The sequence below is a fragment of the Mustela putorius genome, unplaced genomic scaffold (genome assembly GCF_011764305.1).
Source record: "Mustela putorius furo isolate JIRA1106 unplaced genomic scaffold, ASM1176430v1.1 tig00003853_pilon_pilon_pilon, whole genome shotgun sequence".
NCBI lineage: Eukaryota > Metazoa > Chordata > Mammalia > Carnivora > Mustelidae > Mustela > Mustela putorius.
The window spans coordinates 85451644-85523732 of record NW_025422005.1 but is presented as its reverse complement, the minus strand read 5'-3'; the positions used below and the strand labels follow the sequence as shown (position 1 = coordinate 85523732).

General features: G+C 38.9%; 1 protein-coding gene across 1 annotated transcript; it reads right to left on the bottom strand.

Annotated features, from left to right (window-relative positions):
- Positions 1–28032: 28032 nt before the first annotated feature.
- VCAM1 (vascular cell adhesion molecule 1) lies at positions 28033–46805 on the bottom strand. Its single transcript, XM_004775175.3, has 9 exons — positions 46573–46805; positions 45770–46045; positions 43329–43649; positions 41545–41811; positions 37918–38193; positions 35806–36126; positions 34631–34897; positions 32887–33153; positions 28033–28990 (listed from the first exon to the last, which is right to left on the bottom strand). The coding sequence occupies exons 1-9, from the start codon at positions 46634–46636 to the stop codon at positions 28830–28832; spliced, it is 2220 nt and encodes a 739-aa protein (XP_004775232.1). The 5' UTR covers positions 46637–46805; the 3' UTR covers positions 28033–28829.
- Between the last annotated feature and the right edge of the window lie 25284 nt (positions 46806–72089).

Below are 72089 nucleotides of genomic sequence, written 5' to 3'. Positions count from 1 at the left end.
AAAGATGAAAGATGTGGCTAGTGTCTTCCATAGTCTAATAAAAATTCATATGAGATCTTGCTATATTATTTGGATTATCAAAGCTGCATTGCTTAAACAACTTTAACAGTAAAAGTAAAACAGCAGCAAGCTGGGTGTAAGCTTGTCCATATTATGGGCCCCGGGAAATTCGAGTGTGAGAATTTGGAAACTTTACCTTTGTAAAATTCTGTCTTCATAGCTCTAAAATGAGAGGACTGAACTCAAAATGCTGCTTAATAATGTCTTTCTCCCCTCTCTTTATCCTTGTCTTCTCTTTCTTCATTTTGCCATTGAATTCTGTGAGAGCTAGTAAAACTGTATGCATCCACGTGGAACAGAGGAACAGAAATCCTCCCAGCTCGCTCCCAGGGCCATTGCATGTATATTCTTTCCCCTCAACTTGCCCAGTGTGAGTATGCCTAGAAATGTTATTTGGCCCAAGGTGGTAAAATCTGCTAACTGCACATTTCTGCCAGGCCCTTGATAAGTGGACGGATTTGAAACAGGAGCTCACTTCTTTTCTTTTCTTTTTTTTTTAAAATTTTATTTATTTGAGAGAGAGAGAGAAAGTGCACAAGTGAGGTGAGGGACAGAGAGAGAATCAGACTCCCTGCTGAGCAGGAAGTCCGACATGGGGTTCCAACCCAGGACCCTGAAATCATGACCTGGGCATAAGGCAGATGCTTAACTGACTGAGCCACCCAGGTACCCCAGGAGCTCACTTCTTTTTCTGATTTCTCTCTGGCCATAGCTTAGAAACCAGATGATGGCCAAACTGATGACCAAGTGAATGCAACTAACACCACCTTTGGTCATATTGTAAGGGGTGCAGGGATCTGCCTGGATTCTGTTGCATACAGGAGAGATGTTATTTTTTTAATACGTGGAACTAGGTTACCCTGTTTCCAAGACTAAATGTATGTTTTGGGGAGGTGTTTTTATCTGCATGTGTATTTGATTCATTGACCAGTATGGCTTGTTCTTTTCTGGATATCACACTGTGAGGAGATTTCAAAAGGGTTCACCGTCTTACAGTCAAAACCCCTCTGAACCATCTTGTGAAAGATCCAACAATGGGTAAATTACACTGAATAAATCAGTCTTCTGAAATTGCATTGTGAGGGATTTTATATCCCACAATTATCTCATGGGGAAAGGAGATGATGAGTTCTGGTACAACTTAATTTCTGTCTCTGAATCTCCATACAGTTCTAGTGGTGGACAACTTGACCTTAGTCATTTCTGTATGTCTTCCTTTCCAAATCCCAGAAATTCAGATTTGTGAGGTGCTATCATGCCCACGGAGTATGGGGGCGGGGGAAGAACCTACGTGGTGTCTGCTCTTTTGTCCTCTGAAGTGATGACTGAGAACCCACCATTCTTTACAGTGTGGTCCCTTCAGATCTCCCCTGATTCCGTCCGTGCCTTGGATCCAGGAAATAAATATTGATAAACTGCCATTGTTCCCATTTTCCTCAGAGGGCCTTGCCACCTTCTCAGCTGTGCTATGAGAAATCAGGCCTTAGTTCATCCTGCCCTAGAACACATAAATTCCCCTCACCTGGGCTCTCTCCTACTCCCTTTTCTCTCTTTCTTTTGCTTCCCTCTCCTTTTGCTTTTCCTTTATCTCCAAAAAAACGCTTTTTCTTTCTTTTCCTTTATCTCCTTTTTCTTCCTCTGCTCCCTAGTCCAGGGGAGTCTGCTGGATTTAACAGACTAGAACACAAGTATTTAGTTTCACACAAGTATTTAACAGACATCTCAAACTTCACACGTGCAAATCAAGGCTTCTGAGTTTTGTTCCTCAAACTGCTACTTCTTCAATGTTCCCTATCTGAGACAATGACACTTCCTCACATTCAGAATTCAAAAGCTTGGAATCATCTGTGATTCTTTGCTTACCCTCATTCTCCTTATGCCAGGTCTTTACCCTTTTCACTCTTAAATCCAATCTTTACCTTTCCCTGGGGTTATTTTATATCATGGCTAGATGGCCCTGGCTCTGGGCGATGATAACATGACTTCCTTACTTCATCCCTCCAGCAAAGAGACAATAGTGGCTTTCTGCTATACTAACCTCTGCAATGTCTTGTAACCCTATATTGGCTTCTTGGCTCTTCCATCACTTGCGTAAATAATTCCTCCTTTAATTTCCTTACTTGCATCTTATGGGCCACAGTTGATTCCCAATGCCCATGCTTAAGCATAGCAAGGGGAATGGAATGAAACAATTTGTTTACACTAGTCCACTTTCATCTTCTGGGACTGGGGAATGGCCATGAAACTCTTAGTCATTTTCCCATTTTACATATTTATCCCCAGCAGGTTTCTTTTTTACTATTCCTTAATCAAAAGAAGAAAAGATAAAGTTATCCAATTCTGTTTATTTCTCTACATATTTGGAGGTATTACTAAGTATTCTGAGAATTTTTTCTACTCACTCAAGGCTTCTGGGAATGGCAGTGAGATTAGAAACGGAGACTTGCTCTTCCTTTGTATTTGCTGAAGAATTTTATCTTCCCTTGGTTGCCATTTCCTGAAATATATTGCATTAGGTTATGTCCTTTTTTGTTGTGGGTGAGGAAAAAAAGCTATTTTTAAAAGTACTTTCCTCATTTTGGTTTTTTTTTTTTAAGATTTTATTTATTTATTTAGAGATAGATGATTAGGGGGAGGGGCAGAGGAGGAGGGAGAGAGAAAATCTCAAGCAGATTCCACACTGAGTGCACAGAGCCCTATGTGGGGTCGATCTCACCACCCAGAGATAATGACCTGAGCTGAGATCAAGAGTCGGGTGCTCAACTGATTAAGCCACCCTGGCACCCTTACTTTTCTCATTTTGTATTACTTTTTTTTTAAAAAAAGGTGTTTTTTTGTTGTTTTGTTTTGTTTTGTTTTTTAATAATCTCTACATCCAACATGGGACTTGAACTCATAACCTGGAGATCAAGTGTGGTACACTCTACCAACTGAGCCAACCAGACACCACTCTGTGAGGAAATTTTTATTGACTATCTTAATGCACAAATGAAGTTATTTGATATAAAATTTAATAACAGACAACATTAAACTACATCACCTAAGGTCATTTGCTAAGAGGTAAAACCATAAAGAAAATCAAGGAAGTGAATACATACTCTAAATGTCATGTGGTACTTACTCTTGAGGGAGAGAGTCATTGTGTTCTGGAAGGAACTCTAGGCATGTTTCTGGAAATTGGAAATATTCTATCTCCTGATTTGGTGGTGAATACATGATCTTTGCTTTATAATTATTTATTAAACTCTTTACATGTGTTTTGTGTATTTTTTCCTATATGTGTCTACTTGTCTATTGCCATCACCTACTAGCATATAAATTCCATAAAAGCAGGAAACATTTCTATCTTGCACCAAAAACTGACTGGCACATATGTGCTGACTTGTTGACTATTTGTTGAATACATGATGTTTCACCATAACCATCTCTGCCTATAAATACAAATGATCTTTTCTTAAGGTGTCTTTCTCCTAGTGTATCTCCTTAAAGGATTTAAACCAAGGGTCAAGCGAATGGGAATGGCAGTGAAGAAACGATGCTGATGGGCTGAAGAATTTTATCTTCCCTTGTTGCCATTTCCTGAACATATTGCATTAGATGTCCTTTTTTGTTGTGGGTGAGGAAAAAAAAGTGAGTGAAAAAAGTTTTCCAGGTTGATTTAGATTTAGGATAGTGGGGGGAGCTCTCAAGAAGATGGGGGCAAAACATGTGAGTGAAAAAAGTGAGTGAAATTTTCCAGGTTGAGAGAAGGATAGTGGGGGGAGCTCTGAAGAAATGGAAAGCATGGGACTATGTATGGCTGAAGCCTCTATAAGGTTCCAGGTGATGGTGGCATGAAAACAGCAGCCCAGTATGGCTAGATCTTCTAATTTTCCAGAGGAGTCAGAAATTCAGATTTTTTTTAGAAAAGATTTTAGTTATTCATTTGAGATAGAGAGAGGGAGAGAGCAGGAACAGGAAAGCAGTGGCAGAGGGAGAAGCAGACAGGGAGCCCAGACTTGGGGCTTGATCCCAGGACCCTGGGAAGGCAGATACTTAATCGACTGAGTCGACTAGGTGTCCCAGAAATTCAGGTGTCTATGTGAAATAGGTAGCGATTAAATGTTGCCCGAGGTTTTAAAAATTTCTGTATGAACCCAATAACATATATCTGTGGACCAAATTTAATTCTGGGGTTGCTGGTTTGAGATTTGGCGCAGGATGAAGGAAAGAAACTCCCTCTGGGACAAAGAAGAACGGAATCAGTTATAATTTTGAATAAAGGTAAGGAAAAGAGGAAAATAAAGGTTAAAAAAAAAAAAGAATGGTATCTCAATATTATTCTGTCACAGGGTTTCTCTGAGTGATAGTCTGTGTGATCTCATGGCTATATCAGGGTGCTAAGATCAGTTTTAAAAGGAGCTACAAAAGAGTAGTTTTATTTGGGCTTTCTGGATAAAATAAGAAAAAATGGTGCCTTGAAGAAGAGAGGGTAGATGGGAATAGAGGGTCTCCTTTCTTACAAAGCCTGTCATGCTATCTTTAAGGCAAAAGGAACACCATGAGAGGAGAAGCAAAAATCCACTAGAGACAAATTATCAAAGCTCTTAAAGCAGAGAATACAAAGAGGGTAGGAATTGGGTTGGCTTGGATGTGTGTTGCACACATAGACTTGAGTAGCTTATACAAGAAAACCAGTCAAATCCCCAAATCATTAAAGAACAACTTTACTGTTTGTTTGTTTGTTTGTTTTTTTAACTAGTTACTGTTTTGGTTGATTAGGGAAGTCTTGATCTGTATCTTTAGGTACAAACTATGTCTATTTGATAATTGCAAACACGATGCCACATTTGTGTGTTATCAAGCAGAACAAAACTAATCATCTGCTGGGGCTGTCAGTTCCCACGGGATGATCAGGCTTACTTCTCAAAACCAGAAATTTTCATACTTCTAAATTTTGAATTTGACCTTTCAGATGATAAATGGAAGAAATTCAGCTCTCCCTATGGGACTGGCTCCTGAAATTGTTTTCTAGTTAATAGATGTCTAGAAGTGCTTTCTTGTGATGGTGAAAAACGCTGCATAGCCAAACCTACAATCCAATCTTAACCAATGAGATATGGCTTAAATGATAGTTCAATAATATGAACACTGACAATAGAATTTGAATATTGGAGGAGGGAATTTATGAATATATATATTCATATATAAATATAAATAAATATTAATGAATATATGAAAAAGAATGAGGATGGTGGTCATGGGGACTTGGTGGGCAAGAACCAGAATAAAAACAAGGCATGGAGAGAAAATCGGAAAGAGAAGAATGACTTGGGGATAGAAGGTTAAAGGGAAGAAGAAAAAGAAAATTCCAAATTTTTAAAAACACAAAACAAAGAAAAGCAGAGAGGAAACTGTGAGAAAGGAAGATAAAAGGCAAGAGAAACAGGATAGGAAGGGTTATAACAGTAGCAGGAAAATGTTTGACCCCAGATCTGGGAAATCTCATAAATTTTGCAAGGAGACGTATAGTCGGAGATACTGGAGGTCACTTTGCAGAATGTATAGTTGGCACGGAGTTGTTTTGCTTATGTTGTAATGCTGACTTCTGAATTCTGTAGCCTCCTTTACTCTGATTTCTGCTCTAGATAGTAAACAGGTTGAGTTGGTGGGGAACTAAGACACAATCCCCAGTGGACTTGGGTGCTTCATTCTAATTCTCTAAGTGTAGCTTGGACAAAGGAGAGGACATTGCTGAGGAGGATCTCCATCTGTGTGGCAAATGCCTTTGAAATAATGCCTTTCATTGGGGAGCACGGATTCCTCACAGGACTCTGGGGCCCTAGGGTCACAGCAGCACAACCAAAACCTACTAATTACAATTGCAAACGCCCATTTCTTAAAATCTTTCTCATTTTATCCTGTTTTTGCTAGAGAATTTTGAATACATTGTTTGACAGACCCCAGATGGTATTTTGCTGCAATTTTTACCCTGCATCAGGGAGATAGTAGCTCACATAAATGTAAAGAACATTAATAATCTCACCAGTGGATAGGGAAAACTTAAATGCAAGGCACGAAATAGTAAAGAAAAATAAAAATACCACATAAAAACTTCTGTAAATATAAAACAAGTTTTAAAAGAAGACAACAAGCTGGGGGTGGGGGGGAATATATTATTAAATTTATTATATACTCCTCCATTGCCAAAGTACTAAATGCTTATGGTAAAAACGTACATATATACGTACACACACACAAGCAATATAGAGATATCTATGGAAAAGTGAGATTGACTTTGTCTCTGCCACCATGACCCACTTCTCACTCTGCTAGCAGTTTGTTAATGGTTCTGTGCACGTGTGAAGGCTTTCTCTATGTGCATATATGTCCCAAGGATCTCCACCCGCCCTGCACCACTCTCCCATCACTATAACGGTGACCTTTCACCCTTGTAGGGATAGGGGAGATATTCACTAATGACGGCTTTCCTAGAGAAGTATCTAGTCAGCAGAATATCTTAATGCCTGGGTTTCTCCTTGGGTCCCATTCATGTTGCTACAGATCACCCTCTGAAGCCCTTCGATAACATTGGCAGGATGCTATTTGTTCTTTTGCATTAGCCATGGAAGGACTGATGTGGAGTTGGCTGCTGCCCTGTCTCTTTGTCCTCCACAACACCCCTGGGTTGTGGGGTTGTGGGTGTAGATTTTATTCAAGTGGTGAAGCTAGAAGGGAAGTAGGATACCTTGTGCCAAAGATAACTCATCCCAGGTTCAGCGAAAAAAGAAACCAAGAGTTGAAACCTTCAAAGGGACTCAATCTATGGGCAAGACTCAGTCTCCCATAATTTCATATTTTAGATCTCTTGAAAAATGCCTTTTAACTTCCACCAGGGAATTTTTTTTTTTTAAGGAAAACACAAACTGTTATCATTATGATGGTCTTATAATTGAGTTATTTCCAGGAGGTCTTAGCAGGACAATCAGTGACAGCTGTTGACCCAAGAAGTCCTTCCTACACAACAAGCCAGGGGGATGAGAATAGGTGGGTGCTCTGGATTTAGCCCTGTTCAGAATATTCCTTACCAACATGACTCAGACACCTGTTTATTTTCATGAACTATGCTAAATATCTATTTGGGAGAAATAGAAATATAGTTTTAATTGCCTCACAGTTTGTGAGATGTGTAATTCTCTTTGGAGTTAGTGTTTCCCCTTATTTTGCAGAACAGAGTTAATTGCTTTTTTCCACTCTTAACACCCCCACCCCATACTCAAACTCTTGGGCTTCTTTGTATCTATGGGAAAGAAAGAATTTCCTGGAACAGCAATGTCCCTTTTAATGGCTATACCCTTAGTTAAGCAACTTAAAAATTAATTTGTCTTATAATAACTCAGTTAAATTATTCCTTCCTTCCTTCCTCTCTCTCTTTTATAGAAAGAGAGCAAGATGGGGCACCTGGGTGTCTCAGTGGGTTAAAGCCTCTGCCTTCGGCTCGAGTCATGATCTCAGGGTCCTGGGATCAAGCCCCGCATCAGGCTCTTTGTTCAACGGGGAGCCTGCTTCTCCCTCTCTCGCTGCCTGCCTCTGCCTGCTTGTGATCTCACTCCGTCAAATAAATAAAATCTTAAAAAGAAAGAAAAAAGAAAGAAAGAAAGAAAGAAAGAAAGAAAGAAAGAGCAAGGGTAGGTTCAGAGGGAGCAGGCTCCATGTCTGGCACCTAGCCTGATGCAGGGCTCGATCCCACAACCCTGAGATCATGACCTAAGCAGAAATCAAGAGTCAGACGCTTAACTGACTGAGCCAGCCAGGAGCCCCTTAGTTAAGTTCTTAATTAAGAATTTTGAATTTGAGAGGCACCTGCATTGCTCAGTCAATTAAGCATCTTCCCTCAGCTCAGTTCATGGTCTCGGGGTCCTGGGATTGAGCCCCACATCTGGCTCCCTGCTCAATGGAGATTCTGCTTCTCCCTCTCCCTTTACCCCTCCCCACTGCTTGTGTGTGTGCTCTCTCTCTCTTTCAAATAAATAAATAAAATCTTAAAAAAAAAGAATTTTGCTTTTGGGAGATATAAAGACTAACTTTATCTTTCCAGTAACAACAACATCCACTAATATATAGTGTTCTATTTTATTAAAGGTAGTAGTACTGTACAGAGTCTGAAATGTGTTGGGAAATATATTTGTAGAAAAAAAATAAAAGTGTTAATATCCTTAATAAAAAGAATTCTAATAAAATCCATAAGAAAAAAATTTGTAATAGCCAAATGGGCAAAAGACCAATACCATTTATAAAGATAAAAAAATCATAAAATATGAGTGTTTCTTTCTGTAAATATATGAACCAAAATACAGTAGCAATAAGGCATTATTGTTGTCCATAACATTTACAAAACCAGTATTTGAATGGTAATTCTGGTAAAAAAAAAAAAATTAGATGAGTCCACTCATCTAATTTTAGTAGAATTACAATTTAGTAGAGCTGATATGAAAAACAGTTTGTCAATATATATCAAAACAGTTTCTCCTGGTACTTCTAATTTATTAATTTTTTCTAAATAAATAGGAACATTTGATAAAAAGCTTTATGCATAAAATATTCCTTCTCATGTTAATTAAAATACCTATAATTAGGAAACAACCTAAGTGTTAAACATTAGGGGACAATACAAGTACATTAATGTATACACAAGCCACAGAATATTATGTAACCTTATACAAAATGAGTGAAGGGGAGAGGAAGATACAGACTTCCTGTATCTTCCTGTTATGGAATAGATAAGTCACAAGAATAAGATACAACAAAGGGAATAGGGTCAACAAGATTGTAATAGCATTGTATGGGGACATTTGGTAGCTACACTGTGGTGGGACATAGCCTCATGTGTAAACTTGTAAAATCACTAAGTCATACATCTGCAACCAATGTAACATTGTGTGTCAACTACACTCAAAAAAATTTTTTTAATATTTGTAGAACTTCTTTTTACTAACATAGGAAAAGATGTGACATAACGTTTAGTGAAAACTTGGGTTATAAAATTATCTTGACATCAGTATAATTCTATATGCATTAGTAATTGAATAAATAGTGGCTAATTCTAGTTATTTGGTGGTGGACAATTTAATACATTCTTCATCTTTGTTATTTTTTCCAAAATTTTCCATAATGACTCATCATTAGAAAAATAACCCTTTGTATTTAAAAATCACAAACAGAGTTAACATGGTAGCTATAGATAACGTATCAGTGATAGAAAAAAGTGGAAATAAGATCTTAACCAAAAGCTTTCTGACTCAAGCCAGAAAGTGTTTAAGACACAGTCATATAAATCTCAAATGCTGCTTATCCATTGAAATATACATCTATATTACTTTATAGTTCACTTAGAAAAGAATATCATTTCCCCAAAAGTTACAGTGGATTAGGCACCTATATTTAGAAAAATATCCCACTATTATCAAAGGAAAAAAAAACTCATGCTTATCTTTATAATATTAACACTGCTGTGTAGGTTAACAAGTGCATAGATGAAAAGTAATTCACACTCTCAGAAAGTGTTTAGATTAAATATAAAGCCACATAAATTAAGTAAAATATATTCTTTAAGAAGGGTCCATATAATTATTTAGATTTAGATAAAATGATTACAGATTCCTGTGGGAAGCTTTTACACTGGGTGGACTAGATAGTCTTATTTAATAAAATCTAGATGTCTTGTAATAAAACCACTGTTTAGGCAGTTAATCTAGTAATGCTCAGTGGGCAGACTTCAGGATGAATTCAGCATTTCTGAAAATAGGAAGTTCAATGTGAACTGAGGAAGCAAAAAAATCCCTATATCCTTCCATTTGTAGGGCAGAGAGCCAAATAAGAAGTTCATGGAAGTTCTACATGACATTAGCATTGTCTACAATAAACAAAAAGCTAATCATATAGTTAGTTATTCCTCGGGCTAAATGGGTTGGTTCTTTGAGATGTTTCCTTAATACCATTTAGTGGTGGAGAATCTAAAATGTGACAAAACCCTATTTGGCAAAAGTGAAGATAATTGAAAGCTCTTTTATATTCTGTTTTCTCATCTGAATTGGTTAGTAGATAATTAAACCAAAAACAGAAGAACTATAGTTAATATAGTCACTTAATCAACAAATCTTTATTGAGCACTTGTCTTAGGCACTAGAGTATAGCAGTAACACAAAACAATGCTCCTGTTCTTAAGGAGTGGCAATGCAGGGGCAGAGCACCTAAGTAAATAAATACATACCATGATTTCAGGGCTTACTAAGGTCTATGAAGAAAAGATAAAGCAGGATAAAAGGTTAGAGTCAGAGTACATGGTTTCATGAAGACCCCACTGTAGATAGAGAGCATTAGAAAGGCCTTTCTGAGGAGGTCCGATTTAAGTAGAGTTCAGAGGGAAGTGAGAAACCACACCATGACCCAAAGGAAGAGTGTTCCAGGTAGAGGGGAGAAGAAATACAAAGATCCAAGGTGGAGACAAGCTTGGCACACTTTAAGATGAGTAGAAAAAGTTCAAAGAGAGTGATCAGAGGAGGAAGAGATGAGTAAGCCCACATATTGCTATAACTTCAACTGCCATTTTGTGCTAATGACTTGCAGCTTGATGTCTTGAGCTCTGGTTTCTTTCCTAACTCTGCTCCATATATTCACTTAGGTACTGGATATCTTTATTTACATAATCCCTATAATGAAGGTCTGTGTAATTCCTATTTTAGTGACTTTTCCCAGCCTTTCCTTTGTCAAGCTCAAATCGGAGAACCTTGGAATTTTCCTTTATTTTAACTTTTCTCTCATTTTTCATATTCAATCTATCACTAACTTCTAGCAGACCTTCTTTTTAAAGTTTCTTATATCTATCCCTCTGGCCCTCTCTGATAGGATACTGAACCAACTTCTGAATTGTACACTGAAATGACTTCTTAACTGAAATAATCTGCTTTCAGTCTTTTCTAAGATTCAGTCTTACCGAATCACTTATAATACCCTGAATGTGCCATTGGAAAAGACATACATGGAGGGCCCTGCTCACAATTCCTTCAGAGACCAGATACATTTCTCATGGGAGTTGCATATTGGATGAGAAGACCTTGCCTCTCTGTTTTAGGGTTTTAGTAAGGGAAGGATGAATCTGGATTATTAGATTCCTTCCTAGGAATTTTCACACCACCAGTAAAGAGAGGAAGTATCTCTCCTCTGAGGTCAGAAGACAATAATCTCACGAGTCCAGAGTTTCTATCAATAGGGCTCATATCTTAATGGAGAACCTCATTTGAGAGCAGAAATTTGGCTGATAAAGAGAAGCAGAGGTGAAAGATGGGGAGAAGGGTCCTGAATTTGTGGTTCCAGTGATCTAGCCCTCATCTTCCCAAGGTTTAGTTAATGTAGGTTCAAATAATTCCTCTTTTATCAGGTTGAAATAGCTTTCTATTATCTGTAACCAGAGTCCTCACTACTATAGCCTTGCTTTTTACCCGTCAAATTTTTTAAAGATTATTTATTTATTTGACAGAGAGAGTCACACAGAGAGAGAGGGAACACGGCAGGAGGAGTGGGAGAGGGAGAAGCAGGCTTCCTGCTGAGCAGGGAGCCTGATGCGGCGCTCCATCCCAGGACCCTGGGATCATGACCTGAGCCAAAAGCAGATGCATAATGACTGAGCCACCCAGGTGCCCCCATCCATTTCTTTTAACTTGGCCTTCTGCTTGGAGAGTTCATCCTAGTCTCTTTCATTTTGTAACATTTGGCCATCTTTTAAGACCCAAACTATGTATCACCATCTCTGGGACACTTTCTTGGGAGTCTCTGATATGTTTTGAGTGACTTAATGAAAGAGACTCTTTTATTCCTTAACATCACACACAATTTATTGAATAAATACAAGAGGAAATGAATGAATGGGTCTCACACTGCTTGTTATTTTAAGAAAGTGTCAGCGGCCAATGTTGTATGCATTAAATCACTTATTATCCACTTTATACTCATCTAAATACTCTCCAAAATCCTTTTGCCTTTAAGTCCATGGGTATCTACTCAGACCTGTGTCTTCTTGACAAAGTTTTCTTCCCTATTAAGTTGCGTTTTACGCTTTAAAATATCCTTCCTTTGTTACGTTCTAATTTTAAGTTCCATCTATTTGAATCTCAGTAATGATTATAAGATTTTATTTACTACTGTGGGTTAAAATGTTCACATTATTTCTCATGATTTTGGCATTAACATATTAATCTGTGGGCCATATGCCTTGACTTTAAATCATTGGCCATTTTTTAGTCCTTTACATTACCATTCTATAGCATGTGAAACTGGATCATTCCATATTCTTGAAAAATCCCTCTTAGCTTCTGGGAGAACCTCTTTTTTCCTTTACCTCTATAGCGGATGGACCCTGATAGGCTCAGACTCAAGCAGACTTTAAATTTAACTTTCTCTTTGAATACATTTGAATGAAGAAAGAAGCCATGAAAAGAACAAAAACTTGTGTTTCAGGTGCTTGAAACTTCACAGTCATTAAAGAGTCTTCCTTGGCTTAAGATCAGCTGGAGTGAGTAGTGTTTAATGGGACTGAGTATTCCCAACCCGCTCTGTCCTATACTAGATAAGTGTAACTACATCATGGTGTATCTTTGTATTGGTCATGTTGACTCTATACAGAGCCAGCTCTGTGATTCAATTAGGCAATGTGCTCATAAATTCCAATCCTAGGCCCTTTCTTATATACCCCATTCCCAAACCACCACTTCCTAGTTAAGGCCATCATTAGTCCTTTTTTTGTGTGTGTGTGGGGGGGGAGTCTTAGCTAATGGCTCTGCCTCATTTATTATAATACCCTTCTATTCTTTGTAGTGCTGAGCAAGAAATATTCCCAAAGCACATCCCAGTTCAAATAACTTTGTGTTTCTTTATGCCTGTACGATAACATCCATGTTCCTTAGGGTGACATTCCTTGGTCAAGTCCTAATTTAGTTTGTCCCCATCACTTTGAATATTTGATTCCAACTCAGCTGATGAGGGCACAGTGTCGTACAATAACATCTCATGTTTATTGAGTGTTTACTCTGTGCCCAACACTAGTCATCCTTATCAGGGTGATCACAAGATCTGACCTGAAGTAATCCTGGTCCTGACCTGACTCTTGCTCTGTCCCTCTGTCATCCCACCCAACCACCAACCTCATTATTTTACTTCCCTTCTTCTTTAGTCCTTATGATTGTGGCATCCTGAATCTTCGGCTTCTTTGGTTGCCTCTTGCCACATTTTTTTTTTCTTTTTTTTTTTTTTTAGTTCTGTCTTCTCATCATCATGACATTTGCCCAGTCTTCCTGTTTGTTAACTAACCCTTTGGCTTGTCCTCTGGATGCCCTCGTTAGAATTACCACTCCAGGAAACCCTGCTGGCACTGACCCCAGCAGTTTGGGCTCTACTCTGTTCTTTGGCTTTGATACCAGAGGGGTGTGCCCAGCGTGTTCTGAACCTAGCCCTCCTAATTTACTATAAAATCTTATTATAGATTTCCTAGAATCTGAGGTTTCAGAGGAATTCTGAAGTCTCTAATAGTACAACCTCTATCTGAGTTAAAAAGCCCTATGTTCTTTCCATTATTTTGCTGTTCTTTATAATAGGATTTCAAATATTTGATGGAAGATTTAATGTCCCTGAGTCCTTCTAATCTAAACATCTCAGTTCCTTTAGTCACTGTCTCCAACCTGATTGATTTCCTTTTAATTAGCTGAATTTAATTACTGCCTTTAAAAATAAAGGATGGTGGACAAAATTTTAAAACAATGCCCCAATTATGTTCTGTCCAATTTGGACTAGAACCATGTTTCATATTATTTACTATCAACTTTTACCTAATCTTTCCCATGACGCAGATTGTGAATCAATGTATTAGCTACTTCCTGCTTCAGCCTCAGCCTCATCTCAGATCCAAATCAAAGTTGGGATCAGAGAGTACATGCCTCTTACCCCCAAGAGCTGCAGCTTCCATTACTCTCTGAGGCAGTGTATCTGTGCCATTGCTGGAGGTATGTCCAGATATGTTCTGAGGGTTGGAGGGTTTTAGGGTTATGCACGCTGCTCTCCAGCTCATTTTAACATCCACTTCTCTCCTGTTCACTTAGACCATCTCAATACCCGTAAACAAGATTATTCGAGGGGAAACCTTGAATCCATGTCAGTTTACTTTTCAGTATTAGTAGCAGATTCCTTTTCACACACACTGATTGAGACCCATCAGTGTGTCGGTCACAAAAGAGATTCTCCCACATTATGAAACTTCCTGTAGGTAACAGAGTCATTCACCCACGACATGTTTTCTAGAGTCATTCAGTCAGTTTAACTGTCCTACATCTGCCCCCAAAGATTAAAAAGAACTATCAAACCCTTGCCAAAACTCTGATTTCTTCATGTCTATTACATTCTTATTTAGAAGCTTCATGAAAAATGAAAACTAACTTAGTTTGGCATAACTTTATCTGCCCTTTCAAATCCTAGTTATTATTGCTCCATTTTTATTTTAAAAGCTTTAGAATCTTAACAAGGTCCATGTCAAGCTCCCTATTCAATGCTGTTTGGCAATCTGCCTCCATTCACTAGAATTCGTTAAGAATTCGTGGTAATTAGTGATTTCTTTCTACATATCTTTCTTTTATTAGTAAGTGGGATGTTATTCTTTTCTCCGATGAGATAACATTTCCTCATCTCCAGAATACATCCTGCTTTTTCTGCCTCCTGCTCTGACCTTTGCTTATAGGGTCCCCTGTCTAAAATATCCTGTTTGGTGCCTTTATGTAACTGTGTCTGTATGCTTCGGCTCCTCAGCTACAACCAGAGTTCTCCTGAAGGTGGGGGTCCTTTATTAAACTTCATGGTGTCTAGAGCAGAACAAAGCATGTAGCAGAAGTTTAATAAAGACACATTTTCTGAATGGATGAATGAGAATGCACACACACATATATTTTGCATATGTATATATATTGCTTTTTCCACCATGAATGCTGTTGCAACCAATATTCTAACATATATGTCCTCATGGACTGATGCTTTTTTTTTTTTTTAAATGGTAGAGAGTCCCAGAAGAAGTTATTTTGGAAACATATATGGCAAGCTTATAAGTACCCTACTAAATGTATCCTTTCTATTCTACTAAATGTATACTCTGTACTTATAAGTTTCTTTATTTGTACCTATCTCAACAAAATTATTCAATTCCTCTATGACTTTGCTAATCTTTTGTCTATTATAAATGACCAGTTCTGACAGTGGTATATTCATGTCTTCCACTGTAATTGTATTTTTATCATGTTCTTTTTGAATTTCTAATTTCTAATTTCTTCTTTTTAATGACTACAACATATTCCCTCAGGATGTTTTATTATTTTTCATCCCCTATTGATGGTCATTCAGTTTATTTTCAGTGTTCTGTTGTTATGAACATTGCTGCCATAAAGGATCATTAGTCACATGACTTTGTATCCAGAGACTTTTAATTCTATGAGATAGATTCCCAAGAATAGGATTGTTGGGTTGAAGAATACATATTTTTAAAATTTTAATAGATATATGTAGTTCACCATCTAAAGGGTTGTATTACATTTTGATCAGCAAAGGAAGAGTGTTCCTGTTGCTTCAACATCCTTTCCAACAAAACAGCTTTAGAGCTATTTTCAACTATTACCATCCAATAGGAATGTTGTGATATCTCAGTTATTTATTTAGTATTTCTCTGACTACAACAGTCTGAGCATCTTTTCATAAATGTTTGTCATTTCGCTCTTCTGTGAACTACCCATTCAGCTCTTTTTTTTTTCAACCTCTTTTCATTTCTGTTTTAAATTTGTTTTTTATAAACGGTATATTGCTACATATTGTTCATTTAGCTTAAGCAGTCTGGAACATTAGAGTAATGAAAGGCATAACTTAACTCTGACCTGTCCCTCTTATTTGTGGCTATTTAGTGTATAGAGTGATTTTTTTTCATTCCCTTTTCTGATTTCTTCCCTTTTAATTTGGAATTCTACTGCATTTTACCTTTCATTAATGGTTACATTTCTTTCCCTTATTCAAGGTATGAGGCATGTGTTAATTTACTATTTATATGAAAAAAAGATGTCGACTTTTTCCCCAAACAAGATCCTTCTACCAGAACACTATTCTCCATGTTCCCACACTTCCTCCTTCCCCAGTAGGATGTTGGGATGACAAAGAGGGAGGAAAGCATTCCAGGCAGAGTTCCAAGTCTGAGCATAGGCACAGAGGCTGCATGTGTGTGTCACAGTGGGAGAAGATAGAAAATATGGAGGGGTAGAAGGTCTGGGATGCCACTGTGAAGAGCCTGGGCCTTTTATCTATAGATCATGTGGATCCAACCAAGGTTGGGGCTGAGACCTTTATAAATGTGAGTCTGATGGTAGGTGTGGGGCACACTCCAATTACCCTGGAAGGAGTGGGGGCAAGAATCAAGAGACTGCTGTCTTCAGTCCTTTGAGAGGGAGGGACAGGGACCAATAGGGCTAGAATGGGAAAGAGAAATGCTCAGAAGGGGAGAAAGAGGGAGTGGACTTCAGTGGTGGACTAGATAGGAAGGGTGAGAGAGATGACTAAGGAGTTCTTGATCTTTTCCGCATTTCCCATTTGCCACTTCCTTAGAATTCTCTGAGTCATATATAACCATTTTCTATCGGTACTAGAGTGAACTATGATAGACTACATGGCTGAAAACAGCAGAAATTTATTATTTTGCAGATCTAGAGCTGAGAAATGCAAAATGGGTCCTACAGGTTTAAAATCAAGGTATCTGCTTGCATCCTGGAGCTCCAGGGGAGGAACCATGTTCTTATCTTTTACAGCTTCTACAGGCCACCTGTATTCCTTGCCTTGTGGCTCCTCCCTCCATGTTCCTTCTGTCTCCCCCTTGGAAGGATCCTTGTGATTATATTAGACCCACTTCAGTAATCCAGTATAACCTTCATATCTCAAGATCCTTAATTGTATCTGAATAATGCCTTTTACCATGTAAGGTAACGTATTCACCCGTTCCAGGAATTAGGACATGGACATTTTGGAGGAGCGGGGGTTGTCATTTTCAGCCTACCACACAGAAATTTGGACCAAGAGTCTTTTCCAAAATGATCAGTTCAGCTCAGCACATGTTAACTAGATACTGTTACTAACTGCACCTTATAGCCTTTTCTATTTGATGCAATACCACCAATTTGGTATCAGGCTGTGTCTATTTGGGCAGTTTTAATTCTTTCTCTCTTACTGGTATAGAACACCACAGAGCACTCATTTTGCTTTTTAAAATAATTTTTTTTTTGCTTTTTCATTTTCTTTCCTGCTACCTTTGTACCTCCTTATCTAAAAGTTTCCAAATTCAAAAGTACAAATAGACATAAAGATCAAACATGTCCTGTACTTTAGGTCCAAAACAATTTCCTCAAGAATTTGCTTATGATGGCAGATGGCCGTTTAAACATAGTAACCCATATGTTTCTTTTAAATTCAACAGAAAGAAGTAAGTGTCCAGTGAACAAAGCTGGATATTTAACATAAGTAATCTGGGATTCTTATGCTCTTCAGACAAACATGAGGTAAAAATTTATCTGGGCAATATTATCAGCCCTTCTTCCTTCGCATAACAAACCAAGGACCTAAGATAAATTTCCCCTTTTTAGATTACTTGCCGTCTGTCCTTCAAAGATGTCTAAGCCTGTGGAAGACTATTTTATGTCCACCAATGAGAGGTAGCACCACACAGAATAATAGAACAGGTTCTGGAATCAAACTGTGGTCACCATAGCTTCATTTAATACTGACCTTGGGACAAATTATTCAAGTATTCTAGTTTAGTTTATCTGTTGTCCAAATAGCAGTACTTAGTTGGATGGTGGTGAGTGAGTATTAAATAAAATAATTCATACAAAGTACTTAATCCAGAACATGCATGTAGTAAATTCCCAATAAATACTAGCCATCAGTTCTTTTTATCAGTTCCCATTAAAAATGTGCCAGACACATCAACCAGGTTTGTTCTCTAGCTTTGTTCAGCCTGAAAAACAGATATACCCTGGAACGATGTAGTGCGACCACTGGCCAGGGCCCAGACTCCCTGATGCATTTCATTAATATTGGCTCTTTTATTGATTAAGAAGAAACAAGATGGTTTATGTTATCATTATCCTAAGATCCTGAGAATATATTTCTTCAAAAGGAAACAGTAGGGAAAAAAAAAAAAAGACTTATTCCTTTAGATTTTCTCTGTTACTATTATCCATGCTTCTCCTTTCTCTTCCTGGTAAAACTATAAGAATTTTGTTGAGGGCACCTGGATGGATTAGTCAGTTAAGTGTCTGCCTTCAGCTCAGGTCATAATCCCAGTGTCCTGGGATCAAGTCCCACATTGGGCTCCCTGTTCAGCAGGAGGCAGCTTCTCCCTCTCCCTCTGCCTCCCCTACTCCTGCTTGCTCTCTCTCTCTTTCAAATAAATAAATAAATAAATACATTAATAAATAAATCTTGAAAATAATAAATAAATAAATCTTGAAAATTTGTTGTTGTTGTTGCTGTTGAAAGACAGCTAAAGTTTCTCTGCCTTGTTTGGAGAGCCTGAAAATTAGGACTAGCTATTCAGCTAGATCCTGGAGGATGTGCCTGGCAGAAAGAAGGGTCAAAAGCCAGACTTTGATAGTAAGGGTAAACCCAAAAGAGACACAGGGTAATTTTCTTATATCAGATACATAAACAAAATTCCATAGCTATTTGGCTGGACATTTCTGAGCAAATCAAATGAATGAATAAATCTATTTGCTCAAACAGTAACTTAAAGTAATGACGTGACAGTTTTCCTCTTTTCTCAGGATTTCCTAAAGTCCTTCTTTATCTGTTTAAGTGAGTTATTAGATGTCCACAGTAGTAAACTGTGCAAGACCGGAAAAGAGTGAACAACTGATTCTTGGGACAGAAAGTCAACATTTGCAGGAGGCACTGGTACTGGGCTGCATAACTAGTGAAATCGTCCCTGTACCTGGAGGTTTAAACCTCAATGTCTCACTTCACTGTGGCATTTTTACCCACAGCGACGGCTGGGTTCTTCCTGATTCCAAGCCCCATGACAGCAGAGTGATGGTGTGCAGGCTCCTCATGTCATCCCCCCTCCCTCCAGGAGCTCGTGGCCTTATTTAGAAATTCCAGAGGTGGCTTCATAGCAAAGGGTTGGTCAAGCACTTTCCTCACCTTTTTATTCTCTTAGGAATGAACATTCACGTACTTAGAAGGCCAAAGCGGCTTCCTCACCCCATGTCTGGCTCTCAAAGTCCTGAATATTTATAGGTCTTTGATAATTCCAAGTCTCAAGTTCAGGTAGAAGGCTATTTTTACTTGGTTGCTGTTTGAAGATTTAATTGCTATGGGGGGGGGGCGCCTGGATGGCTCAGTGGGTTAATTGCTATGGTTAACACACTGGACAATAACTTTTCTGATACAAGCTGTAATACCTTCTAATTTGGAAAAGGGAGAATGGTGCAAATAAGAAAATAAGGACAGCTGTCATACCACTATCCAGGCCAACTTTGATTTTGTTTCCTCTCTGTATACGTACATGTATGTGCACACACAACGTTCAGATTTTTATGATGCTTCCAAATTTTATGTATCTTTTTTCTCATTTTTTAATATGTTCTTTATTATTTCATAATGGGGGATATGGGCATTTCCTCATGCCAATAAATATTTTTTGAATATGTTATTTTACTAGCTAAATAATATTTTTTGAAAATTTTATTTAAATAGCTAAATAATAGTGTGTTGTATCCATGCATAGCATAAGCGAAGGGGTCCTTCCATCTCTCGCTAATGTAGCGACCTTGGAACTAAGCATCAGAAAGGAAATTACCCCTACAGGCAGCAAGTTGGAAAGAGAGTCTCTGGGAATAATCAAGGGATAAAGGTAGAGAGAGAAAACACCAAACAAACATGAAGTGCCAACTTCCTGATCCTGTTAGTCCCTTTCAATGACTCCTACTCCTGAACAAAGCCCGAACTCCCAATTCTGACCTTCAAGGCCTTCCACAGTTACAACTCACTTCCCCAACCTTAGTTCTCAGCTTGCATTTACACTCCTCCATATTTCTGCCCAATGGACCAATATTCTCTTAGCTGCATGGAAGTCTCAGGCTTTTGCTCCCTCCCTCCCTATGCTCACTCTTTTCCCCTGAATGTCCACTCTTGTAGCCACTAGTCTACCTCTTATCCATTGATTCATGACACAGCTCAAATAGCACCATGGAGCTACACGTGCATCCTTCAGTTTCTCCTGGTCAGAACGAGTATTCTCTTCCTCTCAGTTCTCATCTCTACCTCGGCGACAAATTAATTTGAACTGTGACTGTGTGGATACACATCTTACCACCCTCTTAGCTTCTGGGTCAAGGCTTTTGGACATTTTTGTGTCACGGTATCCTTTTGAGCATTATAATTCCTGTCTGCACACACTAAGGAATAACAGCATCCAGTTATATTACTCACTTGTCACATCGTGCGTCCTTGTTTGAAAAAAAACTGCCCAGACACATCTCTCTCATTTTACTCAGAGAATTTTTTTTTTCTTTGTGGTAAATAGTCTCCAAAAGGATGCTCCTCAATATTTTCTCTTCACTCTATAGACACGTACTCCCACACGCCTCAAGAAACAGCGCTACCTCCCACTTCCAATCCTCAGTAACTGGGCTGGCTTTGTAAATTGGCTTTGACAAATCTAATGCAGTGGAAATAATAGTCTGGGGCTTCCAAGTCCAGGCTGTGCTGTGGGAAACCCACACTACACAGGGAAGAACCAGAGTTCTGTGTCTGACAGCTACAGCCGAGCTGGGAGCTGACAGCTATAGCCGAGCTGGGGGCTGACAGCTGACACTAACCACCACCCATGTGAATTAGCTTGAATATTCACATCCAGTGCAGCCCCTAGAAGACTGACCTGCCAACAGTGGTGTCTTGAGCAGAAGAATCCAAATCCATGAAGCTGACCCTAGGCAGCCCAAGAATCAGTAGACATAATCAAATGATTGTTGTTAAACCACAGAATTTGGGGGTGTATCACACTGCAGATAAATCCAGCAGCAACATACAAGTTAAACCATGCAGATTATTGATATTGGACAGTTTTTGAAGAGCAATTTCATGTCATTCAACTTAATACAAATAATGCTCCAGTATTACTCTGTCCATCTTAGCTCTTATTCTATGCCAGTTATAACTTTATTTTTTTTAAGATTTTATTTATTTGAGAGACAAAGAGTGAGTGAGAGAGAGAGAGAGAGCGCACAAGCATGAAAAAGGGGGGGATCAGAGGGAGAAGCAGACTCCTTGCTGAGCAGGGAACCCGATGTGGGACTTGATCCTGGGACTCCAGGATCATGACCTGAGCAGAAGACAGTTGCTCAATCAGTTGAGCCACCCAAGAGCCCCAGGTTATAACCTTCCTGTCTCAGAATCCACTTGGCAAAGAATGGTTGAAATGTATCACCATAATAGTAAGTAATAATAACAGTAAATAAAAATAAATATTATGTGTTGATCAAAATCTAGCGGTCCAACAGCAAAGCGTGCATTGCATATATTAGTGTTCCATATAAGTACTAGGGAGAATCACCCCCAAATTCAGCTTTTCCAAGTCCATTTTTACATACCATCTGCATGATTTGGGGCACACCTTCATACTCAATGTAAGATCATCTACATTGTTTTTACTCAAACACCCATTTTTTAAAAAAGATTTTATTTATTCATTTATTTGTCAGAGAGAGAGACAGAGTGAGTGCGAGCGCACAAGCAGGCAGAGTGGCAGGGAGAGGGGGAGAGAGAAGCAGGCTCCCCGCTGAGCAAGGAGCCTGATGTGGGACTCGATCCCAGGAATCTGGGATCATGACCTGAGCAGAAGGCAGCGGTTTAACCAACTGAGCCACCCAGGCGTCCCTCAAATAAACTCATGTTAATGGAACATGATATCCCTCTCAAAAGTAAAAAGTCACTATGACTCTCCAAAGTAGAAGGTGAAAATAAATCATGAACTATTGAAGTTTTTTAGAAATGTGTTTTCATGTACCACATCCTGACTACAGACTTCGGAGACCTTGACTGGAGTTTTTAATTTTCCGAGTCCAGATTGGTGTGTGATTCGTTTTAATTCCTTCATGGCACCTTAAATGTAGCAGGATTACATAATTATGGATTATTAGAACTGGAAGAAATGTTAGCTATTACCAGCAAGAACATATATTCATGATTCTGACTCAGCATGGCACACTTTTGTCCACTCTGTGCCTTGTCATCTGCTAGCTATGTGATCTTGGGGAAGTTACTTGACTTTTCTGTACTTTTTTTTTTTTTAAGATTTATTTATTTATTATAGAGAGAGAGAATGTGGAGGGGGTAGAGGGAGAGGGAGAGAGAATTTTTTTAAAGACTTTACAAAAAAAATTATTTGTCAGAGAGAGAACACAAGTAGGGGGAGCTTCAGGCAGAGGGAGAAGCAGGCTCTTTGCTGAGGAGCCTAATGTGGGACTCTATCCCAGCCCCTGGGATCATGACCTGAGCCAAAGGCAGATGCTTAAAGACTGAGCCACCCAGGTGCCCTGAGTTCTCTGTGCTTTAGCTCCTCATCTGTAAAATGAGAATAATAATAACACTTAAATAATAGCATTGTGCTAATTAAATGAGGGTGGAATGCTTCAAATAGTAAAATTTTAGAACATTGTAAGGAAGGTCTGAGGATTTTCCTTCTATTACAATGTTCTAAAATTTTACTATATGTATTTAGATTTGAGATTTTACATTTTTACCTTTACTGGCCTTCGTGTTTCCTTCAACCTTCTATAGCATAATTATAAGCAGCCCAAATTACATTTTTTTAAGTCTATTTGTTTTTTTGTCTTTCAGAGATCTCCCAGAATTTCCAATCTGTTAATCATTAAACTTCCTGTTTTTGATTGAGGCTATGCATGCATCTTCAAAACTATCTAGACGTATGGATATGGAAAATGCGGTTTATGCATGCACTGCAATATTATTCAATCTTAAAAATGAAGGAAATCCTGCAATAGGTGACAACATGAGTGAGCCTTGGCAATATTGTATGAAGTGAAATAAGCCAACCACAGAAAGACATTCTACATGACTCCACTTATATGAGGTATTTAAAATACCTGTACCAGAATGTTTAAAGCAGCAATGTCCACAGTAGCAAAACTATGGAAAGAACCTAGATGTCCATCAACAGATGAATGGATAAAGAAGAAATGGTATATATATACAATGGAATACTATGTAGCCATCAAAAAACCAAAATCTTGCCATTTACAATGATGTGGATGGAACTAGAAGGTATTATGCTAAGTGAAATAAGTCAATCAGATAATCAGATAATATTATCATATTATCTCTCTGATGTGAGGAATTTGAGAGGCAGGGCAATGATCATGGGGGGTAGGAAGGGAAAAAATGAAACAAGGTGGGATCGGGAGGGAGACAAACCATAAGAAACTCTTAATCTCACGAAACAAACTGAGGGTTGCTGGGGGGTGAGGGGGTAGTGATAGGGTGGCTGGGTGTTGGACATTGCAGAGGAAATGTGCTAGGGTGAGTGCTGTGAAATGTGTAAGCCTGATGATTCACAGATCTATACCCCTGGGACAAATAATACATTATATGTCAATAAATAAATAAATAAATAAATAAACATAAAAATTTTAAAAAGTAACTTTATTATCTAATACTGATTTACTCTTGCCCTTGAGTCACCATTTCTCCTGATATCAGAAAATAAAAAACTTGTTTAATAACTGAAACCATTTCCTTTTAATTTAAATTGTTTTATATTTACTCAGCCTTTCAGGCTGCCCTTTGTTCTCCTCTCAGATGTCATATGGGGGCAATAGGGAGTTTTGTGGTCCCCATGCCATTGGCTGGTTCTTTCTGGCCAGAGGTCTGCTGAATGTACTTTACCCTTCTCTGTGTAGCTGGTGTTGCTAGTTCTGCTTGTCATTTTTAGGCATTGTGTTATTAACTGCTGAGACCTGTAGACCCACTGTTGTGTCTGGCCCTAATGTCCCCACACATTGTGTCTCCTTAATTATGGTTCTAGGCCACTTCTGGTTCACTAATTTCCTCAGCCCTCTCTTCCAATGCTGCTCTTCTGCTACCACACCTTATGAAAGAATGCTGAACCCAGGTCTTCTCTGAGAAGCTTCAATCTCCAGGGAAGGGAGATCATAGTCCTATGCTTTCCTGGTTCCCCCACACCTATTTGAGTGATTCTGCAGCAGTGATCCTCCTGCATTTGATCTCACAGCAGAGAGTGGCAAGGACATTCATGTCTAAGATCTTGCTATTCCTTTGTCTTTCTTGGCTCCTTCTCTCAATCTAGGACAGCTTTCTCCCCAACTGTGTGTATGGGGCTTACCACACAACTTCTGACTTCTCCACACTGTGAGCTCTTGCTGTGTTGGGGGAATTTTTGGAATGCAGGAAAGCACTCTATTTTCTCTACATAGCCTGACTTCTAAAACCAGGGTCTTCCTATGGATTCAAATAAACCTGGCTTGAAATGTGAAACTGAGCCTTGATTCTTTTCTTTCTTTCTCACCTAGGTTCTCACTGCCTCCACAGATAATGAAAGGGTGAGTGAGGAAGCCTTGAAACAAGCAGGAGATAATTCCTTTTGATTAGAGAACATCAGAAATGGAAACATGCTGACTTCATATTTCAAAATTATCTCCATTATATCAGTTAAGGGATTAGTACTGACTTTAGTAGGGGCCGATTTAGAAGCTAGATAAGAGTTTGTCGCACAGTGATTGAGAAGCAGTACATTCAATGGTTATTCCTTCTAGAATCTTGCTGTGAAAAGAGAGGCGAAATAAGGCTGTATCTAGCAGGAAGTGCAGGCTTGAGAAAAGGTTTTTGTTAGGTTTTGTTTTGTTTTAAGGTGGAAGAGAGTAGAGAGTAAGAGCTCGTAGAGATAGGAGGCTGAAGACGGGAAAACGTGTTTGAATGATAGACCAATTTTCCAAAAAAGCTGAGAAGAGATGGTTGCAGACAGCAGAAAACCTTCCAAAATTCGAGGCTCAGTTAATGCTTTCTGGGGATGAAAACCTACTGAATAGCTAAATAGTTTTATTGGAAGACTATTTCCCAAATAAGAATCATCAGGGATATTCATTAAAAATTAGGATTTTTCAGGTCCTTGGAGATTCTGATTGCAGTCGGTCTGGGATAGAGTCCATGACTCTGTGTATTTTAAGAGTTCCTTATGGACTTCCCATGATGAAGAGAGTTTGGGAAATGCTGCCAGGACACTGACAGAGAATATGCAAGTGAGTAACACTAAGGGTTAACTCTATGATGATTTGACCGCTTCCATAAGAGGAACTCAAACCAATAAGGAGAAGCTGGCCCTTATGAGATTGTCACAAGGGAAAATGAACTTGTTAGTTCAGTTTTCTGCCTGGGAACATAAAATGATTTTCATGACAATATAGAAAATGTCTACAAACCTTGACAAAGCAGTGATAGAAACTCCCATAAAAAGCAACTCCTTGAGTCTGCTACTTTTTCAGTGGGTTTCATGTGACTATTCTTAAATTTCTAACTAGTAAATATGGCCTCCAGCAAGAGTGATAACGTTCATTTTTATCGTGCATTCAAAGTTCTGCATTTAATACCACTTCTTTTGGGTTTTCAGCCTGATAGTATTCAACGTCCTGGTAATTGAATAAATATTAATTGCACACATTTTTGGACTAAAGAGAGACAGCAATAACATTCTTAATTACAAACTGTGACTTTAAACATCTTTTTCACAGACCGAAACTTTCATTCGAGGAAGCTAGTTGAAATTCTTCACGACACAATTTATTATAGGAACGATTCATCCTCTACCCTTAGCCCCACAAAGTCAGTGCCATCTTCTTATTCATTTTCAGGACTGAACCCTTGCTTTTTCAGCCACTGAATCAACTTCTGCTCTCCTTCACAAAGCCCCCAAGAGTCCTAACTAGTGACAAAAGAACTAAAAACAATTAACATACTGTCTCCAGATAGCATTGTCCTTCACTCAAAAACCCAGACGTTTGATTCCATTCAATTCATCGCACTTTTCTCAAACAAGTCTTACAGATTAGTCTTTTGAGAGAAACCAGGTTCTTTAATAGCAACAAAGCTTGAAAAGCCACTGCATACATTTTTTTTTTCAGAAGTGAAATTTTCATTACCAGTATAGCTAAATAAAAGGTATTTCAAAAGACATTATAAATGTCCCTTTCCTCTTTGCAGGGAAGAGTGGCTATTATGAAATCTTTGCAGAAACTACTTCCTATTGTTGGGATTAATTTAAATGTTTGATTTTTTTGGTTTTCCAGTTCTGTTAAAGTTGAGTAAGTGAAAGATAGTGAGAAGATCCCTAGATCTGTGTTTGACTTAATGCGAAAGGATTCTCTAAAATAAGTGACAAAAAAATTACCTAAAGGACATGGGTAAATTTTCAAAGAACCATTGTGCTTGAGAGCTAGAAGGACCCTAAAATTTACTGGTAGAAAGTCTTCTTTTTATGTTTAAGGAAACTAAAGCTCCTTAGTGCATAAGGTAATTGACCCCAGCTGTTACCTTCCCCAGTCATTCTCATATTCATAATTTCCCCATACCCTTCACCCAGAGCAGGAAAGATGATAGTATGGTCAGAAGATGTGGACTGTTGTGATTTTTTTTTCAACCTGTTAATTAGTCTTGGCTTAATTATCACAGCGTATCACAGAGAGATGGCCAACTTGCCAGTCTCCGAAATTAAAAAAGTGTACACGTAGCTGAGAACCAATACTACCAAAGGTCAGTAGCAAGATTTGAACCTATTTCTGAAACAATCAGACTATGAAACATTATGAGGGAAATGAAAGTTTACTAAGATCCTGAAAGTGCTTAGGTACCTCTCCAAATCAGCTCTTTGCTTCTTTCCCCCTAGAATATTAGGCCAGTGAAAGAGTTGGTTTCACATTCAGATTTATAGACAATCTGAAGGATTTCTACTTGAGGCGGAAAGCTCTGGTAGGTGGCTTCTATGCTTTACTGTAACACTAGTCAATCAGAAAAAAATTTGGCAGTAGTGTCCAAGACAAATCATACCCACTTCAGAGACCAGGAACCAGGGCAGAAAATTCCCTTCTTCCCCAAGATCTGGCACCTACTCTTAGGTAGAAGATCTGTCTTCTTTACCTGTCTTCAATCTCATTTTGCTACTTCCCTTTAAACAAGATCAGGAAATGAGGTGGAAAACTTCCTGTCTCTAGGGGAGAAAGAATCACTCTTTTCCCCCACATCATTATTGAACTTCTGGAGTAGAGAATCCAGCTCTTCCTAAAGGGATTTTATCAGTGGCCTGGGCCACTTTGACAAAGGCTGGGGATCAGTGAGATTTTAGGTCATGAACAAGCAACATTCTGGAAAATGAAAAAGGTTTACAGATAGCTGTTTATTAATCAGAAGGCCCTGTCTTGGCAGTGATAAAGACTGACTTGACTTCTCTGCAAAGATGATAAGACGGGCTCTGATGGAAGCAAAAATGCTTTACCTTTCAATCTTAGTGGTATGTACACAGGTGTTGATTTGTAACCCTTTGATGTATACACACTCATCTGCCTTCACTCTTGTGTTTTCTATTTTTAAAATTTAATTGCAAATAAATTTAATTGCATAGGCCAAGGACACAAAAAAAGATATCTAAGTTCAATAGGTTAGTGTAGCCTTAAAAAATCTGAATTTTTATCAAGTTCTCCTAAGTCGATTCTGATCAAAGTACTCTGAGGTTCGCACTTCAAGTATCTGCTTATTATTTCTACGGGCCTGAATTCTTTACTTGTGGAACTTGGCATTTCAAACACCACAGTGAAAGGAGGCAGTTTATAATAAATAAACACACAATTCTTCCAATTCCAGGTATTATCAGTTTACTATACAAAAAACAAAACAAAACAAAAAACCGAAACCAAAACCTAAACATTTACAAAAGAAAATCAAAAGAAGTTGCATTTTTAGATCACATTGGAAAAGCTACAAAAATGTCTGATAAACAAAATCATAAAACATCTCCGTACCATGTTAGTACCATCCAGAGAATTCCAGTCAACCCTTATACCATAGGTTGAGGTGTGTAGTACCTGAATGTGAACCCAGTGCCTTCTTGGTTTATTACTTGCCTATAAAAAGATAAACTTTAGCATCTATATAAAACATGAAGTTATTGTCAATGAACTTTAGAGAAATAAAATTTTTGTTAAAGAAAATAAAATATTAAAAAGTTGACATAGGTTTAGCTGCCAGTCAATATTAAGATGATGATCTTTCTTAAGATGCATTCAGTTATATCAGCTGAGGCAACACTGTTGAATTATTTTGAAGATCTGACTACAGAACGCTGCTATTCCAAGTGATCTTGCAATGGCGTAATTTTATTTTACATATGTACAGATCATGTTATTGTATATACACATCAAGGAACTGCTCCAGTCAACACATCTCAATGGTAGTGCCTATTTTTCAGGCAGAAGGTGTTCCTTTGGCCTCTTGCTCCCAGCATGGGGCATAAGAAGCCATTTCTTTCCAAGCATTCACTACATTCAGGGAAGTCTGTACTCTTAGTTAGTTTTCCTCGTGGAATGATGAGCAGTATTAAGCATTTGGATGGATAAATAGTGTCTCTAGTTGAACGTTTCAAACATTAGCTACACTTTTGATTTCTGTGCCTCTACGAGACTATATGATCCCTTCATGTTGGCTCTTCTAGCAAAGTAGATGATCATTCCAATGGCCGGTATTATTAAGGAAGATGCACAATAGAGCACAAGAAGTTCAGGAGAAAAATAATCCTTGTTATTTTCTCTTCCTGGAAAACAACAAAATGGTTGTAATTAATGTCTAGTACAAAAAGTGTTTTGATAGTAATAGTTACATGTTTTAACAGTACAACTACTTCTCTAAATTGGAGTGAATCAAAGCAGTGATAAGGGCCAGCAAGAACCAAAATGCATATTTCTCTGAATTACCCAAATAATCAGTTGGCAGTTGCCATGGTCATGATGAGTCTAAAGATGACAACTGTTGACTTACATAAAGTTGGGTCCAAATAGAATCAGGTTCAATTGTTAAATGGAAGCAAGGACACAACTTTCTGGAGCTCATTTACAAAAGCAAGAATTGGGGAAGAGTATTTGCTCTGGAATATATAAAAATCCACTAAAGAGCTAGGGCTCTGCTGACCATGAACTGAAATGACTAATTAGTTCTCCAAGAAAATCCTGCAGTGTAACCATTATAGTCAAACACCATATAGGATAGTAAGAAAAAGAATTCTTGCTGACAGCTCTTTCAGAGATAAATACAAAATTTTACATTTTGTATCCCTGAAGTAGGGTGTCTCTTCAGCATTTATATCATCTCTTGATAAACTGAAGTTTTTTTGGATAGTACATTTTAGTTCAATTGTTGCTTACTCAGAGGCATTCTCTGACCCACATCTTTCCCAGCTTAAATTAGGAACCCTGATATACTTTCATAACTCACTACACTTTCTTCTCATAACTCTTATCACTGCTTGTAATTAAACATTTATTTGTATGGTTATCTATTAACTTTTCTTTCCTCTTCCAGACTACAAATTACATTAGATGATATATCAATTTTCTTTTTGGTCCACCACCGAATAGCTAGTACCTGACTCATTGCTTGGAGTAGTTGACCCCCAGTAAATATTTTTTGAAAAGTAATGCATTTGTTTTCTTTCTGCATCCTGTCACTTTGTCATTTAGCTGTAAATTGGGTACAGAAGGTAAAAGTTTACAGAACTAAAATTAGTATTTTTTCCAATCTACTAAAAATCATCTGACAGGTGCACTATTACTTAACATTTTAACCTTAGGGCACCTGGGTGGCTCAATGGGTTAAAGCCTCTGCCTTCGGCTCAGGTCATGATCCCAGGGTCCTGGGATTGAGCCCCACATCAGGCTCTCTGCTCTGCAGGGAGCCTGCTTCCTCCTCTCTCTCTGCCTGCCTCTCTGCCTACTTGTGATCTCTCTCTGTCAAATAAATAAATAAAATCTTAAAAAAAAATTTAAAAAAACAACAAAAAAACCCCATCTTAACCTTATAAGACGATCTGGGGAAGATAACATGGCTTTTACTGGAGGCTCATCTCTATTTATATTTGTGTTTGCCCAGCATCGTATGACCTGACAAGTATTAAATTTCTTAAAGTATCATGTATGTTTTCTGTCTTTGAAGAAATCGATTTTGGGAATGACTACATTCCATCTAGAAGTTTCTAATCACTGGAGATCAACCAAATAGAAAAGGATCATGATGGTCAGATGAGAGGAAGTCAATTTTTTCAAATTATTAAAATAAAAAAACACTTAACCCTAAACATAATGATAACTGCCTCATCTTTCTACTTTCTTCAGCAGAGTAGAACTAGTCAATGTATAAACATAATATTTTAATGGGTGTCCATTATCATAATTACAATTAGGCATCAATATTGACAACATGTTGGACAATGGTATTTCTACTCCTATTGTTTTCTTTTCAATTTAATAAATGTTATCTTTTGTCTTCAGTTTTTCCTTCAGGCATCTGCAGTCAAACACAAATTTGCTGCTGAGTCGGTTACCAGGGCAATCTTCAAACACTATTTTTTTATTAGCTGTATAAACACTGAAAATCCTAGACTCCTAGTCATTCCTATCATTGGAATACTTTCAAGCCAAAACAAAGAAAAATAAAAGTAATTTTGAAACTCAGCTAAATAAGGTTGCCTGGGTGGCTCAGTGGGTTAAACCTCTGCCTTTGGCGTAGGTCATGATCTCAGGGTCTTGGGATCGAGCCCCACATCAGGATCTCTGCTTAGCAGGGAACCTGCTTCCCTTCTCTCTCTGCCTGCCTCTCTGCCTACTTGTGATCTCTGTCTGTCAAATAAATTAAAAAATCTTAAAAAAAAAAAAAATCAGGGCGCCTGGGTGGCTCGGTGGGTTAAGCCGCTGCCTTTGGCTCAGGTCATGATCTCAGGGTCCTGGGATCGAGTCCCACATCAGGCTCTCTGCTCAGCAGGGAGCCTGCTTCCCTCTCTCTGGCTGCCTCTCCGTCTACTTGTGATTTCTCTCTGTCAAATTAATAAATAAAAATCTTTAAAAATAAATAATTAAAAAAAAATCACAGCTAAATAGCAAGGTAAGCTAGTTCAAAAAAGCAAGGAAAAATGGTAAATTTTTGTCTCCATTCATTTACTATTATTTTAAGCCATAGTTTGGGGGCCTGAATTTCTTAGTTGAGTGCCTAAAATGCTTTGAGAGTTCATGTAAGTAATGAATGAAAATGGCAAATATGTAAGTTATTCATTTAATAAAGTAACTAAAAAATAACAATGTGTGAGATAGAGTTTAAAAAGTAGAGAAGCTTTGATATATCTTTAAAAGAGAATCATTAACTACAAACAGAATTACAAAAATGTTAGATGTCCAATTTCCTCGGCCTAGACTTAATTAAAAGGGGACTAGAGGCATCAAAGATTGAAAGAACTAGGAATGAATGAATTTCAGCCTAGTCATAACTGAGATCTCAATCTCATCCCCAACCTCATTAGAAGCAGTGATTATAGACACCCCAGTATCATTTTGAGTGGCATGAAACAAGGTAAGTGTTCCATTCTTTGAACACAGTAATTTCATTGGCCAGATCAACTCTTCTCAGGATAATCACTACGGGTGGACGACTAAAAGTTTCACATATAATCATGATATTTCCCCCTTCTTAACATTTCTAGATGGGTGTATTAATATTGTCATGTTTTGAGGAGGTACTGTGAAGACAGAAAACATATGGTAAGGCTTGCAGTGTTGAGAAATTTGGCCAAATGAGTAAAATTACATGTTTTCTGAGTTCAGATTTTCTTTACACCGACACATGGTTGCAAACTCTGATAGCCAAGTTCATGGGCTCCAAGAGTTGCATTTGTTTGCATTCCAGGTGTAGTTCCCAACACACAGTGAGAACTCATCAGCACACAAGGTGTGGAGACTGATTAGTGAAGGCTAACATACTCTGCTTACACCAATAAGAGCAACAGATCCTACTGTGCATTCACAAAAGGAGTTAGGAAGATAAAGGGCCCCTAAAGTTTCTTTGCTGATGTCATTGCTCAACCCACCCCCTGCTCAGAATAGGGTAGGATGGACAAGGGGTCTGGAATTTTAAGAAGGCAATTTTGTAGTCTAAACATTCTTCAGTGTTGTTCAGCTTCAAGATTGCCTCTCCTAATTATCATCTTGAAAGGAGTCAATCCGGAAAATAGGCAATTACTCCATGTTCAGAGAATAGAATTCTCTTGTGGTAGGAGGGACAAGAGCCTGGGTAGAGCCTTTTTTCTTCTTTGGGTTAATCCTACTTCTTTAGTTTCCTTATAACCTCCAGAGAAAGGTCTTGAATGTATGTTTAAACGCTTAGGAAATGCAAGACTTCGGAGACCGATGATGAATTGTCAACTTTAAGAAAAGCAAATGGGAATCCTGTACTCACCAGTGATTAATGTCAACTTCCTGGCTAACCTCCATGGGATAGGGCAGCTGTGCATGATTATTTTAAGAAACACTGAGAAATAACCACAGTCAACATGGAATTCAACTCCATTTTGCCAACTCACTCACCTGATCCTAGAAAATCTTTACATTCCATCAAACCTCTGACTATTAGAAAAAAATAATCAAAAACAAAATAAAAAAACTAACTAACCTTTAACATCGAGGGTTAAGCTTCTTAATTGCAAGCCAACCTCATTTTTAGATTCACATTCGTACACTCCCGCATCCTCTAACTGGACCTTGTGGATGGTATATGCACCATCTCTCGACTTTAGCACTGTGTCTCCCGTCTCTGCTTTTTTCTTCAGGATTATCCAAGTTTTTGGAACATTTCCACATGTACAGGAGATAATGACAGTGTCTCCTTCCTTGACACTCTCAGAAGGAAAAGCTGTAAGTTGTATGTCTTTCGGAGCAACTGTAAAGAGAATTTAAAAGGCACCTCTGATTGGGTGAAATATAAACCACTTTCATATTAATTTAATGACAGCAACAATTAGCTGTCAGGAACCTATCTGTGCTTACTGTTTGCATTAAATGTTTACAGGAGCAAGTAAAGAAGTCAAGGATTGACTGGTTTGTTATAAATGATTGTGTTTTTAATAAGAGAAGATATGTCTATATTTCTCTCATGTCCCTAATCTAATTCTTTATCTAGACTCATCAAAAAATCGTGTTGATAAACAGTAATAGAATTCAAATATGGAAAAAGAAAACATTTCTTTCTGTCACAGTGTTGTGCAAAGTTTTTCTTTGAAGCATAAAGGTCTTTACAGGCTTCGGAGTTTTGAGTTGGATTTTCCTGGATCAAGTTATGCAGAGATGGCTTTCTTACTATTCTTTTCTTTTTTTCCCCTTCTTACTATTCTTAACAACCATAACTACCATTTGTTAAGCGGTGGGCCCTGGGCTAAGTATTTGATATGCAACATCTCTATTAATACACCGCCCATGGCAGAAGGTATCATATTGCCATTTTATAAGTGAGATTCCCATTAAGTTCATCTATTTTTGTGACTTGATTTGAGATTCTTCCCTCAAACACAGCTATAGAACCATGACATACATTTCTTTAAGGTTGTGCATTGCCCTTCCAAGGTTGTTTCCTGAAAATACGAATATCACTAAAATGAGGTAGCAAGAAAATCACTAATACCTTAGTGGAAATAATACCAGGGGGTAAGAGAGGATAGGACAGCTCTAGGGCCGGGGGAGGGGGGACTTTTTTTTAATCTCCAAAGGGCAAGGGTGGAGAAATCCAAATATATCACTTCATGCTTTTGCCCAAAACAGCCTATGGATTTAACTTGTCACCTAGAAATTGTTTTGTTTTCAGTCTTGGCTCTCCGTCCTGGGGAGAGGGGGTATGGATCTTACAACTGAAGCCATGCTAGTGGTTCGATGACATCAAGTTGATGAACCTGAGGCACAGACACTGCTACTTTTAACCTCAGAATTTACAAAAAGGTTTCCATGTCTTCTTAGGCTTCTAAGCAAATGCTAGCATGTAGCTTGTGAGAGTACCACTCAGAGTCCACTTGTGCCAGATATTGTGGCTTTAATCCTGACTAATTTCCATATACATATATTTCTCATCCTATCCCTATTTCAACACCATAATCACAAGTCTCATAAGTGTAACTCGAGCTCCTGGCACCGTTCCCACAGCTAGCATTCCACTGGAGGTTAAAGAATTTCAGGATAAGAGATGTGGAATGGTTTATGAAGAAGCACCATTCCAGGAACTTTCCAAGTGTAGGAAACATCAGGAGCTCTTCAAAACCCTCAATCTATGTTTTTAATAAAAATTTTAGTTCCACGGAGGACTTTGTTCAAACCCAGCAACAACTAAAATAATACTGGCAATAGTAACTCATTAATCACATTTTACTTACCTTGGATAATTAATTCGACTTCTTTTCTGCTTATGCCAGCCTGGTTAATCCCTTCACACACATAAATACCAGAATCGTCCATTTTGGTAGAAGTTAAGGTAAGAGTTGAATTCTCAGAAAGAGGCTGTAGATCCCCATTACTTAGCTGCCTGCTCCACAGGATTTTTGGAGCTGGGAGGCCATTGCTAGAGCACGTCATATTCACAGAACTACCTTCCTCCAGGATGGAGGAGGGGCTGACCAAGATGGTTGTATCCCTGGGTGCAACTGAAAAAGGAGGAACACTTGTTAAGTTTGACCCTTTATACCCTGAGTTCCAAAAGTCTTAATAATGTTGCAGAACTGAACTATGAAATCAATGGATTAGAACAGTTTATTAATGTTTATTAATAAACTTATTAACAGTATATTAACTTTACCAAAGGAAGGCTTCTGTCCCCATTTACTTAAGCAGACAGAATGATAGAGAGTAGAATGCGAACACATCATGGATGTTTTCTAATAGAAATAAGTTCTGTAGAGAGTCTTTTACTACCAAAGAATGGATGATCATTGATAGTATACATAGACATTTATGGTACATTAAACATGACCAAAAATTATTTGAACCCCCTGTGAGAAGGTGGAGTTTATTTTTCCAGCTCTCTAATCTTGGCTGGTCTGTTGACTCATTGTGACCAATATAATATGAAAGAAGTAACGCTGTAGGACTTCCAAGCTCGAGCCTGCTTTCATTGTCACCTCTCTGAAATGCTGCGCTCTGGTGACAAAACCTATTCCACCTTCCTTCAGGAGGAAACAACACATGGAGAAAGGGAGGCCCAGAAACCCCCAAGAATGTTCCAGATATAGGAATGAGTCCATCTGTGACAAGTCATCCCCCACTAACCTGCCAATTGACTGAAAATGAATGGGTGAGTTCATCTGATACCACAGTGAGGAGATGAACTGCCCATCTGACCCCTTCTAGAATTGCCAATTCATGGAATCATCAGCTAGTAGATGATTGTTGTTTTAAGTGTTAGGAGTGGTTTACTATAATAATTATTTTAAAATTTCCTCCCAAGTTACTTTTTTTTTCCACAGAAGTTTTAGCTCTTAACCTCATGTTAACTATAGCCTGACAAACCTAAGAAATCCATATTAAGTTGTGGCTACATCACTCATGTACTTACCGTTAACATGAAGCATCCGTGTACTCTGCCTTTGTTTGGGTTCAAATTCCATTTCACCAACGCGTAACTGAGCCAGACAAACAAGAACTTTTCCAGTATCTTCAGTGGTGGGGATGAAGGTCATATCCAAACTCTTAGTCTCCAGAGATTTCCTGTCCATGTCCTCCAGAAAGGTTTTACTCTCTATGACACTCTCCCCCTTAAATAATTCAATCTCCAGCCGGTCAGAAGGATACACATTAGGAACCTCACAGCTCACAGTGACTGGATTTCCACTCACTAGTAGACCACTCATCTCAATCTCTGGATCTCTAGGGAATGCTGCAAATATCATGATAAATGATGTTTATATGTAAACATTCAAAGGAAAAATGGAACTAATCTCTATTAAATGCAAAGGCCTCAAAATGATAGTTTTAACTCACTTGGGATAGAATGATCACCAATACATAAATAATGAAATTAAGCCTACATATTTATGATACTAAATATAAATGCTATCAACAAAAATACTTAATCATGAATCATTCAAGAAATAAGTATACTTCCTATTTTTCTCTTCTTAGTGATGCAGTCTGACACCCATGAACTGGTCTTATGGAAAGAACATGAGTTTCCACAATCTTATTTAGCAACTATATATTTCAAATGTTTTAAATATTTCCCATGATGTATTGCTCTTTTAATATGCATTATCTCAGTCTTCTAATCAGCCTGATAAGATGGGTTTCATTTAACTTACTTTGTAGGTAGAAAAACTTATAAACCTTATAGAAGCTCAGAGACCTCATTAGGTATTGTATCTATCAAGTGACTGATCAGTTGCGATCAGAACCCATATTTCTCTGAGCTCAGAACCCAGGCATGGTTTCAAATAAGAGCCATAGGGCAGTTCTCAATTTAGACATTTTAGTTTCCAATGGCCAGGCTTAGACAGAAAATCTTAAATATTTCTCAGACAATATTTGTAGTTAACAAAAAACTGTGAGATTTAGATTCTAAATAATTATAGTATGTCTTATGCAAACCAATAAAGATAAGACTAAAATGGTTATCAAGAATAAAAGCAATGCCAAAATTTTTTCTCCTTCAACAAAATGTTGTTAAATTTTCAAATATTTCCATATTGCAATAAGGCTATACCTCTGGTTCTCATTTCTGTTGGGAATGTGCCTACATCAGCAGATGCTGGATTCTGGGTAATATGTTAACACAATAAAATTTACCCTTACTTTGAGAGATTCAAATCCCTCCACAGACATACTCTAACTCATGCTGAACAAAATCCTGATGGGTAACACAAGTTTGGGCAGGTTTTCTGGTAGCAAATGTTCTATTTTCTCTTGAAATCTGCTGACTAAAACAAGGCAGAGTAGCCTTCTAAAGTAATCCATTTTCAGGTCACTTTGCATATTTTGTCATTCATTCATCACAGCAGAGGAATTCCAGCAATGTCAAATTCATATAGATTCGAGGTTGTAAATGATTTTTATTAAGGTGACAGGCACAGCAAGAAAAAGTACAGCAGGTGTATGCAGCGTCATCAAGGTGAAGGTCTAGTACTGATGTCTGGTTCTGCTTTCCACCTGAGCAGCTGTCACTGTCCATCCCCTGGGGCCAATATAACTACCTGTTTTCATTTTTGCCTCATTTTTCTCCCCCATCCTGCCAATCAGCTTCCCAAATGTACCTTCAAAACAGTAGCCTGGGGCCTCACCCTCTGTTCAAATAGCTGAGCGGTAGTAATCCCTCTCCAGTCATCGAACGGGCACTGACTCCCTTTCCTTGCTCACTACTACTTCTGAACAGCCCCTGTACACACAGAGGGATGGGAAGCAGTGAACGTGTAGTGTGTTCAAGTGCATGATGACAGAGCATGGACAAGATGCAAACTAAGGACTGTGGGTGCTGTGTACGTATGTAATATATACTTAAGATTTGGGTCCATTAATTTGTATCAGAAAATTCTGGTTCAAATATTCAGGAACAATTCCCAAGGCAAACTTCCCTTTCTAAACACATGGATATCACCGTGTATCACAGACTTGCATTCTGTTTCTTTCAATAAAACCGAGGGGATAAAAACAGCAAACAATTCTGGAAAGCACTTACAGTAGAGGTCCACACTAATTCTCTTTTCCAGTTTCTTCCGGCCACAGGTCACAGTGCACAGGTAAGAATGTTCATTCTCAAAACTCACAGGGCTCAGTGTCAGCGTGGACTTGCTCCCTTCAGTCTTCACCTGCCCACTCAGAGGGCTGTCTATCTGCGTTCTCCAAGAGAAAGATGGGGACTCGCAGCCTGTGACACCACATGTCAACACAACTGAGTCTCCAATCTGAGCGATAACTTGGGGTCCGGGGGAGATCTCAACAATGAATGGTTTCTCTGGAGGAAAGAGAACAAGACAAAGAGAAGAGGAGTTTTTTTTCTTCCTTCACCACATTGCAATATATGGTCTTCCTCCCCACCCCCATCTCTTTTCAAGCTAACATCTGTGCCAAGAAGAAATTACTCCTTTCCACCTTGGGACTGCCCAGAGAGATGTTTTTAAGGAACAAACCCACAAGAGTTCATTGACTCATTCATTTAACAGAATGAATGTGGATCAAAACCTGTCAGGACAGAAGCTGGCATCTTTTCATGACAATAATTCATCTCTGCTCAACGGTAGTTTATCAAATCCCTCTAAGAGTGGAAACAGCTCCAACAACTTAAGAGGTTCCAGTGTGTAAGCATTATGTAAACCAGTTTGCATGTATTAATTATCTCATCTAATCCTCATAACTGAATTCTTCTCTTTCACTTTCTCCTGCTTCTTCTTTTTGTTTTCCTCATCCTCTTCCTTCTTCTCCCATCACCCTCCTTGGCCTCTTTCTCCTTATGGAAATTTAGGCTCAGAAATGCTAATAATTTTATCTAGTTTGCAAGTGGCAATATTAGGACTTGAAGCCAGGTGGGTCTGATTTGTGATCCCAGCTTTTCATTTGCTTGAACAACTAAATCAAGTCATCCTCATGTGGAGATAAAGGAAGATCTAAGAGAGGTTGTGAAAAAAGTTACAGAAATATATCTTCCGATTAGATTCAATACCCATAATGGACCAGAGCTTAGAGTCTCTGGGCCAAAAATATAAAGTTATACCATTGAAAGCACACAGAATCACACTGAAAGTAAAGTCAAAATCTAAACATGAAAATGATACACAAGTCACCCCTGAAATTTGTCTGATGCAATACAAAAATACTTTCAATTAATTCAGGGGTTGAAAACTGAGATAGGAGAGCAAACTGCTAAGTCTCAAATTATCCAGAGGAGCTCTTTGGCTGCCAAGGCCGTCCTTGCTGGACCCACAGGCTGCTTCGGGATGCTTTCTGTCTGGGGAAAAAAGGGAATTTCAAATCTCCACTCCCTGTTCCCTGAAGAAACTGGGAATGATTGGGCAACCCTGAAAGGGACAGATGAGACGTCACAGAAAATCACTAAAATCGTTCCCCCAAATAGCAGACTTGAGGTGGAGGAAAGAAATCTCCACATATAAGAAATGCAAGTACATCACATTTTACAGGTTTCTCATCTGTGCCAGGAGAAGTTGTTTTTCTCTTTGGTTTGTCTCACTGTGACATTGTAGAATGTTCCAAAGAAGGCTTTCCTCAAATTATCTCAATGAACCGATATGCTCTTATTGAAAAAGAGAGATCATTTCCTATATGCTAGTGTGGGAATGGGGAACTTGAAAACAGACCCAATTCCTGCCTGTGAAGAGCCCTCAAATCATATTTTCCAATGGCTGCGTGTGTTACCAGGCAAACCCGAGGTCCCTGTAAAGTAATTCTTAAGTACCTGAAAGGTCCTTTCAAAGTTCAATTCTCTCTTCAGTACCTAAGGTTGTTAGTGTCCCATGATGCAAAATTCAAAACAGCCCTCTTGAATCCCAGAATGCATTTCCTTTCCACACTGAACTGGGATCTATTTTATTATGGGGTGAAGTTATCCAGGATGGGTGATTAGTCTCCCATGACTTTATTAGGTTAATACTTTCCTGGTCTCTTGAGAATGGTAAGCTAACACCCATCTGAGTTAATCTACTGATGGTGAGTCTCACTTTTATTGTTTTAACCATCTAAATTTAAGCCCTATGTTTTTGTATTCTAAAATTTTGTGTTGCTCATGTTTGCAATTTATGCAATCAGTATTTACTGGGCACCTATTTTTGTGGTAAACACCCAAATATTAAAGCACACATATGCACAGTTCTTGACTTTAAGGCACTTGTAAGTTAATGAAAAGACATATTTAAATAGATACATTATTTTGGTTCTTACTAAAGTATATTTAAATTATCTGCTTACACGTCTGTCCTTCCTCCCTATATTGTAAACTCTTAAAGGGTAGTCGCCATAACTTTTCATGTCTGCCTCCATAGTGCCAAACATAATTCTTGGATTCTTGGACAAGGGCTCTTGATTAATATGTGTTGAACTAAACAGAAGTACACAAACTTCGATAAGAAGGGTTGAGTGTAGACAAAGGGAGGAATGCCCAGCTTTGCTTAATACAATCTGGAATTGGAAGGCTAACATGAGCTTTGTCTTGAGGGATGGCTAAGGCTTTACCAGGTAAAGGAAGGGCACTCCAGGCAGAAGGAGCAACATGGACAGAGGTACAGGGACACCAACAAAGCTACAAAAGTAGTTTCTGACCAAATCATGAAGAGTTATTTTAAGAAATGCACATTTTAAATTACATGCAATTAGGGTTTGGTTGAAGTCATATATAATGAGCACTTTTTTGTTTAAGGTATATACTCTGATAGCATTGCATAAGATTGATTATCTTGCAGATAGAATGAGAGCAGGATGACCCTTTGAAGACAATTAGTTATTTAGTTGAAAAGTCATAGAGTTTTGATTAAAATGTGCCTGTTTTAAAATCATAGTAAATACCCCTAGTGAGCGACTTGACTCTAGGAAAAGTATGCAGGATGCTGAACTCGTGTTTTTATTTACCTCATAAGGTAGTGGTAAAGACTAACAAGACAACATATATAAAGTGGAAAGTAGAATTCCAAGCAAGTATGAGGTATAAGATCTGTAGGAGCCATTATTCATTTCCATGAGACAATACACTCTCATCTGTAAAATGAGTATAAAACACTTACTCTTTAGTTATTTCTTGAAGATTACAGCTAACATATATAAAGTGCCTGGCATATAGCTGGTGGTCAGTGAATGCTGTTATTTTAAAACATCTTACAAGAGTTTAAGTCAGAGATGATAAACTAAGGCAATGGCAAGGGGGTTGAAAAACTGAGGACAAATTCTAAGGATCTTTTTGAGGAAGAAATGACAGGTTTGGTGATATGGAAGGAGAACATGAATTTGGGGATAAGCAGCATATAGTAGCCCAAATACTGGGAGTCCAGAGTGGAGATGAGGACAGATGTGGTAACCTGAGAATACTAACATTCAGGGGGTAGAAGGAAAAGAGAAAGCCAGAGGATGAAGCAGGGAAGGAATGGTGAGAGATGGAAAAGAGAAATGCAGAGCCATTTATGCCCTGGGAGGAAAGACTTCTGAGAGGTCTGAGTAAGATGAATATACAATTGTGCTAAAGGAAATGACATCACATGGGTCATCAGTAAAACTTAAGGAAGTAATGTAGGCATTGAAGTTGTTTCCCTACTGCGCAAACCCCAGTTACAGCACCTTTATCATTCCTTTCTCACAGTCTACTTACCTTGAACAATTAATTCCACCTCTTTCCCATCTTTTCCGACCTGATTGACTCCTTCACACACATAAATTCCAGAATCTTCTATCCTCATGGCAATTAAAGTCAGAGTTGCATTCCCGGAAAGGAGCTGTACATTCCCATTATCTAATTTTTTGCTCCAGAAAATCTGTGGGGCTGGGAAACCCTCACTGGAACATGTCATTGTCACAGAACCACCTTCTTGCAGCTTCGTGGAGGGACTCACAGAGATAACTGTGTTCTTGGGTGAGACTGAAAAGGCAGGACCCAAGATTAGTAACTGCTAGACATCATCTTGATCCAACAAGGATAAGGTATTTCTCTAGCAGGCTGTATTCATATGCTTTCACAAAGTTGACAAACTTACTCTGTTAAATTAATATAAAATCAGTATTGTGGGGTCCTAAAAATCAGTTAATCCAATTTCTGACTAATCTAAGTGAGTTACTTTTTTTTTTTTTTTAAGATTTCAGTTATTTATTTGACAGACAGGGATCTCTAGTAGGCAGAGAGGCAGGCGGGGGGAGGTGGGGGGTGGAGTGGGGTGGGTTGGGGTAGGCTCCCTGCTGAGCAGAGATCCTGCTCAGGGATCTCTGGGGCTGGATCCCAGGACCCTGAGATCATGACCTGAGCCAAAGGCAGAGGCTTAACCCACTGAGCCACCCAGGTGCCCCAAGAGATACTTTTTTTGATGTTTGGTGTTTTCAGATGGCCATAGAAACTCAGAAATTAAGAAAATTGCTACATTACTTTAGAGTAATGTGGTTCAATCTCCCAGATAAGGTAGAAGTCGTCTTCTACCAAGAGAAGCACCCTTGCCAAGTGCTCATTTAAGTTGGCTTCAGCACTTTTGGTTGAGGGAATTGCTGCCTTACAAAATAGTCCATTTGATTTGGGGACAGCTCTAATCATTAGAACAATTGAACTGAAACCTTCCTCTTTGTAAACAAATTCCACACATTGGCCATAGTTCAGTCCTCTGCTGTTACAGAATAAATCAAATCCCTTCTCCACATGACTGTCTTTCAAATACTTAATGATAGTTCTCTTTTCCAAGTTTTGTATTCTCCAGGAAAAATACCCCTTATCTTGACTATGCTTTTCAAAATATTGATTAAAGGCTTTCCATCTCATTCCGTTTCAGCTAAACATGCTATATAGTTGGCAATACTCCTTTGAAATGTAGTGTCCAAAGCAGAACACAGTGTTTTGGTCTAGAATGGAGTAGAGTGTGTCCACTCCCACACAGTTCTGGGACTACAAGCCTGCGTCAAATCTCCCCGCAGTCTCAGGGAATGTGGAGGTAATCAAGCCTCATCCCTACTCTCCCTCCCAGTGCACATGGGTATGCGTGAGCACACGTACATGCAGATGAGCCCGTGAGCGTGTGCACACACAACACACGCACACAGAGAACAAGTGCTCGCCTTGTGAAATTTCTATAACTTAATATTTCACAGCATATTATAAGAGTTTGCAAAAATAAGAGGTGTTTAAAAACATCTCATTTGAGCCCACTTCCTGCTACCAAGTCAGCTGGTATTAGCATTCCCCTTTGATAGATTGGAAAATAAGGAAATTAAGTGACCCAAGTTCACATGGAGCCAGAAGTCTTCTCAACCCAAATGCTGTGCTCTTTTCATTGAATTATGCTGTTGACAAATACTATGTTCTCGATGAATAAAAATGGAGTAAAAACTATAAACAAATGCCTTCCTGGCTTTAGCTAAATTCCCACAGAGACTAGACTCTATCACACAAATACTTACTGTAGACTTGCAGTTTTTTTGTAGTCTCCCTTTCTTTGGGTTCAAAGTCAAATTCATCAATGTTTAATTTCGCTTGGCAAACAAGAGCTTTCCCAATATCCTCATTGGTAGGAATGAAGGTTACCACCAAACTCTTGGTCTCCAGGGACTTCCTTTCCATAGGCTCTAGGAATTCCTGATTCTTTAAGAGCTTATTGTCCTTCATCAAATTTACCTCCAGCCTGTCAAATGGGTAAACATCAGGGACCATACACGTGACTGTGACTGGCTTTCCAAGTTCTAGGGGGCCACTCAGATGGATCTCTGGGTCCTTAGGGAAAGCTGCAAAGGTCAAACAAATAAATACACATGAGAAGGCTTTCTGTTCATGTAACACAAGGTCTTTTACTGATTCAATGCAATGCAAGCCAAGTCTAATGTTTCTGTGGATACAGTCTTAATTCACTGTTCAAATAACCTTTAATAGTTTTGGGTGGGTTCACCAATCAGAGTCAATCACCTTTAAGGGAGTTCTTCAACACTGATCCTACATGTACTAAGGTTTGCATATTAAGAGTAAAAGAAGGGAGAAGAAATTAATGTTTATTAAATACATATATGTGCCTGTCACTGTGCTATTCCTTAAATATAAATAATTTTATTGTAACTCTAAGACATAGCACATTTCACAGATATGAAAACATAGAATTAGCACATTTGCATAACTCGCCAAAGTCACACAGCTAATAAATGGCAAGTCCGGGATTTCACTCAGGATTTCTATTATTTTGTACTGCCACTGAAGATTTACATTATATCACATTCTCTAATCTTAGGGCGAGATACATCCACTTTACAGATAAGGAAACTGAGGCTCAGAATATCATTGCATGGGTACACCTGCGCAATCTACAAATTCTGGAAAGGAGATTTGACTCCCGCAATGCCTGACTCAGCGTCTGAACTAGCACTCCACTTGAACCTTCCAGTGCCAAAGGAACAGGGAACGTTCGATCTAAGTCAGCCATTGCTTCCTTTGCAAGGGTTACCTTTTCACTACAAACTGTCAAGATGGTAACATATTGGCTGGACTCAGGACTCTGCACAATAAGAACACAAAGTCCCAGCTCTAAAGAATATTACAATCAAATGTGGAACAGAGACGGGCTCGTTAAACGTAACGAGAGACAGATATTCTTAAAGAAAAAACTCAGGAAAGATAATTAAAGCCAGAAGGGTCTTTATTTCTCTTTTTTTAAAGTCTTCAACTGTTTGATACATGAAAGCAAAGGCAAAGGAAATGGAAATGCTTTGCTACGTGAAACAAAAAACAAACAAACAATATTTTTAATTTTTCCACCAATAATTTCTACCTCTCATATTCTGTAAAAAATGTGCCCATAATCTGCGTAGTTTGCTGTCAGGTAATATGAGAACTTGCTACTTTTCCCTTTATTTACATAAGGGGACTTTCAAGGAGCTCAGGGGGCTGCACAGACGAACTATGCACATACAACCGGCATAATTGAAAGCAGCGGGCCAGGCACAGTTTCTCGGGACGCATTAACAGCACATGGGGCTTATTGGAGAATCAATTACGGATGCCGGGCAAAGCTGAGCTCCCCCATAGCAGATGGGAACCAAAATAATTATAAGATAATCAAATGGGGTCTTCATGAAGAGATGGTCATAAAGGATTTCAGGGTTTGTTTCATTTTGTTTTGTTTTTCTGAAAGAGTAGTCATCAGTAACCAAAGGCAAGATTTTTATTTCAGGTGGTTCTTTACTCCTCTTGCTAACTTTATATGCTGGGTCAAGAATGCATGCATTTTGGTAGAATGGCAAACTAGGGATGTTCATGAACATTCATGAGGAAGAGTGGTTGAGCATTAAGGCTTAATGGCACCAAAACCAAAAACAACCCTCCTAAATTTATCGGTACCAAAGTCAAATGAGTGGAATGTTTGTAGATACTTTCCTTCTGTCTAAGGGAAAACTCTTCAACAGAAGCCTATTACTCAATTATAGATCTCCTACTTAGGCTGTTTATATGAAATTGCATAAGAATAAGTAAGTGGAAAATCCCCAAAGAATGGAAGTCATAAAATATTTAGACATATGACAAAGTAAACATGTAAGGATATAATCAAATAGAAATTTTTGGAAAAGAAGATTAAGAAACTTCAGAGATCTTCATTTTATGGCCAAGAAAAGAAAAGCCTTGAGAGGTTGAGTCTTACCTATGGTCACTATGTTTGTGGCAGAGTTAGAAACAAAGGCAAAGTTTGTATTCCTTTTCTAATGCTAGTGGTCTTAACACTCCCGGAGCAGTATGTCCTCTAGTCAAGAAGCTGGACATGAATAGCCTTTAATTTTTTTTTCTTTTAAAAATATTCTTTCTAAAAAAACTTACTTTAAAAGCAAAATTAAGAGGAAAATCAAAGATCCCCCAAAGTACTCACAGTAGATCTCCACCTGAATCCCTTTTTCCAGTTTCTTAGATCCACAAGTTGCTGTGCACACGTAAGCATGTTCATTGTTGAAACTAACAGGATCCATGGTCAACGTGGAGTTGTTCCCCTCATTTCTCACCTTCCCATTCAGCGGACTGTCTATTTGGGTTCTCCAGGAGAAAGATGGGGGCTCACAGCCCGTTGTACGGCAAGTCAGTGAAATGACATCACCGATCTGAGCAATAACTCTGTGTTCAGGGAAGATTTCCATTTTAAAAGCTTGAGCTGTGAGGACAAAAAGAGAAAAGTGAACTTTGTTTAGTATTCCACTCCCTTTGCTCTGTTCTAGTATAATGTCCAGAATACAGTCTGGCTGATCTCTTTCCTAAATTTTGAACTAACTACAAGGCGGCCAAAAAACATAGGCGTCGCTGCCAAAGGTGTTGGAATCATGGAGAACTCTCAGTCCTGACCTTGATGCCCGTTTATGAAAGTTGTTTTGATATTTGCTAAGTTTAAGCTCATTATCAAGTACAGGAAACTGAAGTGATAGACCTAAGTAGAGATAGAATCCAATTATTTATTTGACACTGGAAAAGGGTATCCGAAAAACATTCTTTATAGCTCCAACTATGATAATACCATGGTACAGAGCCATGTTCCCTAGCATATTACATGTTACAGTAAATGGTTTTCCCACTTCTTAAAAATCCTAGTGCCTTTCTTCACTCCCATTGCACAACTGACTGAAGCCAAAATCAGAGCTGAAATGGAATGTGAGCATTTGGAACAGATCAAAGAAAAGAACTTACAAACAGTAAACACCATCCAAAGAACATTTGAGGCTCCAAAGATCACGACCATCTTCCCAGGCATTTTTCGTTTCTGCTGTGATGAGAACACAGGGGTCCCCAACCCCTTCTTTCTGTCCCACCTGAAAGTGTCCTGAAAGAGCTTTTAGCCCCTAAAGCCAGGGAGGCTCAGTGAGGAGTGAAATGGAAAGTCTGCTCTTTATAAAGGGTCTTGTTGCAGAGGCCTGGAGGCGGAGGGAAATCCCTTCAAGGGGAAACCCGGAGCAGAGCCAGAAAAAAAGTTTCACTGACACTCAGCCAAGCCCAGGATTAACCCCTTCATTTGCTCTCAGTTCAGAAACCACTCACTCTCTCTGCCCTGGAAACACGAAACGCTTCCAAGGTGATAAAATTAAAGGTTTTTTTTAAAGGGATACAAGGGAGCTCTCATTTCAGAATAATGCTCATTTCAGAATAAAAAGAGAGAGGAGGAGAGAGAGACAAAAAGGGAACAGAGAGAGAGAGAGATGGTGGGGTGGGGGAAGAGAGAGAGAGAAAGGGAGGGAGGAGAGAAAGAACAGTAAATTATACTCTGGATTTTGAAGCGGCTAAATAACCACTATGTCATACAAACTGATTATTCTCCATTAAGTCATATTTGCAAATTCTTAACTTGGGTCTAATTTTTCACTTACAAGAGTAAGGAAAAGGCCTTATCTTTTGATGAGTTATTTTTTAAAAGGGAGACCACATAACCTCTTAATTTTATTCTCTCTAGTCATACATTTTTTTTAAGATTTTATTTTTTTATTTGACAGACAGAGATCACAAGTTGGCAAGAGAGGCAGGCAGAGAGAGAGGGGGAAGCAGGCTCCCTGCTGAGCAGAGAGCCTGATGCAGGGCTCGATCCCAGGACCCTGGGACCATGACCTGAGATGAAGGCAGAGGCTTTAACCCACTGAGCCACCCAGGCGCCCCCTCTAGTCATAAAAATATTAATAAAATTAATTCCTTTGACAACAAACATCAACTTTCTGAAATGATTTCTGGAGTGGAAAATAAAGGAACAGTACTAAAACAAGAGAAAGAATTTTTCCCTTTTGTTTCAGAAAAGTTACCAATCCTTTGGTTCAGCTACGTGTTGAACTGAAAGTCTTTCACAGACTTAAATGTAAATGTATGGAATTCATCTGAAGTGGTGACTCTCTTGAACTGGACCACAGACATAGTCAAAACATGAAAAATAATTCGGCTTTGTTATATGGGATAATTTGATTTTGTTATATATATTGGTTATAATATTAATATATAATATTGATAAATAATTTGGTTTTGTTATATATATATATTGGTTATCTTCACCAATCTGCTCTTCTGACCCCACCCCACCCCATCCCTGCCCAGTGAAATTATTTTTTTAAAGCTGTTTTAAAAATGATTGTTTGAGTCTTGCACACACATAGCTCAAGTCTTCGCAAAATGCTTGCTAATCAAAAAGAAACCGGAATGGAAGAGCCACTTCCTTGTATTACACACGTGCTGGTTTACCTCCTCCTTTGGATCATCATCAGTTCCCTAAATGACTGGGACAATAGTTCTCATACATCCTTGTATCTATCTCTGCCTTTCTGGTGTCTAATCCATGCTTTTACACTTAGTAGATACAACAAAAGTAAAGTAATAAATACTGTAAATTAAAATTTGGGAAGGAGAATTTCAAGATGCTAGCAATCATATGTAAATACTGCATGAGAAAAAATTGAATTCTACCAGAAAATACCCGAGCTCATTGACTCATGATGGGGGTGGTAACAAGCTATGTAACGAAGGCCACAACTAAGGTTTGGAAACTGCACCTGTCCCTGCATGGCTGGAGAGGCTTCCGGACATCCTTCTGGATACGGATGAGGATGGACTCACTAATGGACAAGGAAAGAAAAAGAAGTGAGAGAAGCGATTCCGAGTGGCTGCAGGCAAAAGTGGCTGGTAAACTAGTAACCTAGTGGTCCTTCACAAAGCAGTCATCATGGAAGGTGATCCAAACCATTTATGTTGACTGCTTAACTTTAGAAGAAATCTTGCAAGGATTAGGATTTTTAATGCATTTCTCTGAGGTACAAAAACAAGAGACTGATAGGATCTAATGGGATCCCAAAGACCAAGTTATGGCAAATAACTTCAGTTCTGAGTTTGGATATGATTGCAAGTTTTGAATATTGAAGAAATATCTGATCTATTAAATTGGTTCATAGTGCTTTCAGCAAGATATTTGAAGTCCCTCATTATATCTTTGAGTTGCACACCAGCTGAGGTCCCATCTGCTTCTTCCAGATTGAATTTATTGCACTCTTTTTTTTTTTTTTTGAGGATCTTATTTATTTATTTGACAGAGATCTTATTTATTTATTTGACAGGATCTTATTTATTTATTTGACAGAGAACACAAGCAAGGGGATATGGAGATATGGAGATATGGAGAGATATGGAGAAGCAGGCTTCTATGTGGGGCTCAGTCCCAGGACCCTGGGATCATGACCTGAGTTGAAGGCAGATAAAGCATTAAGTTTTGTGGAGGGAATGAATGAATAGAGTTGCAAGTGTAAGTACAATGGATTGGGACTACTCTGCTTAGAAAGGGTGTTAACTGTGTTTTGTCTTTGAAATTTGTTCAGTTCAACATTTTTATCAGTAGCATAGAAGACATGATTATCTAATTTATTCATAATAAAAGACTGTTAAAGATAGTTAACCTTAGAAATGACAGAATCAAGATAAAGAAAATCTCAAAGGATGATGAAGTGAAATTTAATAGGAATGCATTAAAAATCTAGTATTTAAATGTGAAACATAAAATTCTTGAGTGCAGGGTAGTGAAGAGTTGATTGACCACGGTCCATAGGAAGACAGATTTCAGTGATCCATAAAGTGAACATGAGCCAACATTGCCATGAGAAATGAAAATAGATGCAGTAAACTCAATCTATACTCAGAGTATAGATCACCTGAGGCCATCCAGGACCATGCTGGGGAACAAAGGTGTCTGATTCAGGATGCCATTTCTTATGACTGAGACAAAAGTAGAGAGTGTTCAGAGGAAAGTGATGAGGATGGTAGAGAGCTCCAAAATCCTTGATTCGGCAGCTGTTAAAGGATGAGTATGTTTTGTTTGGATAAGAGAAAACTGTAAGTTATGTAATAACCGAATGACTGACATGCAGAGGAAGGAATACGCTTGTTACTCTGTGTTATACCAAGAGCTAAAGGTAGCACACACTGGTATGTGGTTACTAGATTATTAACTGTGGGAGGGCCAGGAATATGTGTATCCTTTTACCAGGAGAGCTTCAGCCCTGAACATAGTGACCAGTAGAGAGTAGGGGCTCAGTAAATCAATATCTAATGGATAAATAACTAAATATGAAAGAGAACTTAATTCACAGCCTGATAGTCCTGAATTCAAATGCAGATCCTCTGCTCAGGAATTGTAAATCCTTGCACAAGTGTAGCTAGCGTCTCTGCACTTGTTTACACATGCTCGGATGGGGTAAGAGTCCCAGCTGAAGTGATTCACGTGATGTTTATGACTATCGAATCAAATATGTAAAATATTAAATTTCACCTCATCATCCTTTGAGATTTTCTTTATCGGATCAAGTATGTCATGCTTGGCATGGGGCTAATCCTCATGATCCTAGGATAGCTGCTCTATCTCCAAACATTACATCTGTATCTCAAGCAGGAAAATTAGAGAAAAATGAAGGACAAGAGGACAAAGCCAGTGGAGTTTATCCCCTTCTAAAAGAGCTTTCAATAAATTCCAGGGAGTGGCTTCCTCTTACAGCTCATTGAAAAGGTGGGAGACTGAATATTTTAACTGAATACATTGTTGCTCCCAAATAAATAAGGATGTTGTTTATTTAAAAAAAAAAAAAGGGAAGAATGGATGATGGTTAGGTGACTAGCAGTATTGGTCACAATTTCCTACTTCAGTTCAAGTTACAAGTGTTTATTGAGGAACTATTGCACGGACACTGTGCCAGCCCTGGGAATATACAAATGAAGACAAGGACTCAGTTCCTGTATTATTAGAATGAAGAACTGCATAGTATCTGCAAAGAACTTTCACATAGTTCAACTTGTGACTCAGAAGAGGAGCCATTTATTTACCTCTTGTCTGTAGTTAGGGAATAAATTGTATCTTAACAAACAAACAGAAGTTTGAAGTTTTCTGGAAACAAGCTACTGGAAGAATCATTGGTTCAAAGCTTAATTCACCGTGGATTTATTGTGGCATTCTGGAATTGTGAGAAAAATATTACTCATGATTGGGAGTAGAAAAATGCATATTTAATACTACATATGTACCTGATATGAGTGACTTAGGAAATTTTTAATATAGCACTGAATTATTACATAAAATAATAACAGAAAAAAGATTGCTATTATAGAAATTATTTCTCCTTCCCTTTTTGTAAATTTATTTAGCAGAATTCAGAATGTTAATCCTTTATGCTTTGACTATTGCATGTTTTCAAGCATTTCATCTGGACAAAAGTGCCTTTGTGTTTTCCATTTCTCCTGTTGGGATGACCCTCCTCTATTCTCTACTAATCCCCATCTCTGGCCTTTCACACCTGGCCTTGAAATTGTTCCCGTACTTACTATTTCCAGCATGGGCTTTGCATTCCCAACAAATTTTAACACTTAGGGTGTAGAAGTCTTGCCTTTTTACGTATTACCTGGTCTGATGCTCTGACTGCCCCCCAAGTGTCTGTGATGAGAAAAGAAATAAAAAAGTGCACGCCTTCTGGGCTGCTGGGTGTTATCCTATCCAGAGATAATTAATTGCCGAGGCAATAATCAGGACAATTCATTCAGTTATTAGTAACACTTCCCATTTATGTAACTCTTTCCCTGAAGAGTTTTCCAAAGTGTTCTGAGCCTCCCAGCAACCCTAGGAGAGGAGTGATGTGACTCTTTTTGTCTTCATGGTGTTGCTCAGAAAATTGAGCCTCAGAGAAGTTTGATGGAGCAAGACTGCCCAGACAGAGGATGGGGTCTTAAGCTCGCCCCCTTCACCGTCCGTTCCCTACACTCCTACACCCAGGCGCCTCCGTCTCCGTGTTGGTTGAAAGACATACCTTCCCCTTGACGTTGTCATTTAGAGGACCCAGAAGCACCCCAGTCTAACTCCAGTTTGACACAATGAATATGACATGTGATCCAGGAGACTGTGCCCACTTCTCCTCAAGCTGATGAGTGTAAGCTTTTCAATACCGCTTTCTGGGCCATTTCTGAAGTTTAAACACACCTTCAGCGACAAGTGTACTAGAAGGAGAGGAATGAGCAGACAGTATGGGCGCACCTTGTCTGGATTCTTCCCTGGGGGCTCACGGTCTAACTCCAAAAAAGGAATTCTCTTTGTCTCTTGTTAGAGCTTAGGAAAAAAAAAAAAATTTAATGGAACCCTGAGCATCAAAACACACTTTCCACCCAGGTTCTTATAGCTGTCTCCTGTTAGCCCTAAGGGAGATTTTCTTGGCAGCCAGCCTGTGAGACCAGCCCACCATACCTTCTGGCCCCAAAAGAATCCAACTCCATTCTTCACTAGCAACATGGGCCACACTAAGAAAAGAGGAGATGAAAATATTCAGGGTTCCTCTCATTCCAGAATGATTGCGAAACATCTATTTACACTGTGAGAGGAGACTTGGAGAGGACATTTTATGAGACTGGGGTAAATAGAGACAAACAAATGCATGGAAAAGATAAAAGAGACAGATACCATAAGAGAAAATCACTTTAAACCAAAATGTGTTTGGTCTATTAATTAAACATTTAATTTGGGAATGATCTCACCATTTACAATGATCAGAGTTTTGTATGGAAAAGAAGTGAAGACTTTTCTTCCATTTAACTAAAGCTCAGAAAACTTTCTCCCAAAGCATAACACTTTGGAAATCTCCCTTTAAAATATTTTAAATTTCTGTGCTAAATTAAAGTCTCAGTCTTCATAAACAATGCGTAAGATTTTCTTTTGGAACCCAGTGCCATTTCAAGAACTGTAACGCAGCCCTGCACTGTTAAACTGCTTAGACACATCTTGACATTTACAGGGTACCATGAAGAGAAAAGTAGCCAGAAGCAGAGACACCTGGATTCTTGCTTCTCTTCTATAAATAAAAGGGTAATCTAAGATAAGAGTCTTAACTTTTAAGGTCCAAGTTTTTTCACCTGCGAAGTTCTTCCCTTTCATCAGTATGATTTCTGGGCTAATAATAATTACTAAAGAACTGTAGACAAATTGGCCAAATATCACCTGGTCAGTTACTACGACTCTAAGCAGAACCAACACTGACCCTCTTGCAAGGCACGTTCTCTTTGCAGAAACTTCATGGAAACCCTACTTGATGGCTTTAGATCATTGCTATTGCTTTTTATGCTTTGGGTAGACCTTCTGCTGTTGGCTGAGGCTCTGGGCTCCAGGATTTACTCATTCCCCAATGTTTGTGTTTGCACCCTAGACATGGACATGTCTATTTCCCCTCCACAGCCAAGGTTGGTGACAAAATGAGTATTTTTTGGCTGTTCTATGTGCCAAGCGCCGTTCCAGGTACTCAGGAATACAACGGTGACAAAGCAAACAATATCCCTACTCTCACGGAGTTTCTATTATAGAGTAATGAGACAAAGAAATTATCAGCAGGGAAGCAAAGTAAACACCAGGTAGAAGCACAAAGTGTTTGAACAAGAGGATAATGAATTTCTTTCAGAAGCTTCTCTTCTCCATTCCCCTTTCTTCAGTATGAGTGTGTGTGTGTGTGTGTGTGTGTGTGAATGTGTGTACTTGTATGTGTGTGTGTATAGACATTTAAAGTGTTGTTAGTGGCCTGAGATATGGAAAGTGGCATGAAATAAATATCTTAAGAAGACACACCTAAATAAATATCTTAAGAAGTCACTGGTTTTGCCCCAGTCAGTTTTAGCTAGAGCAGTGCAGGTTCTACATGGTATAATGCTGGATACCAAGTTGGGATTTTCCCAGCCAAGGACAATGGCACAAAAGAGGGGCACAGGAGGTGAGGGTGAGTCTGGAACATCCTATCTAGGAACAATAAGACAGAGACGAAGAACTGCTAACTTGGGATTGTAGTAATAAATTAGAAAAAAATAAGGAGGTAGTGAGTGACCAGAAAATGGACCTAGTTTCTGAATTCCTTCATTTTCTGAGTGAAAATCTTGATACTAGGATTTCAATTAAATCTTGATATTAGGATTTCAATTAACAATATTAGGAGTTTGAACACTACATCAAAAACTAATGTTGTACTATATGTTGGCTAACTGAACATAATAAGAAGAATAAATATCAGGAGTGATGACAAGTTCTAGAAAATGCCTACACGAGGGAATAGTGAAGGTTGGGTAGAGGCAGTGATTATTACAAACCAGAAAATCAAGGAATTCAGAGACCAGGTCCATGAAGATATTCAAATTCTTAAGAATAAAGATAAGAGTGGAGAAGAAGTGATGGAAGCAACCATCAAAATCACTAATGAATGAAGCAGGATCGGGTATATCAGGAGGATAAAGAAGACAGGTTTTGGACAGTAGCAGAGCGGAGCTATGTTTTGGAATTGGCAATGAGAAGAAGGAGGACCCCTAAACTAACTTGCAGGCTCAGTGGCATGTGGGGTCACTATCCATTGGAAATGGATACTAGGAAATCAGTAGGTTTCTCCGAAGTCCTGTAAAAGAATCATTAATATTTGCTGACTCTGCTCCAAAGAGAGATGTCTGTAAAAACTTCTGAGGGTATGTATAAGTACTGATGATAATACAGCATGTCCTGGCCTGCTAAAATGCCCCATTAATCTCATCATCTCTTCCAATTCAAATATCACATGTTCAAAAGAGTAACTGAATTGTTGAAAGATGTTATAAAGACATGTCACATTTGTAAAGTACTTTATAATTTCTAAAATTCTTTTTTAAAAATATTTTATTTATTTGAATGAGAAAAAGAACACAAGGAGGGGAGAGGAGCAGAGGGAGAAGCAGATTCCCCGCTGAGCAGGGAGCCCGATGCCAGGTTCAATCCCAGGACCCTGGGATCATGACCTGAGCTGACATCAGCCACTCAACCAAGCCATCCAAGTGCTCCTATAATTTCTGAAATTCTTTAATATGCTATATCTCACATGAGCTTCCTAACAATTCTAAGTACACAGGGCGAGTTTATTTATTTATTTTTTTCCCCATTAGATCTAGAAGGAAACTGAGGGTCAGAGAGATTAGCTGATCTGCTTGAAATCACACAGCTAGGTAATAGGAAAGTCAGGGCTCGAAGTTAAGTTTCCTTATTCTATGGTGTTCTTTTTGCTCTAACACATTGCCTAGTTTCAAAACAGTCTCAATTCAGCTCAACCCCAGCCCTTTTTTGGTCTTCCTATCTAGTAGTTGTCCAGGGAATCTTGTAAATAACTTGGGCATCACCTTTTCCTGGGATTGATATTGTCAGATGCAAACTATTTTTTACCATTTTTTCTTTTGATTTCACAAAACTTTCCATTCCCTAATCACACTTACAATTCACAGCCCTGTTAGCTAAATGTATCTGCAAAAAGTAATTTGAAGTAAATCAGCTGAATTCAAAAATTCCCTGCTTTCGATCTCTCTCTATTATTTTTGGCTCAGAGCACAAGCTGTGGAAATTCCAAGACTTCCATATAAAAAAATTAGAAAAGCTTGCTTGTGATTTGCCACAATATAACTAAAATGGGACTTGAGGAGAATATCCTGTTTTTGAAGACTTTGTGCCAGGATAAATAGGGTAAATACGAAGTGATTAGAATGTTTAAAAGGGAAATTATAACACAAATATTGCATTGTCCTTATGGAGATTAAAACACTTTCTAAAAATTCCCAAGGCAGTCTTTCAGGAATTCCCAAAGGGAAAATTAATGAATCCCAAAGGGAATAAATACATAATTGAGGAGAAACGCTGAATGTAAAAATAAAAGTAGACAGCATGGACCTAAAAGATTTCCCATCAGGAGGATTTGGGCACCTAAGGTCAGTGGACTCCAATATTTCCTCCATTCCAAGGCTGAGGCCCTGTTTGTGTCAGACGACAGGAATCTTCGGAAGCCAACAGGCACTGGGCAGCCTGACATTTTCCATGACTTTCAGGATTCTGCAGGAGAAATGATTCAGGTAGAAATTTTATTTTCCTCTCAGGGCTTTTCTTATGTTTTTTTTTTTTTTTCAAGGAACTGCTACAACACCCCCCTCCTTTTTTTTTTTTTTTTTTTTTGAATTAGCAAACTGGACAGAATTCAGAAGTAATTGTGCCGTGTAACTCATCGTCAAGGCAATGAATCCAGAAAGACCACTGTGACGGTCTATTATTGGATGAAAGTTCCAAGACTATAAATGACATGTATATGCTGGAAGAGATCTGCAAATGATCTAAACCTGTGGTTCTCAACTGAAGAGTGGTGAGCAGGTGCGAGTGCTAACACCAGTAATTAATCATTCATAATAATGTGTTGCCATTTGGAAATGATTTATTCTTAAAAAATAGATTAGATTGCAGGTGATTCCCATGACAAACACATCCTGCTTCCCCATTTACATTCTGAAGTGCTTTCCTGATTAGGAGTAAAGAGGTGGGATCACAGCCAGCTTGCCTTGGATTGCTCCTAACTCTTGGTCTATCTCAGCTAGGACAGGGTGAGTAAAATAACCAACATGGTGCTAATTATTCTAGTTGTTGCAATTAGGGGGGAAAAAGTGTTTGCAATCATTTTTGTTTTGCATCCCTGTGAAGTATTAATGGGTTTCACCCTTACCTGGGTCTGTAAATGTGAACATCATCCATCCTAAGCTATGGTGAGAAAAATTCAAGTTCTTTTGATCAAACCCAACACCATCAGATGTAATACAGGATTCAGGGACTGCCAGAATCATGGTGAGTAGCTGCAGAGCTGGGGCTGGAACTCAAATCCTGAGAGACCTCTCTTTCCACCAACTGCTGATGACATCAGAACATCTGCCTTTAGTGTCACATATGGAAAATAAAATAATTTTTAGTTGTTCCATTAAATGTCAACAGGAAAAAGGAATGCATGACCATTTAAAAAAAAGATTTAATTAATTAATTAATTAAGTTAGTTAGTTAGTTGAGGGAGAGAAAGGGAAAGCACCTGAGCAATTCGGGGGAGGGGCAGAGGGTGAGAATCCCCAAGCAGACTCTCGTTGAAGCACAGAACTCCAAGCCGGTTTGATCCCACAATCCAAGAGATCATAACCCGAGCAGAAACCAAGAGTCCGATACCTAACCCACCAAGCCACCGAAGTGCAACAAAATGCATGACCATTTTGAGAGAAAGGGCATAAAAATAATCTTTAAGGATCAGACATGCAAAAGAATAAAACAGGTGTTAATAAACTTACATAATGTAACTTGATTTCTTGGGGAAAAGAAAGTAACATCTAAAATATTCCAAAAATTAGTATCTAGCAGCCACAAGACATCCTTTCTCTGTTGCACTTAATACATTTATTATCCTATTTATTTCCACATTATCTCTGGGAGATAGGCCCATTTTACAAACTGTGTAAACAGCAAAGAAAGTGTGTCATGGTTTTCCAGTATTATACAGTTGGAGGCAGTATAGAACAGAAAACTAATTCCACCATGTCTTTTTTGAGCAACCTCAGGTGAGTTACTTTGCCTCTCTAGGTCTTGGTTTCCCCATCTATAAAATGGGGATAAAAAGTATTTCCTACCCAACGGGATTATCTCAAGGGTTGCATGAGCTATCACAGGTAGAATGAATAACACATTTCATGGTAAACAATATAAATACCGGATTTCCAGAAAGAAAAGGAGATCATATCTGAACTCTGATTATCTTTCTCTATTGGATTCTGCTGAAAATTGATGATGCACCATTCAAAAAACATCAGATCTTTTTATTATCTTAGACCAATTATGTGAACCAGACTGTCTACAGTTTGGGTCATGAAGAGAGGAAGAATAGAGAAATTGAGTGGCTATATGTGTTTGTCCCACTCTCCATTTTCTGTGTTGCTGGGATGTGTATGTGTGTGTGTGGTGATTATTTTTGGAAAACAGAATTTTCTGGAATCCAGAACAAAAGGTTGAGGCATCATCTCAAAGCTACCCATCACATACTACAACCTGGGTATGAGGTTGACATGGAGAGAGATTCAGATCAATGCCTCAATGCTGGGCAAATGGTGTTCTAGAACAATGGTTCTTCAAGTATGGTCCCTGACCAGCAACATCAACTTCACCTGGGTGGACACTTGTTAGAAATACAAATTTTCAGACCCCACCCCATATCCACTGAATTAGTGACAATGCAGGGCAGAGGGGAAAGGCAATCTGTGTGATTCTGATGCTCTAAAGTATAAAAACCACTACTCTCCAAAGAGACTATCCCAAGGAGATCTCTTTTTCTGCTTAGGCTATCCAATAAAGGGGACCAGAAACACATAGCTGTGCCAACTGCTTGTTAGCGTAGAGCCTCCATATGTGTTAATAGTTTTGGAGAAGATTAACCACAGAAAAATGTGTTAAGATGAAAGGAAAGAGTACTTTGTGTTCTTGATCCAAAAAATTCAAAAATGAAGGAAAAAAGAGTCATAATATTCTAAGTTCCTGTTGTAGTTTGCTTTTCCTATAGGTTTAGTAGTTTAATAACTTATGAACTGGACAAGATCTTGGCATTTCTCTAATCCAACTAAAGCCTCAAAGAGCCATCATGTTACCAAATAAGGCTGTTTGCACCAGAGAGCACAATTAATACCCAGGCCTCTGGCCTAAAATTAGCAGGTTTCCCAATGGATTAATATACTGTGCTACTTTTTGAAAAACAAAAATGTCACGGCAACTGAAGGAACATAAAAGAATTTTTCTTCAAAAATTATCATCTGGGCAATCAGTTAACCGAATTTCCCTAATGCCTGTCTTACAGACAAAAGACATTTGCTCAAGTGATCGATGGCACCATTATGTCTGTAAGGGGGTGATTGTCCAAGTAGTCATGGAAAAAGTTGTCCTGAATGTTATGAGGTTAGGTGGTGAGTAGATGGGTCAAAAATGGTGGGGGAGGGGGATGAGAATCTCCTAGGTAAAGGCTTACAGTGTTTAAAACTTCCCACTCCCCAAACATGTACCTGCATCCCAGGAGACTCTAAGAGGAGTCTCATTCTCCCTTCCCCCAAATTGAGCCTTGGTCATTGCTCTTGGTGGAGTAAGTTTCCACTGTGAATTATAGAATGCATTCTCCCTTGTAAGAGGCCACTGATTTAGCATCAAAGTTCAAAGCCCCTGTAAAAGATAGAAATGTCTGTGTAAGAATGTCTGGAATGACTGTATCAGGCTTTCTTGACTGAGAACTTCACATTGATAAGAGAGGTACTGCAGTGTGGTCATTGGAGCTGCCATGGGACAGTAACAGAAGAATGTGGGGGCATTGGGTGAAACAACATTAAAAACAAACAAAATGAGGTGCCTCGTTAGCGCAGTAGGTAGTGAGTCAGTCTCATAAAAACAAACAAAACGATATATACATAATTGAGTGAATTACAAAATACAGTTGCCCTAACACTCTGATTGTTTATCATTAAGTATTTATGAATTAATCTTGAGGAATCAATTGTAAGTTGGCTTTGCCCTATTTCTTTTCCCAGCAGATTTAAAACCAGTCTCTCTTTCACCAAGCCCATGATGTCAAGCTTTCCATGTGTTTCACATACAAAGGATACTAACTCAATGCTTCACTGTTCTTTTTATCCTTAGCAGATCTTGAAAAGTCAGCCATCTTATTAGAAATTCACCTCTAAGACCTGTGCCAGCAAGTTGTATGCATTTGATCGTCCCTGATTTTAATACTATTTCCAGTACACCAGAAAACAATTAAATGAGATCACTAAGCATTGCTGTTGGCCAACAGGAAATTTGTATATCCCACATCACTAACATAGCTCTGTGAGCTGCTAGTTACATTATAGTCACAAAGGAGAGAGTGGTTAGGCAGCTCACAGAAAATATAACACAATGATTCTAACCCACTGTCTAGTGTGAGAACGGGAGAAATTTGTGGACGGAATGTGATGTGGTGCAAAGAACAGAGAAAATCCCTATAGTCAGAAGAGTAAGTTCTGCTCTTACTAGTGACTTTGGCATCTCTCTTAATGTCTACTCACCCCATTTACTTACCAACCTCATTTGCAAGAAAAAGTGGCACCTCCTCAAAAAAACCAGGAGTGTTTCAAATATACTCTAACCTTAACATAAACAATTCTACTGCTGGAAGAGAATTATAAAGTCCAAAGAGATTCTCACACAGGTCCTTAAGGGTCATTTACATGGATATGGACTTCAGCAACCCCTGGGGTGACCTAACCAGAGGAAATCCGGATGCACATACCTGGGAGAGTCCATAGGGAAAATTATTTATTGTTAAGTAAATTTATCATAGAGAAAATGTACACATTGTGTGGTGGTTAGAATCAAAGCACTACATGTATACGAAGTGACATGGGTAAATCTAAAGTATATGATCCTGAGTATAAGAAAAATTTTAAATAGAAATATAAAACATGATGTTATTTTTTGTAAATTAAATATACAAAAAAATACCCATTCTGCAAGAACATGTGGGGAAAACATAGACACATCTAATATATCAGAATGGCTACCTGTGGGAAGGTGGAATAGGAATGAGGCATAGAAATAAAATGGAGCAAGTTTTTAAACAAAAGAGGAATCTTACTTAGCCCAGTGATGATCATATGCCATAAATGGAGGAAATCATTAATTCAATCTTTTGCATCTGCTATCCAGGAAAAGAAAAACAATTATTACACAAAGGATGTTTGTTGAGGTAAGTGCTACCCTCTTGCTCCAAACTCTTTTTTTTTTTTTTTAGTTAACAGATAATGTATAATTTGTTTCAGGTCTGCTTCAAACTCTTTATCTCTTTCTTTCAACTCCTCCTTGAGGAATCTCCTTTCCCCTGATCCTCATTCATCAACAAGAGCAATTCTGCCATTAGAGAACTAATATGAATAACTCTTTCATATTGTTTTTTGTATCCCATTGTCTTATTCACCGGAATACAATTATACTCCTAGATAGAAAGAAATGCTTGAATAAAAGGCCCGTCACTATACAGTGGATTTAAGGCCAAGATGAATGAGTGAACTCTTCGGGACCATAGAGAGTACTTCATGGAAGGCAGGTCACAGACATCAAAGGTCTTCAGAGATCTGTGTGTGTAGACTGAAAATTTGAATCACATCTCATATGATTAAAAAAAGAATCTCATAAGTGACAGATTATTTTTTTTCTCTCTTTGCAAGTTGGGTCAGAGTCGACGTTTTCACGTCAATGTGGTCCCCCAGCATTCCTCCCCAGCACACACATGGGTCATTCAGTGAATATGTCTACTTTAATCTACTAATTGCCTTTGAGACTTTTGAAGTAGAGCAATAAAGTTATCCCCAGGATTTGGGGATAACAAATAAAAGACTGATTAAGATCCAACACAGCTTGCTGGATGCATTGTCCAGATCGCTGTCCTGTGAGATCTTCTCCCCACAGTATGTCACACTGCCTAGGTGTCTGGATTCCCCCTACCAAGGACGTGAAGGGGTTACAGCAAGAGGCTCTCTTTTATGTATTAACAAAAGGGCAGGTGTTTGTAGGTGTACTGCGGAGGAGGCTTCTGACGTTTCTTATTCTGTGGATTATGTTTAACTTGTCATCTTTCTTTTGTGTTTCTTATATTCCCCCTTTAACATTTTCACCGTGTTTTCCTGACTCCTCTGTTCCACAAGATGTTGAGGGTCATCAAGCTTTCATAACCATTGTCAGGCCCCTGTCATGTTGTCAGGAAGATCAGTCACTGCCTTTGTCCCCTCTACCTGATAACTTCTCTGTGAAGTTTAAGGTATTAGGACGCTCTTCTTGTCCTTTGCTCCATCTTGATGATTCAGTCTTCCAGGTGTGTTAAGGCAACGAAGGAGCATAGTATCCAGCCTGCCCTCAATAGGTTTATCTTCCAAAAATAGATTATAATAAGAGGATTTACAAGTAAGAGTATTGACATCTCTTCTCCCTTCCTCTCGCTCTTTCTCTCCCTCTCTTTTTAATCGATTCAGGGGCATTTCTGTAATAATTATTTGCCCCACATGCTCTGTGATTTCTGAGAAAGATCCAAATACTGAGTTGTTAGCTGCATGTGCAAACGATGAAGTATGGAACACTGAAAAAAATTAAATTAAAAAAAAAAATAAACAATTTGAAGTCACTTCTAATCCTGGCATTTTGTGTTAAGTGCTTGAATTTAATTTTGGTAATTTGAGGGAATTTAAATTCTCTTATGATGTCAAATAAGAATAAAATTTCATCTCTATTATTTGTCTAAATTTCACCTGGCTTAGTATTTCGGGGCACTGGAAAATCCAACTCAAACACACTCAGAAATGTGTTGGGCAAGCAGGATGCTGCATTCTAACCAGTCATAAGACCAGATTAGAAATTAAAGATACAGGAAGGATTTATTTTCCTTTTGGTTTCTAAGGAAATACTGGTGCGATTTATGGACCCAGAGGGAAGAATTAGTTAGATGACTAATATTGCAGAATAAGAGCAGGTGTTGGTCATGGTATCCCTTACCTTATTATCTTTGGAAGCAATTGAGATAAACAGTTTTCCTTAAATGCATTTCTACTCTGATACCTGGGCCAAAAATATACAATTCTTTAAAAACTCTACTAATTCAAAGCAAAATCCCGTTTGTCCCTTTCTCTTAAAAAAGATTTGTCAGAAAAGAACTATAGTAAACAGCTCTCTGGTAAAACTAAGCAACATAACAAACAAAGTTGATTGTTTCTTTTATCATTTCTTCATATTACTTTAATAACTTTGTACAAGGAAATTCAAAACCTACATTTCAAATGTTATTACAGCTGATGTGATGGCAAACGCGTGGGTCACTAGCTTTTCCCCCACCAGCCTTGATGTCATCACACATGTGATCGGGAAGAAGATGGAGCCAAACACTAGCGTAAGAACTGAGTGAGGGCCCCACTGGGAGGCAGTTGTGTTGCAGTTAAGGGAGATGATAAGGAGCAGAGATTGGGAAACCATCAAGGCTTGAAGAAAGCTGGAAAACGTGGGGAAGAAAGAAGCTGAGGGAGCCATTAGGAGTCGTGTTCTTCCCCCCCCCACACACACCTTGTTGCATTAGAAGGCCTGTTCCAGTGTGCTATATTGCCAATGTAGGACAAAAAAATCAGCCAGGTCAATGCTGTGCTGGCCAGAAACAAGAGAGCAGTGCCAGAGCCCAGCTAGAGAAACGAGTAACAACAGATGCAGACAGAACAGGGGCTCCTGGGACTTCCTTCTACTCTTTCTGCTCCTCCCTTTCCATAAGCTGAGGTCGTGGTGACTTTGCAACGTGCCAGCTTGGCTAGGGATAAACCACATTTCTTTCTTTCTTTTTTTTTTTTTTTAAAGATTATTTATTTATTTATTTGACAGAGAGAAATCACAAGTAGATGGAGAGGCAGGCAGAGAGAGAGAGAAGGAAGCAGGATCCCTGCTGAGCAGAGAGCCCGATGCGGGACTCGATCCCAGGACCCTGAGATCATGACCTGAGCTGAAGGCAGCGGCTTAACCCACTGAGCCACCCAGGCGCCCCAGGATAAACCACATTTCTAAGAATTAATTTACCCATATTTCCAGTTAGACCTCCTGGGATGATGTTCCCACCCAACCCCTATTCCTGATCACAGTTGACCTAGAATTTCACCTTTCCATGAAAGTGATTAATACTCTCAGGAGAATATGAGCTCACAGGCACACTTGTAGGACATCTGATACTCGCATTAAGCAACAAACGGAAAGATCTATATCTTAAAAATAATCAGAGAGATAAATGATTTAAAGTATTAGAATTACCTTCAAAAAGATGAGGGAGATATTAATAACACAAAGAACAAGCAGTTATATGTGATAAACACAGGGAAATACTGTAGTAGAAATGCAAAATTTGAAATATTGTAATAAAAATATAAGACTTGAAATAAAAGATGCTGTACATGGTAAAATAAAGAATAGATACAGATAAGGAACAAGTTATTGAGCTGGAAGATGAGAGTGAAGAAATCTAGGAAAGCACTAAGAAGAAGTAAAGATGTGGAGAGCAGTTTTTTAAAAATTAGTAAGGGACACGATGGATAGAATTAGAACAATCAACATTTATATGAGAGTCACAGAATAAGAGAGAAAAACAAAAAGTAAAGGGATGTTTGCGGGAATAAAGATAAGAATTTCTCAGAATTAGAGAAAGGCATAAGACCTTGAAATGAAAAGGCTCATAAAGTACAAAAAGATATAAATAAGGAAAAACATGCACTTAAACATCCTATATTGTATATTTTTTGTATATATATATTTTTTGTATTTTTTTTAGTATAATAAAATACTAAAGAAATGAAAGAACACAAAAAAATCTCAAATATTGCTGGCACAAACTATAGGTCACCCATTAAAAAAATAGGTATAAAACTAATGTCAGATTTTACAACAGTAACCTGGATACAAGAAAACAATAGATCTTTTTTGAAGGAAAAGAATTTTAGGTTTATACTTTCACAACTAACTCGGGTAGTATTATTTAAATGTGATAGAAAAATATCTTCTTAGGCATATAAGATCTCAGAAATTCACTACACAAGAATTTCTTTAAACATCTTTCAGAAAAAGCATGCTAACCAATAGAGCAAGAAATCCAGAAGGTTGTTATAAACAGTGTTTCAGTTATCCAGCCCTGCATGATTAGTCTCCACAAAACTCAGTGGTTTAAAATAACAGTAGCATCTCTTTGACCATTAATTTGCAAATTAGGCAGGGCTGCGGGGACAGCTCTATCTGTCTCCTTCACTGTATGTCTCTAAGCCTGGTGTTAGGAATGATCTGAAAGCCCAGTCCCTTGTATGACTGGTATCTGGGCAAAGGAGACTCAGCGGGAGATTGGAACAGTTGGAGCCCCTTCCGTATCTCAAATGTAATGTAGACACTCCAGGTGATCTTTGCAGCCAAGTGGCTTTCAAGTAGCCAAATAACATATTGACTTAGGACTCCCGAGGTATTTGCCTCGAGAGAAAGTGAGACAGAAGTTGGATTGCTTTTTAACCTAGTCTGTTCCATCTTGTCTGTCAAGAACTATGAAGAGGATGAGACTGCACATTACTTGCAAGCTAACATGTCAGGCTGCCACAGTTCCAGGATCATTGGCAGGGGCACCAGACTCCTGGCTCAGAGACAAAAGACAGTTCATTACTTGCAGCAAGAGCAATAGACAGAGAAAAAACCTTTTTCTTTCACTGACTCCTGAGCTCCAGTTCCCACAGGGTGATGCAAAGAGGTACAGTGACGACTTCTTACACACTGGGTTGTATTGCAGAAGAGCACTGAGCTTAAAAACTCAAAATAGATTTTACTGGACAGGAAACATTCTTGTCCTTTGCTCCGGAGAGAGATGCTATCTTACTCTCCAAGACCTTAAATACCCCTGCCCTTTCCTCCAGAAGACAATACTCTTCTATCTTCTAAGTTGGTTCATTATTCAAACACCCTTCAAAAAATAGTTTGGTTTGGGGCTGGGGTTTGCCTGGGTGGCACAAGTGATTTGAGCATCCAACTCCTGATTTTGGCTCAGGTCATGATCTTGGGATGCACTTGGGATCAAGTGCCACATTGGGCTCCTCATTCAGCGTGAAGTTGACTTGAGATTCTTTCTCTCTCCCTCTCCCCCTCCCTCTCCCCTCTATGCTCTCTATCTAAACTTTAAAAAATTAGTCTAGGACAAATGTGGTCAGTGCCTCTGTTTGGAAGAAATAATGAAATGCAGGAGATCCATGGAGAATTGTCTCTCAGGAATTTCATTCCAACGGCATTCTATTTGTCCAAAGGATCAATATTTACTGATGGAAGATTGAGCTGCAGGGACTTGTGCTTCCAACAAAGATGGAGTGACAAGGAACAGATTTACTCTTTTATCTGAAACAAGCAAACTGGACAAAATATATGACACTGGAATCAGAGAGTGAGTAATAGACACTGGAATCAGAGACACTGGAATCAGAGAGTGAGTAATAGTGATCCTTAAGTAGGGGGAAACCAAAGATAGAGGACAAAGGAGAATTTTTTTCTTTTTTTAAAGGGATGCATGTGAAAATGGGTTGATGCATGTCTGCTTGCATGGGGGGAAATATAAAAGGTAGTAAATTGATAGGAAAAAATAAGTGTGTGTAAGTAAGCCACACGAAAACCAAAAATAGAATAAAAACTTTTAGATGGCCAAAACAGAATTTAGCCTACCTAAACAGAGTCAAGAAGGGATTACTTTTAGGGAAAAGATGATAATTGGAAGATATGAAATGGGTTAGAAGTAAGTTGTAATATAAGAGTAATTAAAATAAGAATATATAGATAAACTTAATGATCCAAAGAGGAAAGTCTCCGTTTGTGTTTGTAAAACCAAGACCAGGAGTAAGTAGTTTATAAGAATCACACAGTTACTTCAAAAATGATAAAGAGAGTTTAAAATAAATAGAGAAAAGGAGAATATATATCAAAAGAAAACCAGGGTAGAAATTTTAGCCTCAGAATAGAAATATCATAAGAATTGAAAAGGGATGTTTTATAATTCAAGAAGATGAACAGTAGTTTAAGAAGTCACAATTCGTAACTGGAAATATTAACACTCCCTCCCAGAAAGTGATACACGAAGCAGAAAATTCTTTTTTATATTTTATTTATTTATTTGACAGAGAGGAAGAGGGAGAGAGAGCACAAGCAGGGGGATCAGCAGGCAGAGGGAGAAGCAGGCTCTCTGATGCGAGGCCAGAACCCAGGACCCAAAGGCAGACACACCCAACTGAGTGAGCCACCCAGGAGCCCCCAGAAAATTCTGGTTAAATATAATTAACTTTCTGTGATGAAAAGAGCATGGGATTTGATATCAATTCCAAATGATATCATTTCTATTGGGTTCTAGTTTTTATCTCTACTTATCTCTATTTATTGGCTCTGCTCCTTTCAACAAGGGGCTTATCTTTGAACATCAGCATGCTCCTCTTAAAAATAGGACATACTACACCTAGCTAACCTACTGGAGGTTTTAAATTTGCTTCTCTCTCAACTTCTAATTTTTAAAGTAGAGATTTAAAAATACCCACTTTGCCAAACTCACCAGGTCAGCAAAATAATAAATAAGTAAATAGTGTGAAAATATACACAATGGAATATTACTCAGCCATCAAAAAGAATGAAATCGGGGCACCTGGGTGGCTCAGTGGGTTAAGCCTCTGCCTTCAGCTCAGGTCATGATCTCAGGGTCCTGGGATCAAGTCCCGCATCGGGCTATGTTCTCGGCAGGGAGCCTGCTTCCTCCTCTCTCTCTCTCTCTCCTTGCCTCTCTGACTACTTGTTATCTCTCTGTGTCAAATAAATAAAATCTTAAAAAAAAAAAAAGAATGAAATCTTGCTATTTGCAACAACATAGCTGGAGCTAGAGTGTATTATGCTAAGTGAAATAAGTCAGTGAGAGAAAGACAAATACCATGTGATTTTGATCATGTGGAATTTAAGAAACAAAACAGATGAACAGGGAAAGGGAAGGAAAAAGAAAATAAAAACAGAGAGGGAGGCAAACCATAAGAGACTCTTAACTATAGGAAACAAACTGAGGGTTGGTGGAGGAGAGGTGGGTGGGGGATGGGGTCACTGGGTGATGTGTGTTAACTAAATTGAATTTAAATTAAAAAAAATTTTTTTTAAAGATTTTATTTATTTATTTGACAGAGAGAGATCACAAGTAGGCAGAGAGGCAGGCAGAGAGAGAGGAGGAAGCAGGCTCCCTGCTGAGCAGAGAGCCCGATGCGGGGCTCGATCCCAGGACCCTGAGATCATGACCTGAGCCTAAGGCAGCGGCTTAACCCACTGAGCCACCCAGGCACCCTAAATTAAAAATTTTAAAAAAGAAAAGAATTTATTTAGTTAAAATTTAAAATGTATGCAAAGTGTTTGGGAGAATGTGATGTTCTATAAGTTATTATTGTCGTTTTTCTTATCCTTACAGTGGTAAGGCTATCCATTCAGCTGTACTGTTCTAAAAATTAGAACAACCCGTGAAATAATACCGTCATGCATGTACACTGAACACACATATTTCCCCATTATTTCTCACCACCCAAAGACGTAGGTACTGATAACTCCATTGTAGAGACAATGGCACTGTAAGTCAGAGAGGTCATGAACTGGACAAGAGTCACCCAGTTAAGAAATTATGGAGACTTTGGTTGAACTCGTATCTTTCAGACACCAATGTTAAGAAAAACCAAAAAACAAAAAAACACTACATTTACCCAGAAAGATATACATAAAAAACATTCACCGTTCTAACCAAATAGTAACTCTCTGAAGTGAGTTATAACTAGAGAAGGAAATAGTTCCTTAATCCCTGAAGAGGTGTGGAGGGCATAAGGAAGTAATCGAGAGGCAGTCAGCTTTCATTGCAGCTCAGAGCGTGAGAGCAACTGCAGTGTCATAAATGCAATGAGGCGTCCGGCTCCTGAGTCTTCGGCCAATGGCAGCCAAGAATGGCCCAGAAAGGCCTCATACAGTCAACCACTCCACACAACGCTCTGTTTCAGAAGAAACGTATGGGAACGTTTTCCTCTCAGCCCTGGAGTTTCCTCAGAGAGCAGAAAATGAAACCTGATGCACGAACAAAGGAATGGCCTTTCTGAGCAGGGGTGGAACCAACTGAATCATCCAGGCTCTGTTCTTTTCTGATTTATCAAGAGCCTCCAGGAACCTGCTCCCTTTCTAGGCAGGAAAGAACAATCTGTATGCAGTGGAGACAAGAAGATAACAAGAGTCTCAGTGTTGGAATTGCTTGGAAGATACCCAAGGCATCTCCCTCTGCCAAGCGTCTTTTCCCAGTGTTAGTGAAAGGCAGAACTGAGTTAAAACAGTGACGGGGGCTACATAAGTTCCTCCTCCTTGACCCCAGCCCCATCCCAGATTCAGAATCTTCTCACTGGGAAATCCCCCTTTCCCCTTCCCTTCACTGGCTCACTTTCTCCGGCTTCCTGACTGCTCGGGCGACCGACCTCTTTTTGGTATTTTACACCTCAGAGTAAAAACAAAAGCTTTGATTCTGGGATCACTTGCTTTTCAAGCTTTGTCTCTAAGTGATGCAGGAACAGAAGCCTGGCTGAGAACAAAGCAAAAGCGGGCACCCTGCAACCTTCCCCCACCCCCACTCCTGGCTGGGACATCTGTGACATTCTTTATGAATCTCCCAACTATCTTAATGTTAATACCTTGCTAGAGGGAAAAACCTTGGCAATGACAAGGCCTCAAGGCACCCGGTATCTTACAGGTCCTCTTTAGCATATGAAAGTTCTATAGAAACCTCCCTTTTTCCTTACCCCCTCCCCCTCCCCCAACCCGATCCTACAGAACCCGCCACTCCAGCGACCTCTCTTTCTGCCCACGGGTCCTGTCCCCGTGTCTTAATAAACCACTATTTTGCACCAAAGATGTCTCAAGAATTCTTTCTTAGTCATCAGCTCTAGACTGCCCCCCCGCCGCCACTGAACCTCATTTATATTCTAAAACATCATCATAATCACTGACTGGGAAACTCAATCACCTCTTCAGAGGAACGGCGCAGAGAAAAAGGAGCAGATTTGGGCAGGAAAAGTGAAGGGTCCCCCCAGGCCTCTGAGATCTCAGAGCTGAGGCTAGCTGACTTTTTCTCTCCCGGGACTGCAGGGCAAAGCAATGAACAATTCTTTTTTCACTTGCCGATTGTGAGCTCCAGCTCCCACCGCTTACCCGCTGAGGCTTTTGAGGAAGGAAATTGTGTGGTTACCTGTCAGTGAAGGAAAAAAAAAATTCCATTGGGGTAGTGGGCCTATTTTACCAGCCACAAAGAGGAAATTTATTTTTTCGTCTATTGAAGTATGCAGCTCTGCTGTTTTTTGTTTGGTTGGTTTTTATGTTTTGGTTTTTGTTTTGGATTTTTTTGCCTTTTTTTAGGCCAGGAGTAATTGAGCCAGAATTAGGAGAAAAACAAACATAAATTATGATATTTTATAATGAAATAACACATCTCAGGATTTATTTATTTATTTGTCAGAGAGAGAGAACGAGCAGGAAGAGCGGCTGGCAGGGGGAGAAGCAAACTCCTTGCTGAGCAGAGAGCTTGATGCGGAACTCAACCGCAGGACCCTGGGATCATGCCTTGAGTCAAAGACAGAGGCTTAACCAGCTGAGCCATTCTGGCATCCCTAAATAACACATTTCAATCTCAGACCCTTCCGCAGAAGGTAAGACATGAGAATTAAAAAAAAATAAAAATAAAAAAAAAGTCCTAGCTTTTTTACCTTTTACCATAAAAGTAAAAGTTATCCTCATATGGATTTCTCAAAATCAGAAAGTGCAGTAGAGGTAAAGTGGAAGTAAGGAGCTATTAAATTTATTTTATCCATCGCAGTCTAATGGCCTCAAATGGGAAGACTGTGTGCTGTCCTCCCTTGTGTACTCAGTGTCACTCATAGAGGGGAATATGGGTAGGTAGCATGAAGGTTTTAACTCGTTTGTTAACTAGAGTCTGCTGGTAGTTACTGGGACCTCTGTGCTGAGGATTCCAAGGCTCAGAGGAAAAGAGTGTTGTGACCCATTCATGCTGTTTTTCAAGGCTATGAGTTGGGGGAGGAGAGAGTCCGGATACCCTGATGTATTTCCCATTCCTTTGGTAAAAATTTCAGCAAGTGGTGACTGAATGACTCTGCCTCTGGAAGAAAAAGAGGTGAAAGAAATTTTGCCGATAAAAGAATTTATTTTGTGAGATCCTGACGACTTCTCTGTAGAAATAAAGAACCATTTGGGGGGAGTTCCAGTTTCTAGTTCTGCATATAAGGAGCTTGAAAACTGCCACTCTACCACAATGACAAGTTAAAAGCTGAACAGACTAAGAAAAAAAAAAATCAAAACTCTTCTTGGACCCATAAAAGAGGGGAGCACATAGGGGCAAACACTGGCCCCCAAGATTGGAAGGATAGACCAGCAAACACAGGGAGTCATGGCTTACCAGATCAAGCTCACCAGTGAAAACCACCATGGGACCCAGTGCCAGGGTTGGAAAAACCGGAATCGGAAGTGACAAATTGCTGGAGGCTTAGGACAGATGATGTGGAGAGTGAAAAAACTCCAGAGCACAATTGTTTGTGTAATAACAAAGGAGTGTGACTGGCGGGCCAAAGCTAGTGGTGAAACCCACAGTGAGCAAGGACCATGCACAGGCATTATGATATCTATCTTCTTTTGTGAGAAATCCTCCATAAAGTGATGTTTCTATAAGGACTATTTATCAGAATTAAACTCAGGCAACTCAAAATTATGTTGGTGTTTTAAGGACCTATTTAGCCAGAGCGCTTCCATCCACCCGTTAAACAAAAACCTTGTTGTTTAACCCTTAAACTGTCCAAGCCCCCCTTTCCCCAGGGGACTTAAAACAAGTCCCAGAAACCAGCCCCAGGTAACAAAGCCCAGATACAAGTGGGAGTCAGGCCAGGTGGAGACATCTGATCAGTGGGGGGTTGCATACTGTCTCCCTAGCTACCAAGGAGTATGGGCCCCGCCCTTTGAGAGCCTTTTGGGCGCCAATTATAACGAAGGTGATAGGCTAGATCAAATGTCTACTATAAGGTAAATTGTAATTCAATTGGTCACTTATGTGTGACCTAACATGACTATGGAGTTTCCTGTGTGTGTTACAATCTCATTGGTCACCTGTGCGTGGCCAGGCCTGACCACATGGCCTTTGCCCTTAAAAGCTAGTCTGTGAAACAGAGAAAGGTCGCCCTCTCTTATAAGAGGTGCGGCCCCGAATGTTCGGCTTGATTCTTGATGCTTGGCGCGAAGCAAAGCTTTGCTTGACCTTCGCTTTGCATCAGTCTCGCTCCTTTAATCTTGGACCCATTATTGGGAGACCTATCAGTTGGCAGTTGCATTCCCCTTCAATCCCCGAGAGCTGTTTGATCCAGGCCTGCCGGCCCGACGCTGTTAATTAAACATTACCAATGGCAGCAGGTGCTCAGGGCTGGCCCATACTATTTTTTAAGTAACCGTTTTGGCTTCAAACCAACCACTTTCAGGATAAATAAGTCCTTGGGTCACCTTTTTAATGGCAAAGACATTTCCTGTACAAGAATGGTCTATGGTCTTCCTCTGCTTTGCTTCATTGCAAGGTAAACTCACTGTAAGACATTTAATTCGTGTTTCCTAACCAAAGGATGATTGATGGCACCCAAACAAAGAAGGGGAGTCAGGAAGACGAAAAGATAAATGGGCATTCCTCTGCCCAGAGGAAACATTTAAACTCTTGTGTTTGGCCCATTGGACAGGCCTGTTC

Excerpts from the sequence above, each read along its gene's own strand:
- VCAM1 (XM_004775175.3), bottom strand. The coding sequence starts at position 46,636 with ATGCCTGGGAAGATGGTCGTGATCTTTGGAGCCTCAAATGTTCTTTGG. Across the intron at positions 36,127-37,917 it reads AATTAGTGTGGACCTCTACT|CATTCCCTAGAGATCCAGAG; the intron begins GTAAGTGCTTTC and ends TGATATTTGCAG. Across the intron at positions 33,154-34,630 it reads AGTCGAATTAATTATCCAAG|TTGCTCCGAAAGACATACAA; the intron begins GTAAGTAAAATG and ends TTCTCTTTACAG.